This window comes from Cornus florida, unplaced genomic scaffold (genome assembly GCF_030987335.1).
Source record: "Cornus florida cultivar Cherokee Brave unplaced genomic scaffold, ASM3098733v1 CherokeeBrave_3.0.0_Hap2_Chr07, whole genome shotgun sequence".
NCBI classification, from domain to species: domain Eukaryota; kingdom Viridiplantae; phylum Streptophyta; class Magnoliopsida; order Cornales; family Cornaceae; genus Cornus; species Cornus florida.
The window spans coordinates 26,935,406-27,007,494 of NW_026775577.1; the positions used below are offsets into that span (position 1 = coordinate 26,935,406).

General features: G+C 36.6%; 3 protein-coding genes and 1 long non-coding RNA gene across 7 annotated transcripts in view; 3 read left to right on the forward strand and 1 right to left on the reverse strand.

Moving 5' to 3' along the window:
- The first annotated feature begins 9,319 nt into the window (after positions 1-9,319).
- LOC132266875 (uncharacterized) lies at positions 9,320-18,449 on the forward strand. The gene is made up of 3 exons (XR_009468739.1): positions 9,320-9,640; positions 17,489-17,608; positions 17,677-18,449. It is a non-coding gene; the product is annotated as an uncharacterized LOC132266875 (long non-coding RNA).
- A 4,960-nt stretch (positions 18,450-23,409) lies between these two features.
- LOC132266876 (uncharacterized) lies at positions 23,410-37,766 on the reverse strand. 3 transcript variants are annotated; one of them, XM_059767885.1, is made up of 9 exons: positions 37,565-37,766; positions 32,654-37,351; positions 32,028-32,578; positions 31,687-31,928; positions 31,460-31,604; positions 26,082-26,283; positions 25,625-25,960; positions 24,808-25,508; positions 23,410-24,530 (listed from the first exon to the last, which is right to left on the reverse strand). In XM_059767885.1, the coding sequence occupies exons 2-9, from the start codon at positions 37,179-37,181 to the stop codon at positions 23,874-23,876; spliced, it is 7,362 nt and encodes a 2,453-aa protein (XP_059623868.1). In that variant the 5' UTR covers positions 37,182-37,351; positions 37,565-37,766; the 3' UTR covers positions 23,410-23,873. The 3 variants fall into 3 exon arrangements, with proteins under 3 accessions (XP_059623868.1, XP_059623867.1, XP_059623866.1); XM_059767884.1 differs by having other exon boundaries at positions 32,034-37,351; XM_059767883.1 differs by having other exon boundaries at positions 32,028-37,351.
- A 3,621-nt stretch (positions 37,767-41,387) lies between these two features.
- LOC132316486 (uncharacterized) lies at positions 41,388-43,400 on the forward strand. Its single transcript, XM_059814959.1, has one exon. The coding sequence runs from the start codon at positions 41,388-41,390 to the stop codon at positions 43,398-43,400; it is 2,013 nt and encodes a 670-aa protein (XP_059670942.1).
- Positions 43,401-69,771: 26,371 nt separating this feature from the next.
- LOC132266877 (protein DETOXIFICATION 49-like) overlaps positions 69,772-72,089 on the forward strand; it is a 3,340-nt gene continuing 1,022 nt past the window's right edge. The window contains exons 1-5 of one of the 2 annotated variants that reach the window (XM_059767887.1): positions 69,772-70,177; positions 70,412-70,609; positions 70,922-71,546; positions 71,687-71,871; positions 71,954-72,089. The exon at positions 71,954-72,089 is cut by the window's right edge and continues 1,022 nt beyond it. In XM_059767887.1, coding sequence (XP_059623870.1) covers positions 70,478-70,609; positions 70,922-71,546; positions 71,687-71,871; positions 71,954-72,089 — 1,078 coding nt within the window. In that variant the 5' untranslated portion in view covers positions 69,772-70,177; positions 70,412-70,477. Of the gene's footprint in view, positions 70,610-70,921; positions 71,547-71,686; positions 71,872-71,953 lie in introns of both variants that reach the window. The other variant, XM_059767886.1, reaches the window with a different exon arrangement.

Consider the following 72,089-nt stretch of genomic DNA (forward strand, 5'->3'; position numbering starts at 1 on the left):
GTCACTCGGATGTCTCATACATGGAGGCCTTCCTCATTTGGTGCATCCTAAATGGTAAGGATTTTGATCTTGCCTTCCTTATCTTTCATCATATCATTGACTGCCAAAGGAATGAAGGCAAACATCTCTTTTATGCAATGCCCTTGAGTCATATTTTTCATGTTATGGGGGTGTCGGTTGGATGAGAAGTGAAAAAGGATCAGGGGCCCGGAACAAACTCACATCCACCACTCTTGGCTTAATGGGATTCAAAATGAATGTTAATGGGTATTGGTTCAATCCAATTAAGCGAGCTTGGAATGAGGCTTTAAAGAGGGGAGAACTTCGAGATGATAGGGAATTTCCTGTCCCTCCTAATATTCCAGCTCCTGTTATGCATGAGGATAATGATCATGATGACCCCCCTCCAGTTGATCTTCCTATTCCTATGCCACCTCCACAGAGCGATTCAGTTATTCTTGAGCTTCTCACGTAGCAAAATACTCTTCTTCACGAGCATATTAGTATCTCTCGCCGGACTGAAGCTAAGGTCAATGATATGGTTGGTCGTGTTGACACTATTGAGGGTGACGTCGACGCCATCAAGAGAGATCTCCAGGAGCTATGTATGGGTGCCGATTTTCCTCCCTATTGAGGATGTCTATGGTTTACTTCCCTTTATTTTTCAGCTTTTTTTTTCTTCTCTTCTTTTGCCTCCCTATGCTATATTTTCTTTTTATGGATGACAAAAGGGGGAGAAGATGTGTTGATGTGTTGATAGTGGTTCATAGTTTCTAGTGGTTGACACAAGTTTATTTTGAAGTTTCTAGTGGATGACACATGCTTATTTTGGATAGACTGTTTATTTTACTGGCACAATTTATTTAACATGACTATATGTACTCATTATCTAAATATCAATGTCATTAGTCTTTAAATGATTCTCTGGATATGCCTACTTGATAAATTTTATATACAATGCATAAAGATAGGGGAGACAAAAATGTAAAATTACTAATTTCATTTGAAACTTTAAATTGTCAGTTGGTTATCTTGCCATGGAGTAATAATGTGCATAATGACAGGGGGAGCATTTCCAAATGCAACTCCACTTATGTTTAGAAAACATCAATGTTTTGTCATCATCAAAAAGGGGGAGATTGTTAACCTTAAGACTAATTTTGACGATCACAAAACATTAATGTTGTTTTAAGGACTAATATTTGCATTAAGATCATATGACAGATAAATCATTTAAAGCCCAAATGGAGAAGAAATCAAAGGCAAGAATGAGCCAAGCAAGTTCCATTCCATGCACTCCAAATATAAAAGAAGACAAGTTATTCAATCCCAAGCTTCAAAGATGAAACACAGAAAAGAAAAAAAATCAAGACCGGCAATTCAAATGTGGTAGATAGGTTTGGTGAGTGCCTTAGATTCAAATGTTAAAGTAATTTATGAATGTCATGAAACTCACATACTAGGATCATTAATTCTTCATTTCATTGTTTAAATGGCATCACGTATGGTCTATAATGTCACTTTGAAAGCCCAGCACAAAGAAACAAAGGAGGAGGTTCACATTTAAAGTCTTTCGGCAGACTAAATTGAAGCACCAGCCGGCTGATATAGAAAACAATGAGTTTGTTTTGGCCAAGAGATGTTTCGGCTGACCGAACATGAGGGTTCAGCCAATCGATAAGGGTTTCACGAAGAAAATATTTCATATAAATCCATCAACCGACTGACAAGAAGCCTTTATGAAAATAGAGAGTTGGAGTTTCTCAACCATCGTTTCGGCCGACCGATAACTGGGGATCAGCCAGCTGACAAGAGACTTTCAGCTGACCGATGATGCTCCATCAGCCGACTGACATAGAGTCAACTTTGAATCAAACGGCTACCTGCGAACTTAGACTATTCACACCTCACTATAACACAAGCTGCAGCCCCCATTTATAGAGAGAGGAACACAATATAGCTGTTGGAGCACAATATAGCTGTTGGAGAGCACAACCATTGAGAGCAATTTGAAGAGTATTCAAGAGTTCTGTTCTAGAGCATTCAAGGCTATTATTGATCATTCATTTTCATATCTCTTATTCTCTTATATCATCTTAGAGATTTGAGCTTCATTTCATTTATATATTTACTCTAGTTGTGAGTTTACACTTGTACATCTATCTTGAGAGAGATTCAATCTTGTATTTCAATTACAAACTTTGCTACAATCTTGTAAGGGTTGGTGTGACCCAAAAAAAGCCTAGGAGAAGGGTCTTCTCCTAGCAAGAAAGAAAAGCAAGGGCTTGCTTCATGTGAAGGTTTGCTCTCTACCATTAAGGAGGAGCCCTAGTGGATTGGGAAGTCTCAAGAAGGATCTTGAGCCAAGGAGTAGGAGTTTCCGAATCTCGCTAAAATCTTCGAGTCATTGTTTGCAACTTCTGATCCCTATCTCTCTTACATTTATGCTTTGAATTATTTCTCTACTTTAATTGATTATTATATAATTGTTCATTAGTAGTTAAAGTTGCAAATTTAAAGAATTGGCCATTGACTCTATTCACCCTCTTTCTAGAGTCAATTATTGTTTAACAAAAATGATACATCAACATAATATTACACAATAAAATAAAACAATAAATATTTCATTATTGACTAACTTTGAATAATACATCAATAACACTTTGCAATTCTTTTAATAAAATGAATATAACAATATGAACAACGTAGATGATCAATAATTTAACAATATAAATAATTAAGTAATATTATATTAATATTAACTCAATAATATAAATTAAGAAGTAAAACGATAATAGTAAAATAGATTAAAAAGAACTGATTGTTAAGGTTTGGATAAATACATTGATTTAATGTTTCATAGTACTCTCCTTTCGTGTGAGTATTGGCGAAACTAGTCAGCCCCAAGATACAACTCAATCAGCTCGTAGCGGCATCTCCTCCATGCGCACGATCACAAGAATATCTACCTTAAATACAATATGCAAAATACTCTCGACACAATATGTAAATTACTTTCTAACACAATATTCTCAAAGAAGGATAAAAATAAAAATATAATTTTATAATAATAGACTCACAACCTTATACCCAAAAGTGTTACTCTCAAATTATCATATGCATGAGATCTTCATTTGATTCCTTATATATGCGGTATATATTTAGAGAGAGCAAAGTTGTAACAGCCAAGATAACATAATGATAAAAATAATAATTGAAATAATATACTCCATAAATATTATTTAAATTATATAATAATAATCATCGTTATAAATATAATAAATAATTATATTAAATATTATTTATATTTTTATTAAAATATCCGTAACACTTTATAGCCTAGTGATATTTTATTTTAAAAAGATATATTTTAGTGTTCAAGACTTATTGAATATTTTTATAGTGTTTTCATAAAGAGTGATAAATTCAATTTATCATTATTATTATTATTATTATTATTATTATTATTATTTATGTCTTTTCTATGATAATACATCTCTGAATTCAAAAGTTGCACGAAAGAGTTGTATGTAAGTGGTCACAACCACATAATGCATCATGTGATAAGGTTCAAATTTCAGTCACATCACTTGTATTCGGTATTCTTCGAATTCAGATGCATCCTTCCTCCGTCTCAAATTTTTCGAATTCAAAGATGTACTTCCTCCATCTCAAATTAAAAGTTCCCTTACGGAGGGAGTAGCATTTTTCATGTCTTTTTTTTTTTCGTCCTTCTAATTTTTTGGGCTCTTTTGGCATAAATTTTGCTTCTACTTTTAGGCATAAGAAAAGAAGAAACATAAGTTATATATCACTTCTATTTAGTTTATTTGTTAGTATTTGGAAACTTGTTTTTTTCATAACTCTCTCTCTAAACACATACAAATAAACCACTCAATATAATCAAATTTATCCATAACATGCCATATACAACATAATAATTAATAATACTAATAATAACAATAAGAATAACAATTAAGAGATTGCAAAAAACTATTTAACGGTTTAGAAAATTTTTTAACAGAACATTTTGATTCTACCACAATATAATAATTAAAATAATAAAATATTGAAGGTTTCTATTTTTTATTCTAAAGTGAAAATAATTAATCTCAAACTTTATGACTCTACCAAAATATAATAATTAAAATAATAAAATATTGAAGGTTTCTATTTTTTTTCTAAAATAAAAATAATTAATCTCATACTTTATGACTTTTCTAAAATAATATTGTTGTTTCCTTGTAATAACAAACTGAGTTATATTATAAGGAAACTTAATTATATTATAAGGAAATTAATGAAAAAAAAGAAAGAAAAATATTGCTGCGGTCAATTATTTGTTTTGTACATTAAAGTTGCCAAACAAGTCAAAGACTCTAAGGCATTAGAAGAGGATCCGATATAGACTTAACCTTTGTTGTTTTACCTATATAACAGATAATTTGTGTTTTTTCAGCATTGTACTAAAAACCCCGAGTAAGTTAATTTTGTGTTTATTAAGATGAAATAGATAAAAAAAAAAAATTATCATTTTATAATTTTTTTCCATTAGACAATTTTTTTGTTCGTATTTATATTTTATAATTTAAACAAATCATATCGTGTTTCATGTTACATGATTTATTTATTAGCCTGATCACATAACCTTTTTATTAAAATGATTACACGTGTTATGTCATTATAATTATTTGATAAATATGTCGTATTCATGTTAAAAAAAAATCGTCACAAATAATAAATGAATTATATTAGAGTTGATATGTATAACATAATAGTATAATACCCTTGTCTTGACAATAATCGAATTGCCACCCCCATCAACAGCATATTTTCAATGGTCGAGCACTTTCTTGCATCATTTAACAAATAATTGTAATGAAAAATTCAGAGTAGGTGCACTATATCTTATGTTTGGAAGCACCTATTGGTGCACTTAAATTGAAATAGGAGAAAATTAGTATAAAGTCATAAAGGAAATTTGGAGAGGAGGCAGCTCATTGATTCAAAGTCCAAAGCTATAAATAATAATAATAATAAAATAAAGTGGGTGTGTTAATATGTTTGTTGTGAATGAAAAAAATATATATATATCTATATATATTAAAAAAAAAAAAAGAAAAAGAAGAAGAAGAGATGAGACAACCAAAAATAGGAATTAAAGGCATGTTGGACTTTGGTTCACAGTTGTTCAAGTCAGGATCTATATTCCTAAAACAGTGTTGGTTGGCCCGGTACTGTCAGCTAACATTAAGCCCAACTCATTTAATGGACCGAGCCTTTCAATTACTTTTCAAGCCCATCGGATAGATGGTAATATTTTGTGGCATGATGATAGTCCCTTTATTTTTTATTTTTTATTATGTTAATACTGTAACAACATAGTGAAGGAAAAAAAAAAAAAAACCTATGAATTATAAACCATTCTAGGCAGCAGTGTTTGGTTAAAAATATGAAAAGTGTCGGAATAGTATGATAATAATCATTCTAATATTTGGTTGGATCAATTTAAAATTTAGAATGGAATAAATTTCAAGTTGAAAATTTCAAAATATCTCACAAATAAATTAAATTAACAAAATAACATTATTCTATAATTGTTTTAAAATAAATGGGGACAGTGGTGGATGGTGGTGACGATGGTGGTGGGTGTAGAAAGCGGTAGTAGTGTTGGAAGGCGGCAGTGGTGTTGGCGAAAGGCGATGGCAGTGATTTGTGGCAGTAGTGGTGGCGGGCATCAGTGGTGTAGGTGATGATAGTGGAAGATAGTGATATATATAGTGGTAATGGAAAGCAATAGTTGTGTAGGTGGTGGTGGTCGAAGGTGACAATGATGGAAGACGGTGGGGGTGTCGATGGTGGTGTAAGGCAGTGGAGGTGGGGGTAGTGGAATGTGGTGGTGGTGGTGGTGGAAGTCGATGGTGGTGGAGGTAGTAGTAATGGTGGAGGTGGTAGTAGTGGTGGCGACGATGGTGACAACAGTAGCAATGGTGGTGGTAATGGTGACGGTTGTGGTGGCAATGACCGTGGTGGAAAGTAATAGAGGTGGCGGTAGTTGAAGGGGGTAGTGGTGGAAGGCGGTGGAAGTCGGTGGTGATGGTGGTGACGGTGGAGGTAGAGGTGGTGAAATGCAGCGTTGTTGTGATGGAAGGTGGTGTGGAAGGGCAATGTTGGTTTTTGAACTTGGAACATGGGGAATTTTTGAGAACTTGATTTTTTTATAAAAAAAAATTACTTAAATGAAAAGGTCATTCCATATGTTTAATGCATGATATACTTTCTAACAACTGTTTTTTGGCCTTTTGGGTTTTGAAGATATTTTGATTTTTGATTTTTTTTTAAAGCAAAGAGTTTTGGTCTTTTAAATAAAACTTTTTAAATAACAAGTGTACCTTTTTATTACAAAAAAAAAAAAAAAGAAAAAAAAAAAGAAAAAAGAAAAAAGAGGAAAGAACACAGCCTAATAAAATATTCCTTAATTTCCTTCCTAAACCCTAATTTGACAAAACTCAACTCTCTTTCTCAAAAGACTATTTTTTATTATTATTAAATTTTTTTTTGGAGTGCGAGAGGATCTCTGTGAATAGCAGCTACCCTTAAAAAAACGTCAATATTTTTGGATATTGTTCATGGTAACAATGTTTAGCTAAAGTGTCAAAAATATTCACTCTCTTTTGTCTGTCACTAAAAATTGGACGTGGCAATTCGTGTTCGCTGGTTATAATCGTATCGTGTTAATTTAAGGGTATTTTACTAAATAGTTCAACTCGGACTTGACTTGTTTAATAAGGAACTCTAAATACTAATCGGAAGTGTTTATTAAATGGGTTAGACGTATAACTCGTTTAATGACCTATTTACTTTATATTATTTAAATTATTAATAATACTCAATCAAACAATAAATACTAAAAAAAATATAAGTTTGAATCCAATAAAATTACTAAATAGACTCTAGTTTACAAAATAGTAAATTTTAACAGTTTATATAGTAATTTTGAAACTTAATAGAAATTTATTTATAACATGTATAGTTAAACGTGTATAAACGGGTTGAACCTCATAACCCAAACACGACACGATTAACTAAACGGATTAATCGTATTGAATTGTTTACGATTCGAACCCGTTTAAGATCAATCCAAACCCACTTAATTCGTATCATGTTTGTGATTCATCTTTTTTTTTTCTTTTTCTTTTTTTCTTTTTTTTAAAAAAAAAAAAACAAAAGAGTTTTGAGCTTTAAATAAAACTCTTTAAATGACATGCGTACTCTTTTATTATAAAAAAAGGGGGTTAATTTCACTGACAGCCCCTAAAGTTTGGCCAAATATCAGTCTAAAATATCTTTCGAAAATAGCTATTAGTGAGGTCCAATTTCGCTTTTCCGTTACGGTCTCCGTTAAAAAGTGAGAAAAGACATATTTGCCCCTAATTTTTAATCACATTTAATACCAAATACACTAGTTACTTAAATGACCATTATACTCCCATATATATATATATGTATACATATACATGTTATATATATATATAACAATCGCATAAAAGACGGCGGCCGAGACATCCGGTTAGGCACAAAGATGATGATGGCAAAGGGAGATCGGCTGAGCACTGCAGCGATGGCTGAACCAGAGAGTGCGGGAGGGTCGCCGGACAGTGGTGGTTTGGGGGGAAGGAAAATGCCGAACCAGAGGTTGCTGTACCGTCGACTGTGGGTCGCTGTTGTGCGTCACGAGTAACAGTTTTCTCGCCAGTGGTTTGCGTGGCCGTCGTGTGTGGATTGTCGGTGTAGGAAGGCAGGTCGTGTTCTCCTATGGCCACAGTTTGTTAGGTCACTATTTTGCATCAATTCCGAATGCTGTTTTCTTCTCCGGCGTAGTGGACACCATCTTGTGCCGACGGTTGTAAGTTGCAATCACAGGTAGGTTGGGTTGCTTGGGGTTGCCGAATTTGGTTGCTTGGGTCGGTGGGACGGTGGGTTGCTTGGGTCGGTGGGAAGGCACGCGGGTTATGACCGATCAAATATGGGGCTATATTGTGTGTGGGGTATTTCTCGAGTAAATCCCCAGGAGTGTTGGTATTGTCTAACGCTCATCCTCAAATTAATTGGTAAAATCATACACAGTTTGTTCTATGTCATCTAAATCTGCCTTGATTTTTTTGGGTTTTATATGTAACCATAATCAATTGAACATGACAAAGATAAGACAATAAAATTTTCTGGACATGGTGGTCTCTCCTTTATCGTTGCCGGAATCTTCATCAGTCGTAGTCGTCATTGTCAACTCTGGCTGCCGATCATCATTGTTCTCTCTAGTCATCATTGGAGTTCTGGCCTTCCCTGGGTGGGACGTGTCACTGTTTGGCCCCAAATAATAAGGTGAAATAAAAAAAATAAGGTCAACAACCAATAAGACGTAGACACATGGGTGAATTGAAATAATATGTGAGGGTATAAATGGGTAAATATGACATCTGAATGAGGGTAAATATGTCATTTCAATCATTAAAGAAATAATTAAATGGGTCAAACCAAAGTCAAAGGGTAAGAATATCTTTTTATATGTAAAAAGTGGTCTGACACACCTGTCAACTAACTTTTGGAATGTGAGTGAAAAACGGAACAAACGTTTGTAATGTGAGTGATAGTTATTTTCGAAAGATGTTTTAAACTGATATTTCGCCAAACTTTAGGGGGTGTTAGTGAAATTATCCCTAAAAAAAATACAACACATCCTTATAAAATATTCCTTAATTTCCTTCCTAAACCTTAATTTGACAAAACTCCTCTCTCCTTCTAAAAAGACTATTTATTATTATTATTATTATTATTATTATTATTTTTTTTTTTTGGGGAGTGCGAGAGGATCTATGTGAATATCGGCTAACTTTCAAAAAATGTCAATTTAAGAATGTTCTACGAAATATCTCAACCTAGACTTGACTTGTTTAATAATCGTGTCAGGAATTCTAAACACTAACTCAAAATGCTTATTAAGTATAATTCGTTTAATGGCTTATTTATTTTATATTATTTAAATTATTAATAATACTCAATGAAACAATAAATACTAGATAAATATAAGTTTGAATCCAACAAAATTAGTAAATAGTCACTAGTCTACAAAAGAGTAAATTATATTTATATAGTAATTTTGGAATTTAAGAAAAATTTATTTATGACATGTATAGTTAAAATGGATTGAAGTTCATAATTTAAATACGACACGATTAACTAAACGAATTAATCCCGTTTAAGGTCAATCCAAATCCACTTAATTTCGCATTCGTGATTTATCTTAAATTTTGGCATTTTGGGACCCCTGCTAAAAATACTCCATTTCTCTATGACTTAGAAAACACTGTTTTTAAAGAATTATAAAAAAAGTTCTCCAATGACACACAGTTTTATAACTGAGTTTTTTGAACCCCAAAAAAAAAAATCACCAATTGAATGTTTTTGAACCCAACATTATTCAAATCGCAAAAAAAAAAAAAACCGAAACAAAAAGGTTGGCAAACAAGCCCGAGAGGAGTATACAACATCGTTGCAATTCATAGTCACAGACAATGAGGAGTAAAAGGGACGATGAAACCAAATCTCGCAATCACAACCGCATTACAAAAACACTCAACAGGTACGTCATCTGTTCCTGCTAGGGTTTTGTATGGTTTGTGCGTTGATTGATGATAATGATTCTGATGATTATTTGATGTCTTTTGATTGCGCACTTAATCTCTCTCCTTGTTTTCTTTTTCATTCTTTATCAAGTCGGGGTTTAGGTTTTGCAATCAAATTACTTTTTAGTAATTCATAAACCTTCTTTGTTTATGTTAAACAAATTTATAGCCCTATAATTGTTTAATCTAAAATAACAAAGTAAATAAATATTCAGAGCTATTGGGTACCATGTGCTTTTTTATTCTCTTTCATGATATATATACATACATATATACATATACATACATATATACATACATATATACATATACATACATATATACATATATATATATATATATATACATATTATATGTATATATGCAATATGGAAGTTTGAGAAGTGCTCCATTGGCTCTTCCTGTTAATGGGCTTTCTTCTTCTCTATTGTGGAAAGATTGCCTTTTTTTTAGTTAGTGATCCCACATTTATTTAAAGGTGAGTTGAGGGTTGTGCTTTGCCCCATTTGGCATGCTTTTTTGCATAATCTCCAGTCTTCACTCCCCACATTGCCACTGTTGTTTCATTAATCTTATTTTTCTATTTATATATTTGGTGGACTAATTTTTACGAATGCCTTGTCGAAAATTAGGGGTCGATATTGCCAGGTTGAATTTGTATTGTGCGAGTACATTCCATAACTCGGGTTAACTCAAACACGGCCTATATCATAATCCTATGATATCCTCAACCTTAATACATAATCTTTACTACTGGGGTGACATGAATACTTAGCAACAATTTCTCCAACTAATATTGATATTAATGACATTATCCCTATATTTTGTGCAAAAGAATAAATTATGAATCTATCATTTGTATTTATTAACTCACGCATTACTTTGAATATCCTTAATATTCTTAACATATGTTGGCCTTTTTATTTTTTAAGAGTTCTACTACTAATTTCTGAATCTTGAATTTGTCCCCGTGCATGACAGATGTACCATATCTGATAAACAGATTTTGTCATGTTGATAGGCCAATTGATAATAAGTACAAAAGAAACATGATTATACAACAAGTCTATCATGATGGCACAAGCTCACTTTGTGAACACTCTCGATATAGCTTTTTTAGTAAATATATTGTCCATTTACTGAGCATAATATTTTCTTTACTTCGTGAAGAAAATATTTAGAAGGTAATGGAATACAATCATTAATATTTTGTATGCCAAAAAAAAAAAGGGGGTTTTATCTTCGTGTACATGTTAAAGCAAGTATTATTCATTTTTCTGAATTTCTCCATGACTAAATGGTTATTATATGTAAAAGATCCTCTCAATGAGATAATAACTAGGTGCTAAATATACATATATGTGTGCGTGCATGTATTATACATATATATATATATATATATATAGAGAGAGAGAGAGAGAGAGAGAGAGAGAGAGGGAGGGAGGGAGAGAGAGAAAGAGCGCAAATGAATGTTGGTGGGACCTTAACTCGGAGTATTCTTTCAATCCAAAAAAACTATAAGCTGTGATAAGGAGAGTTGGGCCCTTAATATCTTTGTTTATATATCTATATTATTGTGTGTATTTCCAAAAAAAATTATGATTTCTAGCATTATTTTAGAAGGAATTAATCAAAATCCGCAAAAATCTGGCTAGGTAGAAAGTTTGGAAGTTTGATTTTACAAAGTCGATTGGTAGTAGCGATTAATGTGCAATTTGGATTTAGTTAAAAACACACACACATACACACAGAAATTGGCCATGGATTATGAGTTAAAAACAGTGATATCTACCACCAGAGACATACACACTCACAGGCATAAATGTATGTTCTCTGTGATATATTGGTGATGGTGACTGTCTAATATTATATGCAAGAGGACTACATGGCACTAGCCTTCTTATAATCTAATTTAAGAAGTTTTTACATGGTGAAATATGGAACAACCCAAAAAGGAAAGTTTTGGATTCTTAAGTTGTCAAGTGTTCCTTGGCTTTCTGAACTGTATTTGATGGTTTCCCACGTGACATCATTTATATTGCTTAACCTCTTGTTTACTTTTACAGTTTTACTTTGAAGGTGCCATTGACCCTTGGATTATGTTTTTCGCAAAACACACACAAACAAGCACACTCGCATGCACGCACATAATGAGGAAAAGAACGAGGAACATGCAAAAACAATTTTATTACACACAATAAGCTTTCAATTACATGGGTGGGTGCTCTAATTTAATTACAACATATTATTGTAAAAAGACAGTTTAGTTCATGAAACTAATGAAACTTAAAATACTCATGCCTCGGCAACCTATGGGTAATTTACAGCACATACAAATTGCAAAGTACTTCTGTTTTCCTATACATGTCTATGCATTTGGCGCTGGCCGCGCTGTGTTTTTATTTTGAAACTGATGTCCAGCACCAGGGCTGTGACCTGGGGTTGTGGGTCGGAAATCATCTGGGTTTCCTGGAACAAAATGGCTAACACCGTGACCTTTACCTAATGCCTTTGGTTGAATATCATCTTTGTAAGAATGACCAGCACCAGGGCTGTTACCTGGTGTTGTTGGTCGAAAATCGTCTTTATATACTGCAACTGAATCACCAAATCCAAGGCTTTGATTAGGTGTCCTGGGTGGAAAGACTCCTTTCTTCCCTGCAGCAGAATGGTCTTCAATGGAATTCTCCATTGATTTTAGTTGCCTTCCCGCAGCAAATAGAATTTCATTGCATGCAACTAGTGCTAGAAGAAAAGCACCAGCATAGATGAGTTGGTTATAGGTCATGATTAAAGAAAGAAAGATTTTGGATGCTCCTGTTATTGTTGGAGAGAGAGAGAGAGAGAGAGACAGAGAGAGAAAGATTTATGAATACAATGGCCACAACCAGCTTGCATCTCCTTCGGTATTTATAATTGTAGGGAACATGCCGTGGCAGGATCTTAGCAGCTGATAATTCCTTAAGCTAATTCCCCGGTGCTAATATAAATTTGAACGGTTTGCATTTATGAGCTTTTAAGGGTCCTTTATGAAAGAAGTTTATACATATATTTCCTTTCTTGGTTATCTTTCTCAAGTTTATTTTATGTCTCTTGCTACTGTTCTTTACTTTCTTTTTCTTTTTTTAGTTCTCTTTTAAAAATACAAAAACATGTTCCTAGGACAATATAAATACAGAGTAATTTATTCATGCTGATTTGCTATCAATATATTTTCGAAAGACATACATTGGTTGGAGTTTGAAGCTTGACCCTTGATTGATAATGACCTTTGATTGTGCTGAAATGCTGCTTTACCGTTTGAATGTTGCACGGAGGTAATCTATTAAATCAATTGTTACTGGCAAATTAGATGAAAGAGCTCAGTTATGTTAGTTTAGATTAATAATAATGGGGCCAAATTGGTCTTCCCACCACCCAAATGCACAAAAAGATGGATTCTATTGTACTTCCCACTTACAGATTTTTTATGTTTTATTTGAACTGCTGTGTGCAAACTGTTAACTCTTTCAGTCGACAAATTCATGTGAAATACATCTGTCCTTAATTTTTGTTTGATTTTATTAGTGGTGTGTGCAAGCTATTAAGTGATATGCATGATTACTTAATCTTTAGCTCAGAGGATAATATTCGATGGAATGATAACAATAACAATGAAGTGCCCTTTCTTTAAGCGATAGTCCCTTAGTAATGGTGTTGCTCTCTAATTTTTCTAATATTGTGCATAAGAAACGGCTTTCTAATGAGATGCTTCATAATCATTAATTGGAGTATGTTGCTAACAATAAAAAAAATCTCTCCCAAACACACAACGGGAAAAGAAACCCACCTTATATTGGACAGACCTTGTGTCCAGTATGTGATAGAACACACATTAGGTGGTTTGAACTGCTATTATTATTATTATTTTATTTTTAGGCTAATGTATCACCATACGCTTGTAAACTTTCTCATCGGAACAACATCAGTCTTATTCTAGTCAAATTTTCTGAAATCTGCTAGTTCATGTGAAAGTGACGATCTGAATACTACTAAAGTCAGATTTAAAACACATTTTTATTTCATGCTATAGTTTCTACATTGATGATTATAAACCTTCAGAGCCATTGCTTTATTTCTTCAATCCCTTCAATGAATCAAAAGGAGTTAGAAACTTAGAACTCCTTTGTTCATTTGTTTTCTTTGGCATATATAGAATATAATAAAATTGAAATATTAATTTATATAGTTGCTGGACATTTTCTGTATTTACATGATTCCATGGTTATATAAACTACTAAATGTTAGAGGTTATAACTGAAAATTCAACATAAGACGGTATTTTAGCTCTCTATCATCTTTCAGTTATTATTATTATTTTTTTGGTTTTATTGTTTGTTTTTATCATTGTAAATCCAGGCTTGATGCACTAGAATCAAATAGTATTCTCTAAAAGTAAAGCACCTCATTATAGTGTACATGTGCATAATGATTATTAGTTACCAGAACAACCACCACTTATTGGAAAGATTTTTTTAACAATGGATGGTTTAAATATCACAGCCGTAATTTGACCGAGTATCATTAGTCATGAATAATTATCTGAATATGCTTTTCCTTTTTGGGGGCTTTGTATAAGAAACAAAGACCCCATGAATAAACAAAGCCCCCATGAATAATTATTCATGAATAATTATCTGAATATGCTTTTGCTTTTTGGGGAGAGCCTTTGCATAAGAAACATTCTGACTCGCAGAATCATTGTGGAACTCTAATTTATATATAATATAGGTTTGACTCCCTTTTGTGTAGGACTCTTCTCAGGCCCTTTTGTTTAAAGTTTAAGCCAGTCACATCCTGACATGTTATATATGACAGTCCTTGTACAAGGCAGAAAAAAAGTTAGGGAAAAAAGTTGGTCCTATGCATCAACCCTAAACAAAACAGAAGAGGAAAGCACCAGAATGGAGGGGTTTCTAGGCATGTAAAATTTATTAAGTTTGACAGAAAATCAATTATAGTCTAAGAAGGTTTAGCAGTCTAGTGTAGAGTTCAGTGACTGTACTAGTGAAGAAGAGTGACATGATCCACATTATAGTAACGCTGGGGAAGGAAAACAAAATTTATAGCATTAGATGGTGTAGAATGGTGGAACATAATTTATTTGATTGACCGTGATGGAATGGGGATTCGAACTTAGGCCTTTGGCCACAAGCATCACATGCCCTACCACTGGACTATCACACCACATCCTTGACCATGAATAATTGGGACAAGACTTCATTGAGTTAATGGTTTTTATGAACCCGTGATGATTTGTTCAAGGATTGTTCCTTTTATTGTCTTGGTCTTTTCTAGGTTGTTTGCTCAATTATATTCATAGGGAAAAAATGACTTATATTTGCCCCTATCCACCCAGTTTTGGTAGATATACTTATCGTACGAAGTTTATTTTATTTTTAAAATCTTAATGGTCAAGAAGCAAGAAGTCAAGTCAAATGCACCAAAACCACTAACCTCCAAAGTGTCCCTACCACTTAACTTTGTCATGAATTTAGTAGTCATATATTTGATTCAAGTAAGTCACACGAAGAAAATCATGAGCTTGAAAGTGGTGCTTTTTAACTTCTCTCCCCCTTTCCTTTAATGGGAATGGAATTATAAATAGAGATTCTTGTCGTCGTCTCCTCGACTTTAGGAAGTCCCTCCCTTGCCTCTTCCCACTAAATTTACATAAGCAAAGGAACCCGCACTATCTTAGAGAATAAAGAGCATTTAATTATTAATTATGTTTTGTGCTAAGCTATATTGCGTGAGCATGGTCAGTCATTGATGGTTATTAAATTAAGAGTGTGAAATCATTATTTGATAGTGACTTTAACAGGAAGACAAAGGATCTTCCCCGTGCTTGTCAAATCCCAATGGTCCAAGAGATATTGTATTCTTTTTTTCTGTCCAGGTATATTACTTGTACACTCACACTGTTGATATTAATAATATACTAGGATAACAATATATTCAATTGTTAAATGATGTACTTAGGTTACAGAAGGAACAGTTTTTATAAAAAAAGATGCAGATCTCTAGGTGATTGATCCTTCGAGGTAATAAGTAGAGATTTGAATACATTTCCATATATGATACTGGTATTTATATAACACAGAAATATTTAGTGAAATATGATTGTGGAGGCTGGCACTATTGTCTGCACCAAAAAAAGAACCATTTTAGTGAAATATGATTGTTGCACATCATCTATTATTTACTGATAATACTATTTTAATTGATGGAAACAAAGCAGAAACATACAAAAACCTATATTTGAAGGTCTAGAATCGTTTATTTTAAGATAAGTGGGATTGTTTAATTGTTAATTAAGTGAAATTAGTGACACGAATGCTGAACATCAAAGATCAAGAGGTATCAAAGAATGAATAATTTCATTGCTTAGGCTTGAATGTTCACCTGAAGGTAAAGATTGGAGATGAAAGAGTCCTTCTGTTGAACCATGTGAGGAATGCTTCTGGAAAACTATGTGATCTCCATACTCTTTTGTTAAAAGGAAAAATTAATAGTACAGCTATCAAGAAAGTCATGCTATATGGGACAATATTGTATGGTTAAGGCATGTTTGTTAAATAAGTGTAGTCAAACTATAAATATTGTTGTGGACATTGGTAAGACAAGGGTAGATTAGTTTTGAGCACATCCATGAGATCATAGAGATAACACCCATTGGAGATGAAATGAGAGATATCGGCAAACAGTATGTCCACATGCAATGAAGACTAGTAACCGTACCAATGAGAAAATGTGACATAGTACATATCGAGGTTTTTGTTAGGGGAATGTGCAGATGAAAATTATTATGAGTTGATGTTGCAAGAAGAGGCATAATACAATGTAAATTTAAGTTTTTCCGTACAACCAGTACAAGGATTTTTTCAGTTAAATTGAATTGAAGTTATGATTGTTAGGCATAAAAAAAGGTTAGAGAAATAAAAGTTGTATGGTATTTGCCATTTAGTTGCAGTAGGGTGATTTGATGAAGCTAAGGGAGTATACTTAGAAACGCAATAACAAAAGGATTCCCCCCCCTCTTCCTTATTTCCTGGAAAACAATCTCATGCTAGAAAATTTTCTTTAAAGTGGAGTGGTACAAAGTAGTTATGTCCACCACTCCTGAACCCTCCTTGCCCATATTACAGGAATGATTATTCTAATTTCTAAACTTATGATGGATGATAGATTGGAGTAATTATTCATGTTCATATTACTTTTTATATAGCATTTTCTACTTGAAACTGGAGGTGCCTTTGATTTACAGGGTCTGATGTTACGTTTGTCATGTCTATATATATTTATACACACACACACACACACATTTATATTTGAGAGTGGGTTTGAATCATTACGTGTGTTAGATTCTGTTGATGAATTCTTTGGAAAGAAAAATTTGGTTAAAAAAATAGTGAAATGAAAACTTCAATTGATAGAGAGGAAGCATTTATTTCCTTTTCAGTGAGGCGCTGTCACCTTGTAAGTTTATATTCTGCTGTGCATTTTTCTTTTTTTCTTTTTCGTAGATCTTGGTGTGAGTTTGGAGTTTTGGCAATCCATTTTCCTTCTCTAAATTTAAATTCATTCCCTCACTAAACTGGATTTTATGGAAGAAAACCAGGACAAGGAAAAAACTAGTAAGCACTACCTTAATTTGAGCCATAGATAGATGGATGTGTGTGTGTGTGTATGTATATATACATATAATATATATATATATATATATAGAGAGAGAGAGGCTTGATGCTAGAGTTCTCCATCTCCAGGTTATTAAGAGCTTAAAGAGCCATGTAAGAATCTGCTATTGGTGAGGACCCAAGGACCAGAGAATTTGGAAGTTAACTGATAAGTGCTCAAATGTTGCGCATTTTAGCACATAAGTTAAGGTATTTTAGTCCATTCATCTATCTTACTTTTCTGTTTTAGTTCTAATTCGTGTTTTTGTCTATTTTAGGTCAATAAGGTTCAAACAGGCTAAAAACAACCTATTAAGCCCTTTTTGGAGTAAAGAAGAAAATCCAAAAAAAGTCAGAAAAACTGCACTGGAGAGTCTTCGATCGATCGCAAAAGTTGGCGATCGTTCGCCGAGATCCTCGATCGATCGAAGCCAAGGCGGTGCTAGCTCAATGGATAAGGTTGCCAGCTCAATGGATAAGGTTGCCAGATGTCAAGATAATTGTGCCACATCATCTTCGATCGATCGCCAAAGTCCCCGGTCCATCGAAGACCCCCTCGATCGATCGAAATCCTGCTGGCAGAGAGCTGTTTAATTTCCGAGCACGCCCGAATTCCACCTAACTTTGGGCTGCGAGATTGCACCAATTAGAAGGCCATATTCTAACTTGGAGACCACACAAAGGAGCTAGTATTTAAATCAAATGGAACCATTTGTAAAGGGTTACTAATTTTTGTTAGAAATTGTTACTCATTTTTGTTAGATTAGACATAGTTTCTCTCTCTAGAGATTAGGGTTTTTGAGTAAAGAAGACGAGGAAGAAGATGGAGCTATATTTTGGGATAGCCTTTGAGGGTTCCAAGATCACATCCACCTCTCCCATGATTGACTAGACTTCTCCTTGGGGCTTAGATGAGCCCCAAGCTTGTATTTCTAAACTCTTATCTTTCTACTTTTTGGGAAATTATGTCTTGTAATTAGTGTTACGGCCTTATGTATATAATGAATCTTGGGTTCTTCTTTGATTCTATAGATTTAATTCTTCCTAGTAATTCTCTATGTGATTACATGTTGTCTTATGTGTGATTATTTGAGGATTATGTCTCTACATTAGATTTTCTATGTTGGTTACATGTCTATGTATGATTAATTGAGGATTTAGTGATGGCCATGCATGGTTTTCATTAGATGGGTTTGTCAATTAATTTGATGGAATATGCTTAGACTTGATGGGTTGTGCTACACCCTAGTTTATTTGTTGTTAGGTAGACAATCTATGCTTAAATTTGAGATTCCATGGCTTAATTTTGCAAATTGAATGATTCTCTAGATTGATGTGTGCTACAATTGTGACTACTTTGATAGGTCATACTTAGTCTTGATGGGTTGTGCTACACCTTAGTATAATTGTTGATTATGTAGACAATTTATGCTTGTATTTGATGGTCCATGTTTATTATCGCAATTGGTAGTCGCATTTTGATTACAATAATGTTTTCCCCAATTAGTTGAAAGTATGTGGTTTGGTGAATGAGCTTGGTGGTGATTCCAATGCCCTAAGGCCTCTCTTCCTATCATTAAAATCCTAGCCCACTTAATTTAATTTAATTGCATTTTCATTTAATTGAACTCTAGAGTAATCAACCAACCAAACCGTCTCTTTTTTGCAATCTTGTGATCCACTAAGAGTCAAAGTTAGATTCCAACTACGTGTTTAATCCCTACGGACAATCCCTACTCGTTATACTTCATTAGTAGTAGTAGTGGTTTTATAAATGTAAATTTGACCAAAAAGGCTTCCTTAACCACACTCACACAATTTGATGTAGGCATGTGACAAGCCGCCGTCATTGACCAAAGTTACCTGTACAAAATGTTCAGAATTTGATCACTGGGGCCACTACTTAATGAAAGCTATAACATTCATAGTGTGGTTGGTGTGCAATGTCATATGCTAGTATGCTACAATATGATTTGCTAGAAGTTACTGTGATGTTTGAGACACAGACCACGGTTCCAAGAGCCCACCATATATGACATTAAAATATCAAAACATTTTTGTGTTTTTTCCATCTCCATTGACCGGCCTCACACATGTATACAACATTATTTGCAGGCAAGATCAGCTTTCCAACCAGACAGAAATCTGATATCTTTCTTGTATTTTTGTAGTCTTTTTGGATGTTGATCGGCTAGATTTTTTTACATTTTTAGCAGTTAAAACTAAACTCAAAAAGTTCCGCCGATCTGGGTATATGGCTGTACTGTCAAGCATGTGCAGTTTCAGATATAACAAACTGATCACTTGCACAAGTACTGATATCCTGGAAGTAATTGTCATGCTTTTTCAATCTGCATTTTCATGCTAACACTTGCCAAACAAACTGATATTTCAGAAGTTCTTTTCCTTCTTTCCTTTTTCTTCTCTCCCCTCTACTATTTTAATTTTTTTAAGGCAAGTCTAAGGTTTATCTTTTCTAAAATTTCTGTTTTACTTCAACAGGCTTGAAAGTTCCATCCAGCAGGATCATTACTCAGGTCCAACTGATTTCCCTTGGTACCAGTTAAGCGAAAGCTTGACCATTTTCTCGTTGGACAGTACTAAAGAGAAAATCAGAGCTGTCCTGATTGTTACCTATGAAGATAATCAAAGATCAAGTCATTAGGAAAAGTCTCCTAATGTAAGCAAGTTCGGTTTCAAACCTGCATATTCCACCATTGAGAGGACAAACAAGGTAGATCCCTCCGAATGGAGGAAACTTTGGATGTTAAATGTTCCCCAATGCTTGAAGATGTTACTTGCGTAGCTTGGTCGGATATCTGGTTGAGCTCCATCTCTCCGAGTTATATCAGTGTTTCTTCGAAAGTCTCCTACATGGAAGGCACAGAGAAGAAAATAGGAATGTGCAAGGATGGAGAAGCTGTCACAAGTGGAGAGTTTGAGGGATGGAATTTGGAACAATAGAAGACAGTAGAATGAAGGAATGACACTGAATTTTAGGCTGAATTTGCCATTTCGGGAGGGAATCCAAATGGCTGAGTCAAGAGAGGATGGTTTCAGAGGAGGAATGGGCTTTAGAGGCTCATATATGAGGAAATAAGGAAGAAAGTCTAGAGCCTATATGGAATGTTCCGCTGACAATTGGTTATAGCACAGCTAACTAAAGCCTGAAGGAATCCTATTCAACAAGAAAATTCTTCCTTGCATGGGCGTCATTAACATTATTAACCAATTATATCTTATCACATAAGTGAGAATATAACTATTATTTCAGCGAGTAACACATACTAAGTAATACCATTTCATCAGTACTCGTAGATTATTAAAGTTTTTGTCCTATCCAACAGGCACGATTAGGCAACCAATAATCAAGCCACAAGAAACTTTTATTATATATTTTTTTTTTCAGGAAATTTTGGTACTTGAAGTTCAACTTAGATGCCTTACAAGATGTCCCAGGACTATTGGTATATGTCAAGAGCCATAACCAGCATCATTGGTTGCACATTTACCAAGTATGGGAAATATAACAATGATGGAATCTCTTCTTTCATGATGAGGCAAATTGACAAATAGGAATGTGCGAGAGGTAGAGGCAAGTGTTCTTGTAGTTGAAAAATAGGAATGTGAGAGCGGGTAGAGGCATTTTACATTATGTATATATATAAATTGAAAAAAAAAAATCTTAATATAAAAGATCCGATAGAGATTGATGATGGTTTGGTATGTAAGATGGTTTGGTTTGTAAGAATGGAATGGAATGGTCATTCTTATTTTATTATTTGGTTGTAAATATGGAACGTGTAAAAATAAAATGATAATAACCATTCTAGTATTTGGTTGAACCAATTTAAAATTTAGAATGTAATGAATTTTAAATTAAAATTTTTAAAAAATCTCTTAGTGACAATTAAATTAAATTAAAAATATATATATTTTTCTATATATATATATATATATATATATATATATATATATATTTTAAAAATGACGGTAGTGATAGATAGAGTGACGATGATGGAGGTGGAAAGTGATAGTTGTGTAGGTGGTGGTGTTGGAAGGTAGCGTTGGCGGTGGCAAAAGGTGATAGTGGTGTGGTAGAAGGTAGTGGCAGTAGAGGTGGTAGAACTAGTGGTGGTAATGGTGGAAGGAGTCAGTGGTTTAATGATAATGGTGGAAGGCAGTGGTGGTGATGAAATGCGGCAATAGTGTAGGTGGTGGTGGTGGAAAAAGGCGGTGATAGAAGGTAATGGAGGTGACGATGGTCGTGAAAGGTAGTGGGGGTGGCAGTGGCAGTGCAAGAAGTCGGTGGTAGTAGTGGTGAAAGTGGCGATGGAGGTGGTGGAAGGCGGTGACAATGGTGGCGGTGGCAGTGACGATGGTGGAAAGCGGTAGTGGTGTAGGTGGCTGTGGTAATGGTTACAGTGGTGATGGCAATAACGATGGTGGAAGGCAATGGAGGTGGCGGTGGTCAAAGGCAGTAGTGGTGGAAGTCACTGGTGGTGGTGGTGACAGTGGAGGTGGTGGTGGTGGTGGAAGGCAGTGGAGGTGGCAACAGTGTGGTGGAAGGCAATAACAATGTTGGCAACGAAGGCGGTAGCGGCGGTGGAAGGTAGTGGTGGTGGCAGCCGAGGCGGTGATATTGGTTTTTGAACTTGAACATAAGGATAATTTGGGAACTTAATTTTTTTACAAAAATTTACTTGGGAATGGAATAACCATAAGATAGGTTTAGTTGTGAAATGGATTTTCATTCCCATGAATGGATTTTCATTTTAATAGAATAATCATTCCCACTTTAAATTACAAATCAAACAAAAGGAATGGTTGGAATGAGCATTTCATTTCATTCCATTCCTGTACATTAAAAGTAGCATGAGAGTAATTTATAATTTTCTTGTTTAGATTTTTGTCCAAATCGAGATTTATTTGTAGAATTTGAGGGAATAACAATTAAAATCCTCTCCATATTTTCAAGGGTATTTTCAATGGTGTATTGCATAAAATCATCCTTTACTAAACTTCCTCTTTGTTTTTTTTCTTTTTCTTGTTTTATAATCTTTTCGACACAAAACTCTCCTCAACTAACCAAGAGATTATAGAACCAAATTGCTGTTTATTTAAAAAGGAAAGAAATACTTAAATAGCCTCACTCGTTTACAAAGCTTTCCTTTTTTCTTTTCTTTTTTATACAAATAATTACCTTGTATATAAAAATATTCAGAAATGATTTCTTGCTTACTGATGAACAAGAAATTTATTCACATCAAGTATGGTGACAGTATATATATATATAGACACACACACACACATATATAACTGATGCACACATATATATAAATGATGACCTCTTATTCATCGGTAAATAAGAAATTTATTCACATATAAAAATAATATATCAACAGTCACCATACTTGATGTTGGAGAAAGTTTTTTTTTTTTTAAGAGCAAGAGATCATTACTAATATAACATGTATATACATATACTCTAGTACTATATATCCACATTTATTAAATCATGAATATAATGCAACTAGCAACCATCTCTCTTACCACCAAAACCAAACCCTCTCTCAAAACCTCTCTCTAAACCCCTTGTCAACGTTAATCCCTTGGAGATGCGTGCATGTTGAGATTTCAACTCTTTAGTTTCCCAAGTGTTTCCTATCTCTTTAATAAATTGCGTTTAATACAAAATTAGAGTTTAAAGAAACCATCGAATAGATTTAGAACAACAGCAATGGATACATTATAAAAAAAAAAAGGAAGAAGAAGAAGACGACGACAATGTCGCTTTAGCCAATTAACAACGGGAAAAGAAAAAAAAAGGGTTCGTCACATGTTATAAATAAATATTCAAGATTTTTCAAAGAAGGTCCATACTTGAAGAGACGAAAATTTGTGAAGGAAAGAAGATTAATCTTTCCTCCAACCCTCTTCCTTCCTAACAAGGTTCGTGACAATGCTCGGATAGAATATAAAAAATATACAGGTCGGCTAACACATAGAGATAGATGAGATAAATTATTGGCCCCACATTTGTTATTACCAAGAAGAAAAATTATCCGTTCATCTCTAATTTTTCCAATACAACAAAACCGGGTGAAATATAATTTGGTTTAAAACCAAGCAAAAAGAGAAAAAAAAAAAAAAAAAAAGAAAAACAGATGAATCACACCTTTGCTACACCACCTCAAATTCACCAAGTATACAGCAGACAATCTCCAGCAAGTTCACCCCCATCCTTGCTAAACCTCGCTAAAGCAACTCAAAATTGCTAGAAACTGATCGATACATTAATTTCGATCGAGAAGCCAGTAAAACAAACTGTAAATATTGATCAACCGAGTACAAAAACTCAATGGTCCCTGCAGATGCTTACCTACTGCAAAAATCAACCACAATATTCTGAATAAAGGCTTCAGATCATATAATTCATTTCACTTCTGATATCCAAAAGACACATTCTGTTAATTCATCCAACTGTCGAAGCTCCACTCGTGGGCTGTTTAGCCACATATACTTGCTTCACCTTAGAAACGGGAAAATTCTTATCCGAACCATTAGACTGGTTTCGGCCATGGAACCCTAATCTGCGCTGGGACCATTCACCTGATAAATTATTCTTTTGAGACCCCCCACCTCTATGATAATTATAGCCTGCATAGTGACCGTACTGCTGGCTAGCTGGATTCTTCTGCTGGGAAGACTCAGTCCTGAAATCATTTGTGCTGTGGCTTTTACCGTTGTTGCTACTGCAATTCAGACCAACACCAGTCTTGCCAACATCTGCTTTGTTGCTTCCAGAGGAGGAGCCCTTATTGATAGCACTCTGTGTTGACATCCCAGCAGCGGCGGAGCCCAATGAATCTAACCCTAGTCCATCAGGAAATTGGGTGACAGTTGCATCTGTTGCCACAGGGAAACTCTGGTTGCTGTCAGATGGGGTTGAAGTTCGAGAATCCGAGAACCTGTTAGCAGTCAACAATTGGTCCATAGGATGTCCATGGCTGAATTGAGAAGGCAATACACCTTCTGCTTGTTGCCGTGATGGCAGTGACACAGGAATAGAGTGAAGAGGTGAGGCAGGAACATGGGACCAGCGGCCTTGGGCTGACATATCAGGTGCAGACTGGGCAACAGTTCAATTTAATTGTTAGTTATGTCAGATGATAAACTTAATGTTCCGAACTAATTTAAAAGATTGGCATTATAAGTAAGCATGAAACTCTATGAAGTCATTGGTCAACATGACATTGCAGTATTTCATTTGGATGAAATATGGTAGCTAAGAATCTGGTCTACTTTACACAGACACACCAAAAAAAAAAAAACGAAAAAAAAACGTACAATCGTCATTTCTGGCAGATTTAGCTTCTAGTGTCAAGCACATGTATCAAGTCTTTTACCTGGAACGGAGACACATCAAACATGGCCAAAGGAGATGGCATAGGCAGAAGCGACGACCCAGGGGCAAGATGTGAGACAGGAGCAGGCATGTTGGAAGTATCATGCTGTGCAGAGACCACATTCATATTTTGCACATCCCCTTCACCAATACCCATGGCAGATGATGTGACATTGTGCTTCCAGTCAGGTTGTTTCCCAGATGGGATATAAGTGGTGCCCACAAAACTCAAACCAACTTGGCCAAACTGTCCTACTGGTGCAAAATGATTATAGACCACCATGTGCGGGGGGCCTTGAACCCCTGGAATACCTCCAGGTGGACTGATGAAAGGACCTGTAAATCCTGCTGGAGGACCATAGAATGAGTCCACGCCAGAATGGCCTTGTTGCCAGTTCCCAAGATGGCCTGAAACCGATGCAGTACTCTTTTGGGACTGTGATTGGGTGCCTGCAGATTCATCACATGGACTGAAAGCAAAAATAGGACCCCCCAACATGGGATTCATATCGAAAATGGGATAGTGGGAAGTTGGACCTCCGGGAAAATGAGAAAGCATCCGGCTTAAAGAATTCTGTGGACTTGGTAAAGGTGGCCACAAGGAGATTGGTGAAGTCTCAACAGAAAGATCTGCTGGAAGAGCTACACTGAGAGACTCTTCAGCCCTCGATTGGCTTGGTAATAGCTGATCACAAGCCACACCTGAAAAAAATTGGAAAAAAGAAAAGGCTCTAATATAAAACAACGAGATAAAGTAATACACAATAAAAAGAAGCAGCAGCAAAGTTCACTGCCTATGGTTGCAGAAATTTGTTTACCTCCGCCTGTGATACCAACAATAACTGCACCTCCACAGCTTTTGGCATCTGAAACAGAAACAGAGCTTTCATTCCCAATATTCTCATCACAACTGATGGCAGCAACAGCAACAGCTGAAGCCGCTGCTTCAGCTTCAGCTTCAGCCTCACGATCTTCTATGTGAACACAAGATTCATTGGAATGCTTGTCTTTTTCAAAAAACAGAGTACAATCATTCTCAGCTGCAGACAAATCGTGAGTGATTTGGATGTCTGACAGACCAGAACGTGGAGGTCCAATACCATGTGAAACAACACGGCTACTAGGAGGGAGTACTGTTGGGGAAGTAACAGCACCTGAATGGAAAGGGAGAATTCCATCAGAAGTAAGGTAACTGCAACTTGAAAAAATAGAATTCCAATTATAACAACTACAACTTGGGAAAGAAATTTAGTATGCATGGATGCATATCCTCACCGAATTGAATTTTCTCCCCAGCAAGAAGTGAATCGATTGGGCTTGCTGTGGAAGAAAATGATTTATCTTTCATCAAAATGGATGACGATGGCATGATGGGTTCACTAACTGAGCTAGTACGATCTCCGATGGAAGCAACATGTGCATCGAATCGTATAGGCTTCATAGCCTCGTCAAGTTGGGTCTGTGTTAAGGCCATAACCTACCAAAAATAAGTAAATTAGTTCATGACTCTTGCTAGATTCACTAAGCCAATAGTGACAGGAATATTAGAGTACATTCCATCCCCAATAACAAATAGCAAGATCTGTCACACCCCAAACCCCAGAATCCAAAAATAAAATGTTTAACCAAGCATTTGAGGTGTGACTATATAAAATTAACAACCTCAAAAAAAATCCTTTCACTATAACGATCTTCCGAAAAAAATATTAAAATGAATAATTTATGCATAGATGTCCTCGTTCAGAGTATCAGACATTTAAAAATGTTACAATAGGAATCTCTGAAACAAATTACATAATTTTGAAGTTTTAAGGCTTAAATTATAGAATTAACTAATACATGCCAACTGAACAAATTGCACTTGTTTTCGTCATACCAACTAATGTCTATCTCTGATTTCTGAATCTTTCACAGCCACAACTTGAAGGTATGATAATAGTGAACTCGATGGACCGATAGGAAAATTTACTCCAAATATATTTATAGATAGACCCATTTCATATGGAAACTGAATAATCAATATACAAAAACTCACATGAATGCTTGAATTATTTATTTATATATTATTCTTTTATAGGTTTATTCAAGTATGGACAAAAGGATAAATGCATTTCAGTAAATATAAAGTCAATATTATTTAGGAAAAATAAATAGTCAAAATTATACTCATCAGACTCATCTTCTCAATGAAGGTTCTGATTGATGTTTACTATTTCATTCGATACTTTTACGACGAACTGAGGGTCAGAAGAGAACCTAGGAGAATTTAAATTATTTTGTATACGACTTGAATTCAGTCCAAATTATTGTTTAAGGCTTCTGATGTTGTAGATTACTATCCCATATTATTATTATTATTATTATTATTATCAAACAATTAATAATATATATAAAACATCCTATATGCTTCCATTGTTGCACTCTGTTTATTTTATTTTAAACTTTCAAATTCACAAGAACTGAACCTGTTTTCAACCAATTACAACTCCTTCGACAGAATTTAGCCTCACAAACCAACAGACCAGTGGCCTAGCAGTATCAGGCCCCTACTTCCCAAAGGGAGGGCAGGGGTTCAAGCCTCAGTGGAGGCATGTGTTTGTGAGTAACAACTAAGAAAAAAAAGTTAACCTCACAACATTTGGTACCCAAAACACACACACAACCAAGCTGTGCCACATGCCTTCAATTGGTCAATAGTGTGACAAACCACCCCATTGCTCTTGGCCACCATTTGCAATCCCATGATAGCAGCATAGGAGAAAGTAGTAAACCTAGTTTAGTCCCCTAACCCCCACGACTATTACAACAGTTGGACCATTTAAGAGCCTTACAAGAGTTTCGAGAGAGAACAGGAGAGAGCGTAAGTAAATAGATGCAAAACATATAAAATGCGGTTAATCCTGCTGTAGAGCAAGCAATTATTGCAATTGGACACTACCGAGACGATTCAACCTCTAAACTGTAGCCTAAGAGACTAAGACTAATCTTTAACACCATTTACTTTCTAAAGAGAATCTTTATAAAGAAACATTAATAATAGTTACAGAATTTCAAGGCAACGAGGGAAAATATTGTATATTTCAGTTGAAATACAATATAAGTGAATCAATGATTTTTAAAGCAGTAAAAAATGTTACATTGCAGCTCATGCAAGTGAGGACCAAGAAAAAATAATACAAACAAATAATTATACAAGAAACTAACACGAATAAGTGTAGTTACATGACCACGATCGTGGAACCCTCTGGAATCAAAGACAACAAAGTGAATAAGACAGTCATGCCTCTTTGTACAATACTATGATTTATTCTTAAAGTAACATTAAAGTCACAACAATTACAAAAGTTGTAAAAGTTACAAGTCCAAGTAGAGAGTAAATTGTACAAAGAATAACATAGATTAATGAGAAAAAAACTTCGAACATTGTAGATGAGTCGTTCATTGAATTAGTAAAATCTAGCAGAAAGAAAAATCCAAATTTATAAATTATTTAATTATATTACAAGTTACTCTATGTAATTCATAGCTATCAGATACAGCACATATTCAAACAATCAAGAATACCAAAATATGAAATTAACAACCTCAAAAAAAAAACCCACCACTCTAACAATCATCAAAAAAAAAAAAAAAAAAAAAGAAAAAAAGAAAAAAAGGAAGTTGCTGCACATTTTCCCATGCTATAGATGTTTTAGAATAATGTTGAATAAAATGTTATGATAAGTTACATAATTTTTCAAGTTTTACAACTTAAAATATAGAATTCAATTGTGAGGCTCGATGGGTTGGGGGGTTGGATTCACAATTCCCACATCGCCTGGGTGTGGAAGAGTGAAAGTGCTACATGTAGGTTCATCACCCTTCTATGACACAATGCGTTTTAAAGCCGATGGCCTGAACCTATCAGAACTCTAGAGTTAAGCGTGCTTAACATGGAGTAGTACCAAGATGGATGACCTCCTCGGAAGTCTCTGATCCAGAGGAGCCAAAAGCGAACAATATTGTATTGGGTAGGGTGAGGGTTGTCATAAATGGTATCAGAGCTTTACCCAACTTGAAGTGTGCCGACGGGAACATCGAGCTCCTAAGGGGGGTGGGAATTGTGAGGCTTGGAAGGCGGGAGCAAGCATGTGAGAGGCAAGGCTCTGGTGCGAGCTATGTGTGCTCACAATTCCCACATCGCCCGAGTGTGGAAGAGTGAAAGTGCTATACGTAGGTTCATCAACCTTCTATGACATAACGCGTTTTAAAATCGTAATGGTCGTGAACCTATCAGAACTTCGGAGTTAAGAGTGCTTAACCTGGAGTAATACCAGGATGGGTGACCTCCTAGGAAGTTTTTGGTCCGGGGGAGCCAAAAGTGGAAAATATTGTGTTGTGAGGCCCTTTACATCAATAATAAATGACCGGTATTAAAGTTTTGAACAATTTGCACTTGTTAGCTATATTTACTAAGTACTAATGTTCGCTACTCTCAATTTCTTCACCTCCATAACTTGAAGTTATGATAAAGGTGAGCTCGACAACCTAATAGGATAAACCCGTTTCCTATGGGAACATACATAACAAAGGGATTATAAATAATCAATGTGAAAATTGTCATGTGAATGCTTGACTTCATTATTTACTTATTTATAGTTGTTATGTTATTACATTTTTTTTATACCTTTATATGAGTATTGGTGGAAGAATGAATTTTTATCAACTATATATATAGTTAAAATTATACTCACCGGACTATTTTCTCATAAAGGTTCCAATCTGGATATTATAATTTCATCAAATACTTTTATGATAAGTTGAGAGTCAAATAAGTAACTAGAGATACTTAAATCATTTTACATAATGTACTCGAATTCAATCCAGATATAGTTGCTAAAGGCTCACCTAGGTTCTAAAAACCCTAGGCTCAGCCAAAACACCTCACTACTACAAGCTAGGCTCCTTTAGTCAGCCCCACATAAGGCTCTCAAGCTAGCGCTTTTAGTAGGCTCCAGGCTCCAAAAAAACACCTTTTTTTTTTTATCATTCAATAACATATTCACATGCTCTGCATCATACAAATCGTACTCGATGAATCATATTGTTTAATCCTACCAATGATAAGGTGTAATTCATGAGATTATGGGTGACTACATGCATAATTGCATCTAGTGTTTGATTCTAAATATTTATAGTAATATATATTTACAACCTACGTGATTATAGTTATTTATGCACATTTATAATGCTATTTGATTTACTTAATGCATATGCATATGGAAAGGATCTATGCACGTGGATTTACCTGACCCTCTTCATTGATATGTCAAAATCTTTCTTTAATTTTTTATTAGCTTTGTATTGTATATTCTAAATTGTTTCAATTGTACATTAAATGAACCAAGTTCTTATGCAAATTGAAATGGGATATTTACATTGATTTAAATAACGAACTGAATTGGTATTCTCAAAAAATTTTCAATTTTTTTTATTTTTTTGTTTTTATATATTATTATATTTAATATGCATTTTTATCACATACAGACCTTAGTTAAGCAAACTCGCGCATTACATTGCACCTTACGCTTAGGCTCCGAGAGACCTTGGCCTTGTGCCTTGAGCCTTTAACAACTATAAGTCCAACCAATGTTTAGGGTTCCTAACTTCCTAATGTTATAAATCACTATTCAAAATGTATATTCCAACCTAACAATTGACATAACATATTATTTGTAACTACGGGTAATCGCAAGATCAATGTCAAAAAATCTTTTAATCAAAATCAACATTAAACTAGGTCACAGTGTGTTCAAAGCAGAATCAAGTTAGAACAACCTGCATATTTATTGCCTGTCACTTTTTCCAAACTAATTATTACACATATGTTAAAAAAATATCAACTAAAAAACTTAAATCTACTCTGGGCATCCTACCGTGTGTGTGCTAGTGTGGTTTTCTTTGCTGTTCGCAATAAAAGTTGTTTGAGCAATTGTTCACCATTCAGAAAGAGACCATGTCATTTGCAGAAGTTAAAATTGTTATCAGATTTAAGGAAATGTGTTAGGCTGCAAAGCAATAATATTCTTGAAATGGGACTATGCACTTTAATAGCAGGGCTTGCTACAACAAACACTAAAATTGCATAGAAGGATATACTGAATGAACTCTCTCCCAAACCAATCAACTGAAACATAAGCCATTATTCTCCATACTATTCACAAAATCAAAGGAAATGGAATAACAAACAGAAGCAGGAATACACAAAGAGGAAGCCTATAATCAACAAAACCTAATGGCCCCAATAATTTTTCTAATTAAACACACAATAAGTTAACGTCAGATAACAACAGAAACAAGTATCTGAAGTTAGACCACTCACATTCCTAATTTTTTCCCCTACTTAAGCACATCCTATTCCTAGTTTGAGAATTTTCTTTTTCATTTTCTTCTCTCTTTAGCAAAACCTTATGAATATGAAGTAATCAACATAAATAATATCACATTTTCACAAAACTAGAAAAAATTAACTAAGATGAAGAAAATGTGGAGCCAACTCGAGACATCCATAAAGACCAGCATTGAACTGCACCGTAATGGTAGCACCACTAAAAGTACCAAAAAATTATAGATTCATCTTTCACCATTGAGAAAAGAACAAGAGTTCTGCACACCTGCTGATTAATCCGTTCATTACCCCAAGAGCCCAAAGATGTTTGAAAGTTACCCAGAACCTTATTCTCGGTGTCAAATATTAGGTCTGGTCCAAGGCTTTTTCCACCATTAGAGATGGAGGAAATAGAATTTGATGGAAGGGACCTGTCAAAGAAAAACATACAAGAATTGATACTTCTAAATGTATACATTTCAGGAAATATTCTTTAAAATAAAGAGTATATACTTGACGGTATTTGATTTTCTATCAGCCTGTGTATCAGTGTTCCCTGAAGAAGTGCCGATTGCAGACAATGGTTGGGAAACCATAGAGGTGAATCCCGTAGACACTTCCAGGTTTGCTAATCCTTGCTCAGAGACAACAAAATCAGGGTGAACAGGTGCTTCTCCAGCAAATGATGCAGAAGTTTTATTTGAGTGGGTTGAGACTGCAGTACTCTGTTTAGTAGATCGAGGTCTCCGCTGTGTCTGGCACAAAACAAAGACAATATATAATACAGATACAAGCACTTCACTGCAACAAAACACATTTAGAGAGAGAGAGAGAGAAGGAAATTGGATGCGTACTGAAACCTTTGTGACCCGAGATTTCTCCTTGATCTCTTTTTCCCTCTGTTCACGTCGATCATTTAGCACTTGCCTCTTGGACCTCACCTGAACAAAGTCATCTTCATCACTATGGACTTCTATGCCAGGTTGTTTAAAAATGCGCACAACACCACTTTCTAATGGAGCATCAACATCTTCTTCAGGACAAATGTCCTGTTTAAGGTTTCCCTCCCCAGCATGTAAGATGCTCTGATTCTCTGCCAATGCTTCTTTTCCGACTCCCTTATTAGCCCTGCTTCCAGATCTGATCTCCTGCGAGATCATTGCACCAGAACTTGAACACTCTGATTCAACTGTCAGCTTCAGTGGTTTACTGGATACCACATTTTTCTTAGATCCACTTCTTACAAAAGATCCCACACCCCTGCCATTAAAATTTGACTGATCATTCAGCCCCAAGTTGTCAGAAGAAACTAAGCCTGACGATTGCCTCCTATCAACATTTTCCCGAACTCGAAACTCGGTTCGCTGGATAGTCCGTCGAGGTCTCTTCTGAAATACACTAGAATCTGTGCGGGAAGCCTCAGAAACTTGAAAAGATGATCTCGGGCCAGAATTTCTAAATGAATAGGAGGATGTTTTACCTTTGACATCAGATAATGGGCCGTGAGCCTTCGACCTAGAATCCTTTCCACTTGAAAAAGACTGGGATGATACTTGTCCTGTCTGTGACTGACCTTCTGATCCTCTCCCATTGGATGACTGTTTGTAATTATTCACAACTGTTTGGTGGTCTCCTTTATCTTCAGTTATGAAACCTGGTTCAGACCTAAACTTGTTATCACCAGCTTGGGGAATCCCAGCTCGAGTCTTGTGTATCATAGCAGTGGTTACTGCACTATCCCTCACAGAAATTGACCCTCTTGATGCATTTTCATGAGATAGATTCTTTTTTCCTGTTTCATGAGAATAATTCAATGTCCTTGAAACAACCGCATGCTGGTCACCCACGGTATGAGATTGCACATCATCTTTCGTCATATTATGAATAGAATTGTCTTGATTGGGTTGAATAGGCAAAGGAACACCTGATTTCTGATTCAAATTATAATGGGCATGGGTATTAGGCTGAACAAAAGACATTGATTGAGGAGCCATTGGCGGAATTCCCTGGGAGATAGGAGATGTATACCTGAGCTGACCAAACTGGAAAAGTGAAGGCTGTGATGGGTGAATATGGGAAAGGGATGAACCAACAGGGGGATGTAGGTGGAGAGGCATTTGTATAGAACCAATCTGTATGGCAGGAACAGGAGAAGATATAAGAGAGGGGCCAGAAAACATCCCAAACTGAAGTGTAAAGGGTAAATCAGCTTCACTAGGAGCAGCAGGTACAGTTGACATGACAGTCTGAATAGAAGAAGACTGTGATGGCATGTGAACTGGAGATGGGAGTGCATGCTGAGCAGATAGACCAGAACTACTAGAACCACTAACTCTATCCAAGAGATCAGAAGCTAATGAGGTATGAGGAGCATTATCAATAGCTTGAACAGAAGAATCCTGGATTCTCGTGGAAGAACCATCAATACTCACTTGAGGAGAATCATTCACAGCTTGGAGGTTTTGCCCATCACCAGCCATCCCATCCACAGGCACATGTTCTTCAATACCAACAGAATGCACCCCAAATGTATTTTCTTCGTTCCTAGAGTTGCTTTCAAACTCATCACTTGGTATTCCAACTTCATAACCCTCATCAAAGCCCAAGACCAAGTTGTCCATCATATTGGATGTACCTTTCTTCACTAGATGCATATCTTTGAATTCCTGGATCAGGTCAGGATTCTCATAATCTCCTTCATGCACTTCATCTTCTTCTTGATAGCCATCTCCATCCTCATCATATTCTTCTTGCTCCTGCAACTCTCCATTGTTCTCAATAGCCCATTCTTCATCATCACCAGTAGAGACAGAACTTGATGCTATCATCAGAGTGTCTTCTCCAGATTTGGCATTCAAGACAACAGATTCATCCCGAGACAGAGGAATCTCCTTTCTCTCTGCAGCAGCTGATCCAATTTCATCCAAGTCATCATGGGAGAGAGGATTTGGAGAGTCAGAGAGGCTCGAAACAGAGAGTGAAGATTGTGAGTCACACCTTGTTGTGGTGTCCTTGTCCGGTTTCTGCTGCTCTGTTATTGTAGTCTCTTGCTGGACGTCAACATTTTCAAATGGTTTGTGCATTTCTGGATGACCACCATAGAACCCTGTCTGCATAGTAGATTCAGTTCTTGCTTTATGATTGTAATGCATGTTATTACCAAAAAAAGTCGACGGACCGGGACGGTCATTGTCTCCTCTGAAGGAAGTTTTATGCATAGAAGCAATTGATGGAGGGGGGAGGACACGAGGCTGTCTCGTAGAATACCGCGACCTCCCATAAGAATAAAGCTCATCTGCCTCAGAACTAGGATACAACCGTTCAGGATAAGGAGAACGAGCATTGCTGCGTGAACGACCCTGGCCCAATCCAATATCATTATATTTTTCAGAAAGATTCTCATGAAATTCCGAGTCAATCTCCGTGTTTCTGCTGTAAGGATCTGCACCCCCAGAAGCATTCCACCTGGGTCCTTTTAGATGAGGGAAATCATCAATGTGAGGTTCTTGCATCCCTCCTTCAAAATATGTCCTTGAAGACATATAACCAGCTCCTCCATAGAACTCTTTTGTATGGAATACTCTCCCACTAATAGATGCATCTTGCCTGGGGCTGATGTGAGAATTATCCTGGTCTTGGATAAGGAAGGGCAAGCAGTTCCCAGTCTCAAATACATCTCTTCTACATGAATTAACATGATTTCCCCTGTCCAGAGAGCCAGAAGAACCATCTCTAGTATAATGAGGCCTAGAACTCATCTCAAAGGGTCTGTCGGGACCCGATGAATTATAAGATGCAGAAATTGTTATCCTCTCCACAGTTCTCTCATTATCTTCCCAGCTATCCACATCCACAGCCCCGGAGATATCGTTTTCCTTCAACATGTCTGACATTTTCTCATCTGCAACAGCAGCAGAACTATCACCCTTTGCCCCTTCAGCCTGCCTCTTGGCAATCCTAGCCTCCAATTCTAAGAGCTTTTGCTTAGCTGCCTGTTTCCTTCTCTCTTCCTCCCTGGAAAGTCTCTGTTTCTCCTCTTCTCTAGCTATCCTCTGCTCTTCAGCTTTTTGAATGGCTTCCAGTCGCCCTTGTTCTGCCCTCCAAACAGCTTCTCGGGCTTCTTCTTCCATTCTTCTTCGCTGTTCTTCATCTTCCCTGATCAGTTGTTGTCTCTCCTCTTCCTCTCTCCGAGCTTGTTCCAAAGCTTTTTCTTGCTCTTCAATGATCCGCCGCCGCTCCTGCTCTTGCATCTTCTGAACTCTCTCAAGTTCAGCTTCAAAAGATTCCCTAACAGGGTCATGTAGATCAGCCTGTTTGACCACATCCTTTTTCCTCTTAATAACCCCAAAAAGACCACCAGAAAAGGGAACCCCTTCATCAAACCCAGTCCCTCCCAAGTCTTTCAGAAAAGGGTCCTCTGAATAAGGCCTTTCATTTCTTGCAAATGCACGTTTCTCCTTGCCAAAATTTAACATTGGATTCATTGGAAGCCCTTTTCCACCTGAAGAAAATGATGATCTGGATGCTGAGTTATTCTGGAAAGAACCACGCCTGAATCTGTTGGGTTGTTCGCTTCCATATCTGTTTCGTGTATTCCACTCAGCCCCTCGGCTGCTCAAGGATTCCAACATATGAGATGTTTGTTGTTTCCCTTCTTGTCCATAGCCCATATCCCTCCTGCCACGTGCAGAGTCTTGGTTAACCGTGAGAGCAGCATCCAAAACATTGCTGCCAAAAGGTGGTGGGACATATTTATTCTCCCCGCTAAGACCATTTGGCCTTGCTCCAAGACCATTTTTGTCATTCACAACTTCTTGAGGACTAAAACCATCTCCTACAGAAGGTGATTTCCATGAGTTAACTTCTCTGATAGGCGTTCTTACATCTCTGCGATAAGGGTCCAGCTTGGGGACTTCACTGGAAGAAACCTTCCCAGTTCCATCGTCGCGTTGGGACCACCTATCAAATGGATGAGGGGGTTTGTGCGGTAAAAAACTGCTCTTGGGCAAGTCAAATTCTCTATCCCAATAAGCTTCACTTTTTGAAAACCCATGTTCTCTGTTGCGGTCTGTAAATCCATGACTTGTATCACGCTCATCATCAGCCCAATCAGATCTTGGATTCACCCGAACCAATGGCAGTGGACCAGGGAAGTAGTCTTCCTGCTTTCGAGCTTGATCTGTCTTGTGTGAACTTCCGAACCCATGACCTTCACCAGCATTCTGGCTAAAGCCATTTCTGACAGGATGATTTGAAGCCTGCCCTTGGGGGCGCATGTGAAAATTCGAACTCGAATGGGAACTATCCCTCTGCTCATTGAGGGATTCTTCGCCCACTACAAGCTTCTGGTTCTGGTGCAAACTATCCTTTTGCTTCTGCACAGGCCCAGATGTAGTAGGCAAGGCAGCCTTCAAAGAAGGAAAATCCTCACCCCTTAAAACTGCGGCTCTCTCTACTGGCGACGGATAAGCTCGAGCTGATGCAGAAACCGGCACTCCAATCCCACCCAACTGAGCAGAAGGCGGCACATAAACACTGCTTCCTCTAGTCACACTATCAACTGCTTGCAGACTCTGGTCAATGCCATCTTTAGCATCAATACCAGACCTTCCAAATGCATCACCACTCCCATCCTCTTGCAAAGTAATAGTACCCGGCTTTGTCCACCCCATACCGGATGAAGTTGGACGTGACCCACTTCCTGAAGCAGCACCACCCACGGACCCACCTCCTGATCCTGACAAATCGTATTTCTCATGCTCTTTCCTCAAAGATGGCAAATTCAAGGGGGGTGGAACAGATAGCTTCGTCCCAACCTTCTGTGAACTGCGAGGTCGCGAAAGAACCACCATTCCACTACCATGACTACTACTGGGCCGACCTCGGCTCGCAGCAGCCTGTCCATAAGAGCTACTATAAGAAGGACGCTGATGATGAGACGGTTGCCCATAGAACTTATTCAGATTCACAGACACAAACTTCGTCCCCACACCGCCAGGATTGGCCATTGCAGAACCCGAACCACCCTTATTGGTCTGGCGGATGTGAAACCCCACCAACGCATCCAAAACCTAACCCTAATTTCCTCTCTCAACGAGAAATCGATGCGTAGGGATTGTTCCTAACGAATGAAATGGCAAACTCACAAAAACGAAAACCCTAGAAACTCGCTTCAACCCTAAATCAAACGAAACAACAATAAAACATATAAATATAGTATGATCGATCATAAAGTTCGACTGAGACTGTAACGAATTAAAAATCTAACAAAGATAGAGATTAAAGAGTGATTAAAGCTTTGATTTTTGGTGATTTAGTTTGAAATAGAAAGGAAGATAGAGATTATAACATCAAGTAAAATGGATAGGAGTTGTAGAAATGAGGAACTTACCTCCGGTGGCGTAAGATACAAAACGGCCGTGTGCAACGACCGGCGTGTAGAGAGAGAGAAGGGGGGTCTTACTACTGGGAGCCGGAGGTGAAGATGGAAAGAGAGTTTCGCAGTGCAGGGAAGAGTGGTGGGGGAAGAGAAGAAGGAAAGGAAAATGAATAGAAGGAAAATTAGACGAGTGTGTTTCAAAGGAAAGGAAAGGAAAATGAAAAAATATAAATTAATGCACAAAAACTATACCCATCTCGTAACCCGTCTCATACTCGCGATGGTCCAATAAAAATTCTTTACAAGCATATAGGAATTAATTCTACAAATATTAAAACCTCACGTCAAGAACTTCTTTACCCACTAAATATATTAAAAGTTACTGTACTTTCTTAAAATATTGAACTATATTAAATTACAAGTTTACTCACATTTTAAAAAGAAATTCTCTTCCTCGTCTCTTCCTTCTCTCTTATAACACACACACACGTGGCTAGAACATACCTGGTTTGCTTCTTTTCTTGATCCGCCATTGACAACTCTCTCTCCCAAACCTCCTCTTTCTTTCTTTATTTCTATGTCGTTCCATAGAGTTATGTGACTCATCGAATTGGGCTCACAAGAATCCGTTGAAAAGTGACGAACAAATGCTTCAAACCTTCAATCAACAAAACCATTCAAGCTTGAAACTTTCGAATCAATTAATAATTCCAAAGTTTGGTGATGGCAATCAACAAAACTGTTCAAACTCTTAAATATGTATTATTGGAGAACTATAATTAAATTTCCTAAATCGGATATAAATACAAGTCGAAGGATCATAATCAATTTTAATTGGAATTAACAAAAATAAAAAATAAAAAATCTATTCAATAGTAAAGAAGAGAGTTGAATAGTATATAATTTGTAGATATATATATCTAGCCATATGTATATATATATATATAGGAAAGAGAAGGAAGAGAGGAAAAAGTGAAAAAAGTTTTTTAATGTAGGTAAATTTGTAATTTGACATAGTTAAATATTTTTAAAAAGTGCCGTAACTTTTAGTATATCGAGTGAGTCAAATGAGTTATTGACGTGGTGCCTTAGTAATTGTAGGATTAATGCTTGTAGATGTTAGGAGAGAATTTTTCTTAGAGAGGATCCGTTCCCTAAATTCATATCCATTTCATATTCGCGATGGATTTAAAGTTCACAAACCAAACCTATTCCATTAGAAAATAAGCGTACGGCGTAGCCTCGCCTTGTCCCGTTTACTTTTTATTCTTTTTAATTATCTATCTATATAAATAAATTAATAAAATATATATTTTATACAATATAAATGCATAGTAAATAATGATATATATATATATATATATATATATATATGTGATAATAATTATATATATATATAATAAAATTATTAAAGGGCGGGGTGAGGTGGTCGGATATTTTCAAAACCCATTTCCGTACCGTAACCCACGATGAGTTTAAAATTTAAATCCATATCCGTCCCTATAGTACATAAATATTTTTTTATACCCATGCCATTAGGGACGGGACGGGTTAGGGTTCCATGCAGGACGGTACAAATTATCATCCCTAGGTGAAATTAATAAACCAGTCCGTACAGACTTGGATCGTATGGGCCCTTCGATCTATTCTTAATTCCAATAATGACAATTGTCAACTTATAGTTCATCATTAACTAAACATATTTATAATGGTGTAGTTTTTTTTACTTAATTTATATTTCTTAAAATCACTATAAAGTTGTTGGTTTTTTTTTTTTTAATTACATGTAGGCTTGTAGCTTTTGCCATTATGTTAGTTTGAGTCTCTGTCTAGGGCCGCCTTGGCCCAAGGCGGTCAACATTTAGAAGGCCTCAAAATTTTCAGGCCCATTAGTGATAGGTTCAAAAAAAACTTATGACAAGTGTCCTAAATATTTTAAAATATAAATATAACAAAAATAGAATCAGAATTGGTTTGACCCATTTAATTGGATTAAAATATCTTTTATCTTATCTCTGATATGATATAACACAATTTTCTACTTGTGCCATTGTTCGATAATACAACATTTGATCTTACACAAATCAAAGACTTCATACACCGTATACACTTTATATCTAATCTTATATACCGTATACATCATTGACCATTATCCTTATAAATATCAAAATATGTGTTTGAGCATTACAAAAAAAATAAATTAATAAATAAAATAAAATAAAATAAAAAATTGAGATCTAGCAATAGTGTTTTGAGAGGTTAGTTTTGCTCTCTACCTTCTCAAAGTGGAGAATATGTGATTGATATGAAGAACCATTGCTATAATCAAAAAATCCTTTCGGTTTGTGCTTAAAAATAAATAAAATTATTGTCATTCTCTTGTACAACTTAAGGTTGTTCTAGTGAGAATGAGAATTACTTTGGAAGTGGAGGTGAATGGGAATTTTAATAACATGATTTTTGTTTGTTTATATATATATGTGTGTGTGTGTGTGTGTTTATATTTGTACAGCTATGGTGGAACCCAAATTTTGATCTTTTGATTCCGAAGAACAAAAACTTGTTTTTGGAAGGTATTGGTTTAGGAAGCTTAAATTCCAATTTCACTCTACTTTAAAAGATAATTTTGTACATATGTATGTGCAAATGTGTGTATAGAAAGATGCGGTCAACCCGATTAAAATGGATCAAAAGTGTTCTTTTTCTATTTTTGTTATATTTTATATTTTATAAAATTTGAAACACTTGTTATAATTTTTTTATGCCACATATTGAGTGTACAAATGTTTATTCAAGGTATCACTGCCACACAGGCTTGTAGAAAATACACATATGAAAAGGAAACAAAAATAGTTGATGAAATTATATAATCCAGTCGGTATGCAATCACAATTTATTGTTTGGTGCTATAATTCCAACAATTCAATTTTGGTTTTAATTTTTTTTAGAAATTATTAGGATTTATTTAGCTCTGATTTAGTGCAGAATTGGACCTAACGGAATCGTGTAATCCTCTTCCAAACCCTGTATGTATATATATATACATATATATATATATATGTATATATATATATATGAATTAATATATATATGTATATATATATATATATATATATATATATATATATATATGATTTACGAAGAATTAATACTGTTACAAGATATGGCCCTGTGGAGGGAAAAATCCCCTCCAATGAAATTACTCCACTTCATCACAGAGGCAAATCTGTTTTCCAAAGGCCCGTCATACTCAAGCAAATCTGTCTTCCAAAGGCCCATCACACTCAAGCCCAAATTGAGTGTATTCTCAGCCCAGGGTCTCAATTATCAGCCCTCTAGACCTATCCAGGCCTGATCAAAAGGGTATTAACCTATTCGTTAATATCAAGCATACGGCCCATTATTCAAAGCCCAGCCAGTTATGAAGAAATCCTGCCAATATGAGGCTTTACCATGGAAGGAAATTTTACACAAGGCAAGTTCTGTGCATAGAAAATTCTTCAATGGAAAGAACTCTAATTGTACAGAAAGTCATACATGGAAAGGATTGGAGGACAAGCAATGCAAGTCCTACCATAATTCTACTGTCTTTTGTGTATAAATAGAGGCCAAGACCTCCAATAAAAGAATCCCAAAATCATCCAAGCAATTCTATACTTCTCTATACCTTGTTCTTATTTATTTTTACTATTCTTGAGTGTGTTGTATTATTTTCTCTCGATCGTAATTGGTTGAGCGAAATTTTGCACTTACACTTTGGCGCCTTCTGTGGGAACTGTGTGCAAATATATTCCCACTTTTATTTCACAGGTGAATCTTGCAACTACCATCCAGAATGTCGAACGGAGGATCTTCAATGGATCAACAGACGGAGTTGATGCAGAAGATGCGTGAAGAGTTTCTACGTCAGTTTGACGTACTTCGTCAGGCAAACGAAGCAAGCGTGGCTCAGATCGCCTTGCTTCAACAACAGAATAACACTCTGCAAACGACGATGGCTCAATTGGCACCACCGCCACCAGTGGGTGACATAGCAGCACCCTCTAATCAGAATATTCCTCCGATGACCGAGCTTCCACCTAATGGGGCACGACCCAATGAGGCTCAGCCGAATGAGGTTCAGCAACAACGGAGGGCAAGATTCGAGGCTGCGGCTTCAGACAACATCCCTCGTCGCATGCAGGATGAGCAAGTCGAATCTAGCCATAAGCTCACGGTGTGGTCCAATGGAATCCCAGATGGTGCAGGTGTTCAGGATGCCTTTGATGAGAAAAGACTCCTGAAAATTCAGACACCTGCTGAGATGGCTAGAGAACACAAAAATTCCTTGGTCAAAACTCCTTTCACTGACGATGTGTATCTGGTTGAGAGGCCCAAGAAATTTACCATGCCTTCTTTCACCCAGTTTGATGGAACGGGGGATCCTTCTCGGCAACTAGATCATTACGCTCAAAAGATGGCTTTGGATGATCGTAATGACCCTTGGATGTGCAGAGTTTTTCCTACCAGCTTGATAGGAGCAGCACTAGAGTGGTTCAAGAATAGACCGCATAAGTCCATCCCGGATTACGTAACTCCGTGCACCATGTTCCTGGCACAGTATTGCGGAAATAAGAAGCAAAAGAAGAGTATTGCCAGCCTCTTCACCATAAGGCAAAAGAAGGGGGAAACATTGCAGGATTTCTTATCAAGATTCAACATGGAAGCCTTAGAAATAGCAGATTGTCACCCCGCAACTGCTATAGAGACATTTAAACTTGCGATGATTCAGGGGACGAAGTTTTACACTTCCTTGGTCAAATATTCTCCTCCCGACATGCAGAATCTCAATACCAGGGCCAAGATCTACATTCGGCTCGAGGAAAATATAGCCCACCGAGCGCAGCACGCCACCCTCATGACGGTGGAGAACAAGCCTCGAGAAAGAATTCCAGCTTCAAAGATTCAGAAAAGCCAACGTTCTTTAACGCCGATCACCCAGGCACCTGAGAAGAGGCAAAGGGTAGAGGAAGGATTTACACCTCTCCGAACTACCTTGGCTCGGTTCTTCCAAGAGAAGAAGATGAAGTTCACAACTCCGCAACCAATAAAACAACCCCTGGAGCAAAGGGACAAAAGCAAGCATTGCGCTTATCATCGAGATTATGGGCATTCAACCAATGATTGCAGATCCTTTAGGCGACAGGTGGAGAATATGATTGCCAGAGGTGAGTTGGCGGATTACCTCATGACAAAGGAGTATGCAAAGCCCCGCGAGGTCTATCCCCGCAAGGTGGAAGGTACGCAACTAAAAGTCATTCATGCAATACATGGCAGGTCTGAAGATGATCAAGAGTCCGATGGGGTATACGGATTCAGATTGAGGGCAGCCCACAAGCTCAGGAAGATATCCTCAGTCAATGTTATCGCTTCGGGTAGCATCAGTATTAGATTCGAAGATGGTGACCTATCCAAAGTTCAACTCCCCTACGAGGATCCATTGGTCATCAGTCTTTTAGTGGCTAATTGTATGATCAAGAGGGTTTTGATAGATCCAGGAAGTAGTGCCAACATTATCATAAAGACGGTATTTGAGCAGCTAAAGATCCCGTCATCATCTATTCGACCTACCTCCAGCCCGTTAATGGGATTCGATGGCACAAGAGTAGATCCCCTGGGAGTAATAGACTTGTCCGTAACTGCGGCGAAGAGGACTTTGAAGGAGAACTTTGTTTTAATAGAGATTCATCTTTCTTATAATCTCATCATGGGAAGAGGCTGGATACACCGGATGAGAGGAGTTTCGTCCACTCTTCACCAGGTGATGCGGTACTTATCTCCGGACGGAAAAGAAGTGATTAATCTATGAGGTGATCAAGTCGCTGCGAAGGAATGCTATATGTTGACACAGGCTAAAGCAAAGAAGGTGTTTACTCAGTAAAAACCAGGTGTGGCTTCCAAAAATATACCCAAATAGCAATTACAAAGCCCTCTGGCCAAGTATCTCAAGGTAGAGGAGGAAGAGGAAATTGCGAAGCCCACCGAGGAGACCCTTGAAGCCGTGGAAGATATCCTCGGCAACCCTTAGAAGGTCACTTATTTAGGCTCTTCCTCCACGTCCGAAGACAAGGAGGCATTAATTGATGTTATTCGGAGCAATGCAGATGCTTTTGCATGGGATCACTCAGACATGGTAGGGATCGATCCTTTAGTTTTCTGCCATAGTCTGAAGGTGGATCCGGAGTTCAAACCGGTTAAGCAGAAGCACCGAAGGTTTGCCCCCGAACGCAATCACATTATAGTTGAAGAAGTGAACAATTTGTTGCAAGCAGGTTTCATTCGAGAAGTGCAATATCCACAGTGGCTGTTAAATGTGGTGGTTGTACAGAAGAAGAATGGAAAGTGGAGGGTTTGTGTAGACTATACTAACCTTAACAAAGCCTGCTCTAAAGATAGCTTCCTTCTGTCCAAGATAGATCAAATGGTTGATGCTACCACCGGCTACGAGAGGCTGACATTCCTTGATGCAAACTCGGGATACAATCAAATTCCTATGAACCCTGAAGATGAAGAAAAAATGGCTTTCATTACAGAAAAGGGGACTTATTGTTACAGGGTCATGCCCTTCGGACTGAAGAACGCTGAAGCTACTTATCAACGTCTTGTCAATAAGATCTTTGATAATCTATTGGGAAAGACAGTTAAAGCATATATAGATGACATGGTGGTTAAAAGTGTGAAGAAGGAAAACCATCCGAAGCATCTCCAGGAAGTTTTCAATACCTTGAAGAAGTACAACATGAAGCTGAATCCATCCAAGTGCTCCTTTGCGGTATCATTAGGTCAATTCCTCGGCCACATAGTGAATAAAAGAGGGATAGAGGTAAGTCCAGCTCAGGCTAAGGCCCTTATCCAGAATCAGGAACCAAAAAATCGCAGAGAGGTACAAGTTCTTACCGGTCGAATCCCAGCCCTCAGCCAGTTTATATCCCGATTGTCAGATAAGTGCAAACCATTCTTCGATGCTATAAGATCTAAGAATGAAGATATATGGGGACCTCAGCGGCAGGAGGCCCTCAATCAGTTGAAAGGTTACACGGCCGAACCACCAATTCTATCCGCTCCAAAACCCAGGGAGGTTCTTATTATGTATTTGACGATTTTTAGTATAGCGACAAGTGCAGCATTGATTAGAAAGGAAGGAAAGAGGCAATATCCAGTCTTCTACACAAGTAAGACAATGACAGATGTGGAAACACGATATAGCAAAGCAGAGAAAATCATTTTAGCCTTGGTCTATGCCAAAAGGAAGCTTCGGCATTATTTTGAATGTCACAACATTGTGGTACTCACCAATTATCCTATACGGGGTATACTCTCTAAGCCCAATATATCTGGGAGAATTATCAAATGGGCTATTGAGCTTAGTTTCTTCGACATAACTTATGAGTTGAAGGTGTCGCATAAGGGACAAGCCGTAGCAGACTTTCTTCTCGAATATGAAGACACTCCCGAAGAGCCGGGACCCCCCTGAACCACAGTAGGAGCTTCGGGTCGATGGTTCCTCGAATCAAACAAGTGCAGGGGTAGGGATTGTTATATCAACACCCGAAGGCACCAAGTTGCAGCAGTCTATTTGCTTGAAATTCCTTGCTACGAATAATGAGGCTGAATATGAGGCATTACTCGCTGGTCTTCGATTGGCCAGCAGCCTTCAGGTACGTTGTTGAAAAGTTTTTAGTGACTCACAGCTTGTTATAAATCAAGTGACAGGTCAGTACCATCCCAAAGAGGAAAGAATGAAGGCATATAAAGAAGCTGTGGAGAATGTTACACGGGGATTCGATCAAATCAAATTCTGTCAGGTACCTCAGGTTGAGAATGTTGAAGCAGATCAATTGGCCACAATAGCGTCATCCTCAAATGAAGATCTGACTTAGATTGTGCCAATTGATGTTTTGGATGAACCCAGCATTAACCCTCGGCAAAAAGTAATGGTGATTCCAGTTATTCCTAGAGAACCATGCTGGATTGATCTATTGGAAGCCTACCTCAAGCATGGAATTCTTCCAAACCAGAAGCCTGAAGCACGGAAGTTCCGACTCACCGCAGCTAAATATTCCATCATTAACAACCAATTGTACTGGAAGTCATTTTCAGGTCCTTACCTGAAATGTTTAAGCCATACTGAGGCTCTTGTGGTGTTGAAACAAATCCATGATGGAAATTGCGGCAACCATTCTGGGGGTAGATCCCTTGCACATAAAGTTCTAACTCAAGGCTACTTCTGGCCGTACTTGGCCCGGAATGTAGAAGAGTATACTCAGAGATGTGACAAATGTCAACGCCACGGTCCAATGAAGCATCAACCTGCCGAAGATTTGCATGCAATGGCAAATCCATGGCCATTCGCACAGTGGGTGATTGATATGGTGGGCCCTTTACCCAAGACCGTGGAGCAAAAGGAGTACATGCTACTGGCTATAGATTACTTTACTAAATGGGTAGAAGCCAAGACTTACTCAAGTGTGACCCATGAGTAGGTAAAAAATTTCCTTTAGAACAACATCATTTACCGGTTTGGGGTTCCAAAAGTCATCATGATGGACAATGGTAAGAACCTCGACAATAAAAGTATAAGAAAATTCTTTGTTGAGCATGGAATTGTACAAAAGCTAGCTGCAGTCAGTCATCTACAAGGGAATGGACAGGCTGAAATAACTAACCGAACCATTTTCAGTTGTTTAAAGAAGAAGCTGGAGAAACTCAAAACAAAATGGTACGAGAATCTCTCTCAGGTGCTTTGGGCGTACCAAACCACTCCACGTTGGCCTACGAGGGAAAGTCCCTTTGCCATGGCTTATGGATCCGAAGCTGTGATCCCAACCGAAGCGGCAGTTCTAACCCTTCGGACATTCTTATTGCTTGAGGGAAACAATAGTCAGCAGCTCGAACATAGTTTAGATCTCCTGGACGAAAAAAGGGATGCTGCAGCAATTAGGCTTGCTTCATATCAGTAACAGTTGCGCAACAGTTATAACAAACACGTCAGATTCAGGAGCTTTGTGGTAGTCGATTGGGTTCTAAAGCAAGAAACAGCTCATGTAAAGAAACTGGAACCTAATTGGACCGGACCCTACAGGGTTACTGAAGTAGTGGGGAAGGGAGCATATCATTTGGTCGAAGCTGACGGACGTCCCATTGCGCGTCCTTGGAATGCAATACACCTTAAAAGGTATTTCCATTAGATAAGTTTGTTAATTTTGTTAAGAATTCTTCACAAATAAGGCTGCGTAGGCTCACAGTCAACCAAGCTTCTCTTTATTTTGCTTCTATCATATTCAGTATAATTTTACTCCATCTGTTTCTTTCCATAAAAATGGGGGCCATACCATTCTATGATTATGCAACTTTGCGTCGCATTATGCAATTTTTATACAAAGAAATTTTTATGCAATTTTTAGGCATGCCAAGTCGCATGCTATGGCATGCCAAGTCGCACACTATGCAATTTTTATGCAAAGAAATTTTTACAAAAAAAAAAAAAAAAAGACGAGTTATGGCCTATGGTTAAAATTCTATGTCCCACATCGACAAAAAAGAATGAGTTACATTTTGTTATATATGGAAATATTCAAATAGTTGATTGCGGTGTAAAGAAGGCCTACTGGTATTAAAGGCTGTCAAGCTTAATACCAGATGCATTCCTTACACCGACCTTTTTGACAAAATTTAGTTTACGTTCCACATCGGATAAAAATAGAAAAGAAATATGGCTAATATATGCATGGTCCATTACATTTGGTTGCCAAGAAGGGAGTATCAATGGAGGAAAGTCTTCAAAGTAAACAAATAGGAAACTTCCCAGCCACTGTTACTCGCTTTCTTGGCCTACTATCACTTTTGAGTCCTCGGCCTCATGATAAGTTGTTTGGAAAAAAAAACGAATATGTAGGTATATGCAAACTTCTCCTCAGGCTCAACGCTGAGGAGAAACCTACTCACCTCGGACCTTAAGTGTCCGGCTCAGCAAAACCTCCCCTCAGGCTTAGCGTCGAGGAGTAATTTATTCGCCTCGGACTCTAAGTGTCCGGCTCAGCAAACCTCCCTAAGGCTCAGCGCCGGGGAGTAATTTATTTGCCTCGGACCTTAAGTGTCCGGCTCAGCAAAACCTCCCATCAGGCTCAGCGCTGAGGAGTAATTTATTCACCTCGGACTCTAAGTGTCCGGCTCAGCAAACCTCCCCTCAAGCTCAGCACCGGGGAGTAATTTATTCGCCTCGGACCTTAAGTGTCCGGCTCAACAAAACCTCCCTAAGGCTCAGCACCGGGGAGTAATTTATTCGCCTCGGACCTTAAGTGTCCGGCTTAGCAAAACCTTCCTAAGGCTCAGCGCTGGGGAGTAATTTATTTGCCTCAGACCCTAAGTGTCCGGCTCAGCAAACCTCCCCTCAGGCTCAGCGCCTAGAAGTAATTTATTCGCCTCGGACTCTAAGGATCCGGCTCAGAAAACCTCCCCTCAGGCTCAGCGCCGGGGAGTAATTCATTCGCCTCGGACCCAATGTGTCCGGCTCAACAAACTTTACTCTCACGCTCATATTTACTGATTCTAAGTTCGGTAGTATAAGCCACGAGATTGTCCCACATCGAAAAACTACAAGGAGAAACAAGTAAAAATATACTTGCTTCACACAAATTCATTTCAAGAAGGGTTCCCTTGACGATTAAATCACCAAAGGAAAAAACAATCCTCTGTTATCATATAAACCGTTAGAGGAGATCTCCTCTTCACGTCTTATTTATTTTGCTTCAGCAAAAACAGATAAGGAACCCTCAGGCAGGGCACTTTTCTTCAAAAAAAAAAAAATCTCATCCAACAGAGTTTGTGCAATATCAAAAGCATACAAGCATACTCAGTCGAAGCAGAATAAAAGTGACACAGCTTAAGAAACAAGGTTATATCATTCATGTTTATCATTCGCCTCAGTTGTTTCATTACAAAAAAAAAAAAAAAAAAAAAAAAAGTTACTTGATCCTACTTCTTCTTCGGATCAAATGGGGCGGATTCGAAGGCATTTACCATAGCTGAACTTGCAAGTGGAGGATTTGATGGGCTAGTTGCAGGAGTGGAGACACTTGGAGCTGAAGGGACCTCAGGGTGAGCTTTCACCATCTCAGCGAAAAGAACTTCAGCTTCCTGAGCCTTCGGACCCTCATCATAAAGGAAAGACACTCCTATATGAGCATCAAAAGCCTCGGGATCTGTTGTTTTTTTCCCCTGAACCTTGATTGAAGCCGGACCTGAAGGCCTTGGCGCTAGATAAGAGTACCAAACTGGAGTAACGACCTTGCATCTGCCTCCCGGCAATGATGCAGGTGCTAAGGGCATCATTCAAACGCTGGACTTCAGCCTCCAGCGATTCCACTTTTGCATCAGAAACAGCCAGACGCTTCTTATAAACATCCCGAGCCTCATATGCAATTTGTGCATTGGTAATGGCATGGGATGCCTTCTTCTCAGAATTACTGAGATCTTTCTCCAGCTTCTTAATAGAAAGAGACTGAGCCTCAGCAGTGGCACAAAGGGCATAGTGTGATACAAGCCCTGCATCATCAGACAATAAAAATAGTAAGGTAAACAAAATGGAGAAGAAAGTTAAAAGAGCAGAAGGGAGAGCAAACCTCTATGGCTCGAACGGGGCAGATGGAAGCAACTGTTCCAATCCCATTCTGCCAATAATTTCTTCATCTTTGGGAAGCCACATCCCCCGAGCAACTGCCAGTGCAGCGGATGGGTCGGTAATCATGGAATCACTAGAGTGAAGTACCGATTTATCAGCTTTTGAGAAAGAGAGCGTCCAAGGTGCCCCGGTCTCAGCCAAAACATATGCTCTAACCTCTTCCTTAGGATCAATTTCTTCAACTTTTTTTCCTTTGCTCTTAGAAGGAGTCTTATTCTTGCCAGAGGAATGTGGGTTGGACTTAGTCTTCTTTAAAGGAGGCTCGTCAACCTCAGTCTGGTGCTCATTTGATCTAATAATTATCATAGGCCGATTCTCAGCAGCTTTCTTCTTTAGGGCTTCAGCCCTCTGTTTTTCTTCCTCAACCATTGGGAAGGTATCAAAAGAAGGAAGTGAAAGGTTCATGAGGTCTGCAGCTACAGTTCTGGAAGCAATTTCCTTAAGGTTTGCCGAGGTAAGCAAATCCTCAACAGAGGGGGGATCGCACCAAACTTGCTTTTCAAGGAAGAAGAGTCTTTTCTTGGCAGCAGAAGAAGGAAATGTCACTGAAATAAAACCAAGAAATTCATAAATACCCCGAAAGAGTAAGACTCGACATGGGAAACAACCAGAACAATTTTTATGAAGAGAGGGGGCATATTCTATACCTAATTTCCCAAACTTGCGTGGGATTGGGAGCTTGCTCGATTGAGATACTGCACATTTCCCTTTAACGATTATCATCCTCTCTTTCCACTTCTTTTCAGAGGAAGGGAGGTTTGTACATATCTTCTGGTGTAAAGGAGAAGTAAAATAAAAACCGTCAGGTTCGGTTCCGTGCTTGGAAATAGCATAATTAATCAGCAAATCAGCAAGAGTCAAATCAAAACTCTCCAGCCTTCGGCGAACTAGGAGTGCTGAGATTATTCGGAAGAAGTTAGGGTTTACTTGTAGTGGTGCAATCCCTAATTTATTAAAAACTAGATGATAAAAAGGGTGAAGGGGGAACCAAAGGGCTTTGAGATGGCCAACAGAAAGGAGCAACTCGTCATCGCCGACGCCCTCGCTGGCACAAAAATCGGAGCCCTTGGGGTATCTACAATTTCTACATCCTCGGGAATCTCAAAATCCTCCATTGTGGATTCAATGGAAAACTTAATACGACGAACAGATAAAATTGCATTTTTCTCTTCCTTAATAAAAATGTTATCCGACCCAGAGGCGGACGTCTTAACCGAAAGTGAGGAAACATCCGGCTGATTGGCCGAGTCATCTGCAGATCTAGGGAAGCCAGAAACCCTAGGAGGAGGAACCCTAATGAGGTTGGGGGAAGACGAAGGTGTGGATTCTGAATCCACGATTTTTATATGTTCAGGAGAAGTCGAAGTATTCATAATGCAAGATTGAAGGAAGAAGTTCAAGGATTAACCTGGAGATACGAGAATGTGAAGAACGTAATGAACGAAACAAGCGCGGAAGTAAGTCTTGAAGAAGTCCTTGAGTCGGAATAACGATAGACACAAATGGAAACGCCTCGTGCGAAAGTGACAACTATACAACTTCAATTCCCTTTTAATTAGGAGCTGTAGTCCAATTAAAGAGGAATTGGGGGCAAAGTATGGAGGGAAAAAATCCCCTCCAATGAAATTACTCCACGTCATCTCAGAGGCAAATCTGTCTTCCAAAGGCCCATTACACTCAAGCAAATTTGTCTTCTAAAGGCCCATCACACTCAAGCCCAAATTGAGTGTATTCTCAGCCCAAGGTCTCAGTTATCAGCCCTCTAGACCTTTATCCAGGTCGGATCAAAAGGGTATTAACCTATTCGCTAATATCAAGCATACGACCCATTATTCAAAGCCCAGCCAGTTATGAAGAAATCCTGCTAATATGAGGCTTTACCATGGAAGGAAATTTTACACAAGGCAAGTTCTGTGCATAGAAAATTCTTCAATGGAAAGAACTCTAATTGTAAAGAAAGTCATACATGGAAAGGATTGGAGGACAAGCAATACGAGTCTTACCATAATTCTACTGTCTTTTGTGTATAAATAGAGGCCAAGACCTCCAATAAAAGAATCCCAAAATCATCCAAGCAATTCTATACTTCTCTATACCTTGTTCTTGTTTATTTTTACTATTCTTGAGTGTGTTGTATTATTTTCTCTCGATCGTAATTGGTTGAGCGAAATTTTGCACTAACAGGCCCTATACAATACAGATCAATGCGACTAATCTTTGGAAAAGTATATATATATATATATATATATATATTATTAGATATATGAAAATTAAGGGAACTGTTATTGGGTTCCAAAATTTAAAATTAAACTAACATAATAGGTCCCTCATTTTTCTTTCTCTACTTCTTTTTTTACTTCAACTAAATCACGAATACTTACCATTTACAAATACCTATTTATCAAATATTATTTGTTTTTGTCTATAATGGTGAATGAGAATATGCATAATTCCGGCAATCACGAATATTTACCATTTACAAATACCTATTTATCAAATATTATTTGTTTTTGTCTACAATGGTGAATGAGAATATGCATAATTCTGGCAAATCACTGTCACTTAACTTTTTATGGTCAAATTTTGGGATTAGAAGGGAAAAAAAAAAAAAAAAATTAAGAACATTGAGTATCTCTGCGAAGAGAAGTTATAAAAAAAAAAAAAAGATTCTTAAAAAGGGCATAAACACTACACAATTTATGAGCAAATTAAAGTGATTTTTAAAGAGATTATTTTTATCATCAACATTGTCTAAATAATTTTGTTTTCATCTCTATTCTTTCACTATAGCTTGCGAGTGCTTTTTTATCTTTTCTTTGTATTGTTTTGAATGACTTCTGATTAATCTCTTTTTTATTGATAGTATTGACATCGATTTGTATTGTAATATACTGAAGGCAATCTAAATGTTAGTAGAAGAGGAAATATGCTAAGAATAGTGGAGAGAAATGAGTGAAAAAAAAAAAAAAAAAAAAAAAACAGAGATTATAGATGAAAATTGAGTTGAGAGAGTCGTATCATATAAGAGAGAAAAAAGTTAAATAACTATCTTGAAACAATTCAAGGTTATTTTTGTCATTTAGTTTATAAAGATATATAAAAGTGGAGCGCTTTAATATAATTTTGGAGTGCGAATATTAGTTCCCAAAATTAAAACAAGTATGTGTGTGTGTGTGTGTGTAGGCTCCTAAACATTTAACACCCCTATAATATGCATATAACTCATATAATTTTGAAAAACCCCTAACGTTTATTGTAGAGGCAAATAAGGACCTCCTGTCAATTGGTCGTTAATGGGGTGATAAAAATACTAAAATGCTCATCTTATAATAAAAAATAAATAAAAATTCAGTTAATGTACAATTACTATTATATCCTTTATTTTTGAGATTTATACACAAAAGGGAATGACGTTTTAGGAATCAATAAAGGGTAATGTTGGTATTTATTAAATTTAATCAGTCATGTATTATGCACATGTTTTAACGATGCATTTTTAATGGTAACAGCCTAAAAATCATTCTTTACAATATTTTTAAATTCTTAAGAGATGTTATTTGTTCAAAAAATTAAACTTTAATGATATTTTAGTCTTTTAAATACTTAGCCCATATACATACATATATATACATATGTATATATATATATGGAGATGATATTTGCTTCTTTTGTCATTTCATTTAAAAGAAAGAGGTATGTAAATTGTAAAGGTAGAAAGGAAGTGTGAATATCACCTTTTAACTCTGTATAAATTAAAATAATAAATTGTTAAGCACAAAATATATTAAACAAATCATATTGCATTACAGATACATAATTTATTTTTTTATAATAAATCACCTAACTATTTTATTAGATAGATTACATAGCAGTGTTTATATTTGTTTAATAAATGTGTGAAGTCTTAACACATACTCTTGTAATATAATACTATTGTTTTTTGGTTTCAACATTTTGATATCATCACCGTTAGACATAATCACTCTCAAATTCTACTAACCGTAGACATCCCTACGTTAATATAAGCCCTGTTTGGTATGTATTTTGTTTCTGTTATCTTATTTTTGAGCTGTTACAATGCCAATTTTGACAATATAAGCATGTTTGGTGCGATTTTGTTTTATTTTATACAGTACTAAAACACTTCATGAACAGTGATCCAAAACCAAAATGCGAAAAAATTATTTTTTCTTATTTTGACAACTGTTCATAACCAAAATCATATTTTGCATATTTCTATTTGTTAAAAATGGGGGTATTAAAACCATAAACTTTGGATGAGATTTTGAATAGATTCCGTTAAGAATTATTTGCGGATCTATAGACGAGCGCGTTCCTCTCCGCAAGGAGATGAACGTGATATATTTACTTTCTCAAATCCATTTCCGAGTGAATAAGAAATTAGCTCCAAAGTAAGGTGTTTGATAAACCTAAATGTCTTTGTAAAATGTGGGAAGTGTTTGTCCCACATTGAAAAAATATTAAAACCTAAAAGCACCATGAGGCCAATATAAACCCCCCTTGCGTTCATTCCAAAGTACTCAAATTCAGAATAATATTCTCTAATTCTGAATTCTCTCATTCTTCTCTCTTCTTCTATAAGTGTTTATGGATACGAGCCCTTGTCTTTGGGTTTGAGCTTTAGTCAGTCACTCCTAGTCCAAGTTTAGTCAGTTACTCCGAGTCCGAGTTCGAGTCAGAAAATACTATACGAGCCGGTTCGCCTATTCCTTTGGTTTGCAGTGCTACTATGGAAAGAAGTAAAAGTTGTTGTATCTTGGGAGATAGACGCCACTGAGCCCGTTAGCACCATAGCGAGGCGAATCTGTCTTAAGGACATAGAATCAAATTTTAGCCTCGACTTATTTCCAGGTTCTTTTATTTTGTTTTATTTTATTTTATAAGATATTATATATAATATTTTTGCATAATATTTAAATAGTAATACTATAGTGTATGGTATACTTAGACAATATTTTTGGACTACAATCTTAAGACAGATTCGATTTATACTATATTTTAAGTATTTAAATATTATTGTTATTTTATTTCTATAAATTTGACTGTGGTCTGTATATTTAATATATATCAGACGAATGGCAAGTACAAGTACTACTATGCCTAATGTTCCCGTCAGTCATAGGGAGAAGCCCGGAAAATTTAATGGGGTGGAGTTTAAAAGGTGGCAACTGAAAATGATGATCTACCTTACAACTCTAAATCTGAGCAAGTACCTAGTTGAAACTGCTCCAGTGCTAGAAGAGGGAGAAACTGACATTACAAAACTAGGAGCTATTGATGTTAATGTATGGAAGCATGGAGACTTCCTATGCAGGAACTACATCCTTAATGGATTGGACAATACTCTATACAATGTGTACAGTCCAATGAACACTTCTAAAGAGCAATGGGAGTCACTAGACAAGAAATATAAAACTGAGGATGCTGGCTTGAAGAAGTTCGTGGTCGGACGATTTCTGGACTTCAAAATGATAGACTCCAAGACAGTCATGAGCCAAATACAGGAGTTTTAGCTGATCCTACATGAGATACATGCTGAGAAGATGACTTTAAGTGAATATTTTCAAGTAGCTTTAATCATTGAAAAGCTACCACTTACTTGGAAAGATTTCAAAAACTACTTGAAGTATAAGCGCAAGGAAATGGGGCTCGAAGACCTGATTGTCAGGCTGAGAATTGAAGAAGATAACCGCACATCTGAAAAGAAAGCCAGAAATTCTTCAATAGTGTCAAAGGCGAATGTAGTGGAAGCTGGACAAAAGAATAAGAAGATGAAGTACTCTGGAGAAGGTCCCAGCCAAGGAAACTACAAGAGGTTCACTGGAAAGTGCTTCATATGCGGCAAACTAGGACACCTAGCTAAAGACTGTCGTAGCCATACCCCAAGAAAAATACCACTGAGGTGCACATTGCTGAGGAAAAGTTGATAGCTGATGTATCAGAGCTAAATCTTTTAGCTGTTGTTTCTGAAATTAACCTTGTGAGCAACAATAGAGAATGGTGGGTGGACACATGAGCTACTCGTCATGTTTGCTCAGAAAAGAAGATGTTCACTAGCTATGAAGTTATAGATTATCGAGAACAACTCTACATGGGGAACTCTTCTATTGTAAAGGTTGAAGGACAAGGAAAAATCAAGTTACTAATGACCTCAGGAAAAGAGTTCACTCTTAATAATGTGCTGTATGTACCAGACATCAGGAAGAACTTGGTCTCTGGGTCACTCCTAAGCAAGAATGGGTTCAAGCTGGTCTTTATATCTGACAAGTTTGTGTTAACTAAGAATGGGGTGTATGTAGGCAAAGGGTATCCAAGTAATGGACTATTTAAGTTCAATGTAATGATTGTAGTACCCAAAGCTATTGTTTCTTCTGCTTATATGATTGAGTCATATGATGTGTGACATGGTAGGTTAGGACATGTTAATTATGATATGATTCGTAGATTAATTAACATGGATTCTATACCTAAATTTAGTATTGATTTAAATAAAAAATGTCAAACATGTATAGAAGCAAAATTGACTAGGACCTCATTTCACTCTACAGAGCGAAGTACTAAACCTCTAGCATTAATTCATAGTGATATCTGTGACTTTAAATCTGTGCCAACCAGATGTGGGAAAAAGTATTTCATTACTTTTATTGATGATTGCACAAGATACTATTATGTGTACTTGTTAAGAAGTAAAGATGAAGCCTTGGAAATGTTTAAACATTACAAGAATGAGGTTGAGAATCAACTTGGCAAAAAGGTAAATGTGTTTAGAAGTGATGGAGGTGGTGAATACGAAGTACCATTCATTGACATTTGCTTAGAACATGGTATTATTTAGGGCTGCAAATGAACCGACTTGTTCATGAATAGCTCGAGCTAGGCCCGAATTCGTTCATTAAGCAAACGAGCCGAGCCCAAGCCCAATTTCTATGCTTGGTTACTAAACGAGCCGAGCCCGAGCAATGTTGGGCTCGGCTCGCATATGCTCGTGAACATGGGTTCGTTAAGGCTCGTGAATAAGGCTCGTATCAGGCTCGTTATATATATCAGGCCCATTATATATATCAGGCCCATTTGTTTTTATTGTACATTTAAAATGTTTAGTTCATATTATTTTTAAGGTTGGCCCAGCTCATATTTTTCATTAATATGACCCAAGAATTATAACTCACTAGCCCAAAGAAAATCCACCAAAAACCCTAAGACTACACTCTACCATTCAGATATGCCTCTTCTCCACAAAAAATCCCATCGTCAGTCTCTCTCTCTCTTACTCACTCACGAGTCACGTATCAACTCTACCGGCTTAGTCTACTGATGACAACCCTTCCATATACACAACTAACTCTCTGTCTCTCTCTAATCAACTCAATCACCACAACTCTCTCTCTCAGATCTAAACGCATTGTCTGTCCTCGTCATCGTCGGCTGCTGTTCTTTGTCCACGCTATGGACGTCGTCCGTTGTCCCTCTGTCGTCTGTGCCGCTGTCCCTCCACCCTCGTCATCGTCGGTCGCTGTCCTCTGTCCTCGCTATCGATATCGTCCACATCAATTAGGTACTGCATCAATTAATTTTTTGGCAAAACTTTACTTTTACTTTAATTCCATGAATCTGGACAATCGCGATTTTGTATTAGTAGGCATCACCTTACTTTAATTCTTGTAAGGTTTTTTTTTTTTTTTCGCTAAGTGTTGTAAGTACAAACTTGCTCAGTTATTCTTATAAAATAGGTAGCGTTTACCTTTCGGAAATTTATTTATTTATTTATTTATTTGTCGAATTCTAATTAATTTTGAGAAGTAATTTTTTTTTTTTAAAAAAAAATATTTAACAAGCCCGAGCTGAGCCGAGCCAGAGCTTTTAAAATTTAGACGAGTCCGAGCTCAATTTTTTGAGCTCATCATGAGCCGAGCCTAAGCCTGAGCAGACCCCGTAAACAAACGAGCCGAGCCTGTAATACCCTTAATTTTAAAAGGATAGTCTCGGTATTAATTTGTTTGTTTTAATTGCATTTTTAATTAATTATTGATTTCTTGGCTATCTGCTTAATCGTTTAAATTCATTGTGTGCTTAAATGATTTGTTTTAATTAATTTAGTAATTAACTTGCTTGCTTTGATAAGGTGTAATTTGTTTGGATGTTTTTACTTGCTTAAATGATGTGTGGTTTAATTAAAGTTATTTGTTAGGATTAAATGATTTAATTGCTTTATATTTTATTTTATTTTATATTTCTAAAAGGATGGATTTGGATAATAGTAATGGACTACTCACTTGGGTCACATGGATTACTTGGATAGAATGAGTAATGGGTGCGGATATTTTACCCATGGATTTTGGTACATATATATATGGGTATATATGTTTACTTATATATATATATATATATATATATATATATATATATATATTTATTTACGAGCAAACTTAATATTTATGTATTATTACTTTTATTTTATTTTTATTTTTGTTTTTCCTTAAGCAGACTTGTGTTTCATATAGGATTAGGGTTAAATCTTTTGCTTATATATATATATTTAAGTCTGTAAAGGAGGAGGCTAGGTTTATTACGTGAGTTTTATTAGTCCTAGAGAAAGAGAAATAACTGAGAGGAGAGAAGAGAAACCGAGAGAGGAAGCTAGGGTTTGGCCAAGAGGGCTGAACCAAGGAGGAGGAGGAAGAGGGGCTGGCTCGTGGGTGAAACCAGGAGCGGCAGAGGAGGTTCAACGGCAACTAAGGTCGCTGGAAAACTTAGGAAGAAGACGGTTAAAGGTTTCAAACCAAAACCTTGAGAGACAAGTTTTACTTCTATCTCCTTCCCTTTGATTCGTGTTCTATACATGCCTAGGGTAGTTCCAGGATTTATTAGATAATAAACTGAACTTGGTTGCATGCTTAAATTTATTTAAAACCGATTTTATATGTCAGTACATATTCTTACTTGATCTTAGGGGTTATTGTATGCGACTTTATTTTGGTTCATGTTTAAGATGTATATTATCTATATAAAATAATTTGGGATCAGTTGGAACTTAGAACAGAAGTTTAGCACCTGTAACGGAGGTGATCGGAACGATCAAAGGACGTCGGAGACGAAGAAGAAGGAGCATAGTGCGGCTCTCAGGGAGAGATCCGGCTCCATAATAGAGGGAGCCGGCTCCCTTATTAATAGAGCCGACTCCCACTTGTGGGGAGCCGGCTCCCACAAGGACAGAGCCTGCTCCCTTAGTTGGGAGCTTGCTCTCGCACTGGAATTTTGTAGAAATTGATTATTTTTAAGTTTCTGTTTGGCAATTTAGGTTGTTCTAGTGATATGGTGACAATTTGGATGAATTAGATGGTTAAAATAGTGGGAGCTTGCTCCATTAGTGTGAGAGCTTGCTCCATTAGTGTGAGAGCTTGCTCTATTAAGGACAGAGCTTGCTCTCTAAAAAATGAGAGCATGTTCCATTATTGAGAACTAGTAGATTTTGGTTTTTAAAGGTTTTGTTTGACTGTTAGGATGGTTCCAATAATGTTTAATTCAGTTTGGATGATTTATATGATTTAAATAAATTGGATTAATAACCGGAATGCATAATATATGACTATATGCTATGGACTTGAAAAATATAAAGTTTTAAATCAATTTGCATATTGTTAACTAAGGATTTCATTGCTTAATATTATTTAGCATTTAAATGGATGAATATTGGAATTAAACTAATTTAATCAATTAATTGGATTTAAATAGTTTAATTACGTTCTGGAGGTTAAAACAATCTATTTGAGATGCATGTTAATTTATTATTGTAAAAATTAAATGCATGCTACTTAGAGTTGTTATTTTTGCTTAATTATATGCAAGGAAACATATATGATTTTATCATGTATTTTGGATTATTTGATGTACTTCTTTATTTGTTGCATTATGTATATAATTGTGTGGTTTAATGCACCGGTATGGGACAGTGGCATTTTAGGGACCGATTAACCAAAGAAGTTGAGTCCTACCTATTTTGTATAAATGAATGGATTAACTAAAAATGTTAAGTCCTACTTATATTTAAGTTAGAATCAACTGAACAAGTTGAATAACTATCTGGATTACTTATGGATGGATATGATGGATTATATATATATGATTATGGAGCTATGATATGAGCTTGAGTCTCAGGATCATGATTAGGGTGTGTATATCGCCTAGGATGGATAACTAGACATAGTAGACATTGTGTACCTTGGTAGGTCTAGGTATACATACCCACTTTATGTGTAATTTGCATGTTACCTTCTATTCAGGTTAAGAGAGACGTATGGACTAGTGAGCGTCCTATAGTATGTATCTATATATATATGTAGACTATTAGTTATTGTTGGATTAACTAGGATGTATATGTTGTATCGAGTCTCTACTTGGATTGTAGTAGAGTAGAACTTGTTTGTGGGCCTGACCCATCTTTATTTTTTCAGGTATTCGTCAGGAGTAGGAATTGTTTATGCTGAGCAGGGATCATCTATTTCATTCTTCTGGATTGTCTTTATAAGAGTTTCCTTTATGATTTAGTATATTATTATAGACCGTTGATTTTTTTCAGTTTTGGATTTCCAGGGGTCCACTTAGTATGGATTCCTGAGTTGTATATTTGGAGGATTACTTGTATCAGAAGAATTTATTAATGAAAATTTATTCTGAGGTTTTATTAATGGATTAGCATTTTAGTTTCTTTCAGTGATTTTATTTATTCTCATTTATCATGTTTGTATTCTGCATTCGATTATTGCCTAATTGTTTTGATATCCTCGGGTAATCGAGCGTGGGCCTGGCCAACCCGCATCTAGAAATCAGGGGGTATCACAGAGCCTGAGCAGACCCAAGCTCGGCTCGGCTCATTTGCAACCCTAGTATTATTCACCAAACTACCGCTCCTTATTTACCTCAACAGAACGGTACGTGTTGCTGAAAGCAAAAATCGTACTTTAAAATAAATAATGAATACTATGTTGATAAGTTCTGGTTTAACCCATAATTTGTGGGGGGAAGCTTTGCTTTCTGCTAATTATGTTCTCAACAAAATACTTCAAAAGAAAACAAATGTGACACCTTATGAATTATGAAAAGGTCAAAAACCTTCTTATAAATTCTTAAAAGTGTGGGGGTGTCTAGCTAAGGTTGCGGTTCTTACTCCTAAGAAAGTTAAGATAGGACCAAAAACTTTTGATGGTATTTTCATAGGCTATGCACGGAATAGTAGTGCATATTGTTTCCTTGTGCATAAATCAGACATTCCTGACATCCACGTCAATACAATTATTGAGTCAAAGAATGCTTATTTCTTTGAGGATATATTTCCTTGTAAAAATTCTCTTAAAATAAATTATGATATTACTGATAGCAATATACAAGAGAATATAGACCAAGAGTCTATAGATGATGAAAATAAGGAATAACCTAGACGTAGCAAAAGAACTAGAACGTCTAAGTTATTTGGTCTTGATTTTCTGACATATATATTGGAGAATGAGCCACAAAGCTATAAGGAAGTTATGTCTTCTCTTGAAGTTCCTTTATGGAAAGAAGCCATAAATACTGAAATTGAATCCATCATGTAAAATCATACTCGGGAGTAAGTGGATCTTCCTCTTAGTACTAAACTTTTAGGGTATAAGTGGATTTTCAAGAGGGAGATGAAGCTTGATGGTTCAATAGATAAATATAAAGCTAGGCTTGTTGCTAAGGGATACAGGCAAGAAGAAGGCTTGGATTATTTTGATACATATTCATCATTCACAAGAATAACATCCATTTGATTATTACTGGTTATTGCGGCATTGCAAAATTTAGAAATACATCAAATAGATGTTAAGACTGCATTCTTGAATGGTGAATTAGAGGAGGAAATCTATATGGAACAACCTAAAAGTTTTATTGTTACAGGAAAAGAAAAAAAGGTGTGCAAACTTGTAAAATCCTTATATGGATTAAAACAAGAACCTAAACAATGGCATGAAAAATTTGACAAAGTAATGTTGTCAAATGGTTTTAGAATTAATGAGTATGATAAATGTGTTTATGTAAAAAACACTCAAAATGGATATGTCATTGTGTGCCTATATGTGGATGATATGCTAATAATGGGTAGTAATGATGTTATAATTAAAACTACTAAAAAGATGTTGACAAAAAATTTTGATATGAAAGATTTAGGCATAGCTGATGTCATACCAGGAATCAAAATTTTTAGAACATCAGATAGTCTAGTATTATCTCAATTTCACTATATTGAGAAAATATTAGAAAAGTTTAATAAAGAAGATAGTAGTCTTGTAAAGACTCTTGTTGATGTAAATCTTCATTTATCGAAAAATACTAGTCTTAACATATCACAACTTGAGTATTCTCGCATTATAGGAAACTTAATGTATTTGATGAATTGCACACGACTAACATACTCAGTTAATAAATTGAGTAGATATACAAGTAATCCAAGAAATAACTATTGGACTGCAATCATTAGGGTTCTAAGATATTTAAGATATACCATAAGTTATGGATTACATTATTCTAGATATCTAGCTGTACTTGAAGGATATAATGATGCTAATTGGATATCATATACAAAGGATTCTAAATCCACCAGTGGCTATGTCTTTACTATTGGAGGAGGTGCAATATCTTTGAAATCTTCAAAACAGACTTGTATTGCCAGATCCACTATGAAATTTGAATTTGTTGCTTTGGACAAAGCTGGTGAAGAAACTGAGTGACTTCGTAATTTTTTGTTGAAGATATTCCAAATTGACCTAAACATGTGCCCTCTATATGTATACATTACGATAGTCAATCAACAATTGGAAGGGCACAAAGTAATATGTATAACGGTAAGTCTCAACATATACGTCGACGACATAATACCGTTAGACAATTGCTCTCAAGTGGGATAATCTCAATAGATTATATCAGGTCAAAAGATAATTTAGCGGATTCGTTTACAAAATGTTTGACAAGAGAGCAAGTGTATAGTTCATCGAGGGGAATGAGATTAAAGCCGAAAGCTAACGAGTCATCTTAATGGAAACCTAACCTAGTTGACTGGAGATCCCAAGATCTAGGTTCAATGGGACAACAGAAATTCTGAATGGCTCACCAGAAGCACTGGGAAGATTTAATCTTCAACCCATTACTATGATGAGACAATGTTACCTACAACGATGAGTAGGATAAGCTATGCTTTTAATGACTCTTATTTCAAGTGGGGTATAGTAGGATACTCTTAAGAAGTCACCTATATGAGTGTGAAGTGGGGCCGCTTCTATGAGAACTTCTAAGGCTAATTTTTCTAAGGCACTCATGAAATACCAGGAGTTGTTTAGGGCTATATGAACACAACCATGAGAACCAACTTTGTGCGGGAAGGAACTGTGTGTTTGCTACTGTTTTGGTTTACATCAACGGCTGAAAGTTCAAGACATCATGTTCACTGGTTAGCCAGTTAATTTGATAGTAATACACTAGGGAAGGTTCAAAGCCAAAAGCTACCTATCCCAATGCAGTTACTTTCCAATAGTACTCTCTCTAGCGTCTGTATCTTCTTCATTTACAATTTACGCAAATTTTCATTCATGTGGGGGATTGTTGGAAATGGGGGCATTAAAACCATAAACTTTGGATGAGATTTTGAATAGATTCTACTAAGAATTGGTTACGGATCTATAGACGAGCGTGTTCCTCTCATCAAGGAGATGAATGTGATATATTTACTTTCTCAAATCCATTTCCGGTTGAATGAGAAATTAGCTCTAACGTAAAGTGTTTGATAAGCGTAAATAGGTTTGCAAAATGTGGGAAGTGTTTGTCCCACATTGGAAAAATATTAAAACCTAAAGGCACCATGAGGCCTATATAAACCCCCCCTTAGGTTCATTCCAAAGCACTCCAATTCAAAATCATTTTCTCTAATTCTGAATTCTCTCATCTCGATTCTTCAATAAGTGTCTGTGGGTACGAGCCTTTGTCTTTGGGTTTGAGCCTTAGTCAGTCACTCCTAGTCCAAGTTTAGTCAGTCACTCCGAGTCCGAGTTCGAGTCAGAGAGTACTACACCGAGCCAGTTCGTCTATTCCTTTGGTTTGCAGTGCTACTACCGAAGGAAGTAAAAGTTATTGTATCTTGGGAGATAGACGCCACTGAATCCGTTGGTACCATAGCGGCACGAATCTGTCTTAAGGACATAAAATCAAATTCTAGCCTTGACTTATTTCCAGGTTCTGTTATTTTGTTTTATTCTATTTTATAAGATATTATATATAATATTTTTGCATAATATTTAAATAGTAATGCTATAGTGTATGATATACTTAGACCATATTTTTGGACTACACTATTTTCGACATTTTCACAGCAAAAATATTATTTCTGTTTTATGCAAAAACAAAACGCCTAAAATATAGCGCATGCTAAATGAACCCAAGTGAAATTCTAGGTGCTACACAGGCCGAAGCTCTTTCTCTTCGTAAATCTATCTTATGGGCTATTTCACAGTGTTTTGATAAGGTTTGGTTTGAATGTGATGCGTTATTAGTGGTCCAGGCGGTGAATGGGGCGGATGGTGGTCCTATGGAAATTCATGCTATTTCTTTTGATGTGCAAGTGTTGTTTGAGAGTTTCTCCTTTTCCCGTCTTAGTCATGTCCGTCGGCATAGCAATGGAGTAGCTTATGCTCTTGACCAGCTATCTCGAAAGCATATTACGACTGATGTTGTTCTTGTTCATCTTCCAGTTGGTATTCTAGATTTGGCAGCCAAAGATTGTTTGTATTGATGTTGGTAGTGTCTTTGTTTACCAGGGCAATAAAAAAAAAATTTATTAAACCATCTTCATAAAAAAATTAGTCTGTAATAATTGACCTAGGGCTACATTAGAGTCATAAGTTTCTAACACCTACTATACATATATGTGTGTGTGTGAATATAAAAATACATACATTAATATATCAATATTGGATGGATGGTCCCTGCAACCTGAGTAGGAAGCTGAAACTAGTGAATGGGTAGAGCCTTAGACGATGAAAATTTCTTTGGGAGCATATGCTCACGTGAATCTTCATCACCAATGCTTGGCCATTTGCAGCATAAAGTTCTTCAACACACTTGCAGAGAGACCATATTTTTAGTCGCCCATGGTAGTCCAACACCAAGTATTTTGAAGCATTTAGAAATGCTATGCCATCTAGTATTGACGACCACCTATTAATTATAATAATTCAACATATATGTGTTTGTTTCTATGTTTTTGTTTTGTGTGTGTGTGTGTGTGTGTGTGTGTGTGTGTGTGAGAGAGAGAGAGAGAGAGAGAGAGAGTTTATTCATTTGTCTTGCACTCAGCAAATTGAGTTTATTCATTTGTCTTGCACTCAATAAATTGATCATCATTTGCAGCAAAATCACTAAATCAGTAGGGGTTTGGATTATATTAGTAAAACAATATACTCTTATTATACATGCTGGAAAGTTAAATATATAGGGAGACAATTATGAGGTTACAAGCTAATATTAACTTATAACAGTTCTCTCAAATTACAATCTAATCCCCCAAATCATAGTTGTTAAAGTCTCAAGTTGAACTAAGATGTCAATTTTTTTTTAGGGCGAGCCTGGTCAAAGTAAGACGCTTTTGTCATCCTAATGCATATTAATGTCAAGTTATAAAGAATAATTAAGATATGCAACACAAACTAATCATTATTAAATTAAAGCATATCAATTCAATAAATTAGCTAAATAAAAAACATATCTTTTCTATTTACGTATGAATTCAATAAAATTAATCTACGATCACAATTAGCCACGGACATAGATTTGAAGGGACTTTAAAAAAATTATTTTTTAAGCTATCATAATGAATTTTTTAACATTCATTGATTATAATTTTATTGAGTAATATATTCAATGTCAATATCACAAGCAAATAAGTAATGAATGCAACTTGTATTTTTTGTTTTTGTTTTAAATATCTTTCCTTGTAAGATCACAAATTATTTTTAATCTTTTAAATTTGCCATTAGAGTATGCATGCACAATATTAGTTTCATATTCATCACCAAGTGATTATGACAGCAACGAAAGAAAATTCTTTTGAATAAAATGAGCAAGACAAATTAGTTTTTGTTTGTTTATTTATTTTCTTATAATGGCTTAAAAAAATTCAATATAGAGTGGTTAGGTGTGATAAGGTTCATTTGTCCCACATCAGATCTAGATGGAAAAATGATTGGATATAAATGGGTGGTTATGCAGCACTATCCAACAACTTGAGTTTTTGGGTAAATGGGCAAGCGCCCACCCGTTATAATTAGTATCAAAGTCTGACCCAATCCTCGATCAGGTGTCACGCCAAGTGCCCGACTTGGAAGACATCCGAGTGAGCACCTCGGGTAGGCAGGGTGGTCCGAGCAGCAACGAGGGCATTGCGAGTTTGAGTGGGGGAGAATATAACAAGGGTTATTTGTTCCACATTGGATTCGGATGGGAAAGTGATTAGGTATAAATAGATGAGTATGCAACACTATCCAATAGTTTGAGCTTTTGGATAAATGGGCAGCGCCCACCCGTTATATTAGGTTAGAACAAAAACGTTTAGTGGGGAGAATATTTTTATAGTGGAATTCTTCTTAATTTTAGTGATGGCATATTTGAAGTTTTACAAAATATGAGGTTTTTGATATATCAACTAAGCATGTTCATAAATCATTTTATATGCATATGTATGAGTTAACCAAATCAAATTTGATTATAAATCAGACTATGCAAAACTTACTTTACACATAAATTATTATCAATATTCATAATCGAACACTACTAAATACCAACAAATGTAAGTAATAAACTATAAGTTTATGAATTTTTTCAAATATTTAGTAAGGATGACCACGATATGATATAAAACATTCTAATTTAGAAATCATTTAATAGAAAAATAAAAACGATATGAACAAATCATTAAAAATAAAAGGTGCATTCTTATTTTAGTCTAAAACCTCTAAAAGGTGCGAGCCTTAGGGGTTTATGTGAGCCTTACTGAAAGGGCCGGACACTTGCCATCTGATCCAAAAACTTAAATTGTTTAGTAATGTTACATTTTCACCTAAATATGCTCAAGTCCATCCCGATTCGGATTCAATGTAAGACAAGCCCCCTCTAACATTCTCTCCCACCCAAACTCGTACGCCCTCATTGCGGTCGGATCACCTTGCCTACTTGTTCCTCATAACAATGGGAGGACCCTATAACAACTCGAACTCAGACTCCACCAAGGTGGGCGCTTGGCATGACATTGAATCAATGATTGGGTTTGACTCTGATACTGCTTATAATGGGCTAGAAACTTGCTATATAACCCAAAATCTTAAGCTATTAGGTAGTGTTGCATACTTAGGGATAACAATTTACCCCGCCTCGCTAACCCCATTTAAACTAATTTTTGGGAGCCCATTTATGGGATTTAGGTGCGAATGGGTTTGAGGGGGAGGAAACCCACGCAATTCGGGGTGGAAGTGGGGAAGGTCGCTTCACCCTATCCTATTTAGGCTGCTAATATACTAATTTACTCTCATATATATATATATATATATATATATATATATATATATATGTTAAACTGTAATGGAACCTTAAATACATCATTTTCACTCTTCAACCCATCTAGAAAGATCCAAGAGTCCAAGAGTCCCTCATGACTTGCCACCAACCACCATCATCGACTTCCGTTAACCTTACCGACCATCGATGAGTCTATTTTCTTCTTCTTCTTCTTCTTAACAACAAAGTTGGAGGCTTAACCACCTTCTATGCTAACAAGACCAGAGATCTAGGATGATGGCACCCATGACCATGCCCTCGCTCATCTGTCTGGGTTTTTGCAACATTATACCTTTCTCTTTTGTTTTTCTCTTGGTTTTGTTTGGTGATCTTCGTCTCGTTTCGAATTAGGGTCTTAATTGTTAAGATTGTATTCATGTATTTATGTATGAGGGAATCAATCTATAGAAACAATTAGGGTTCTTGCTTTTTCTCTCTATTGAATTAACATTGAATATATATATATATACACTCAACTCAAAACAGTTTGGGGTGGGGTCAGGGGAAGGCCACTTCACCCTGTCCCATTTAAGCTGCTAATATACTAGTTTACCCTCATATATATATGTATGTGTGTGTGTGTGTGTGTGTGTGTATATATATATGTTATACTGTAATGGAACCCTACATACATCATTTTTACTCTTTAGACCTTCTAGAAAGATCTAAGACTCCAAGACCCTTCAGTCCTTCACGGCTTGCCACCAACCATTGTCACCGACTTCCGTCAACCTCATCAACCACCGGTGAGCCTCTTTTCTTCCTTTTCTTTATAATAAAGTTGGAAGCTAACCCCCCGGCGGGTTAACAGTGATGGTGGGGCTTGGGCCTGGCACACACGAGGCCAGTGTTCGAGTCCTCTACCAAGCCTTCTAATTTCGTCGACTAACCTGGTGCTGTAGCTATGGGGCCGGCTGCAATATCCCCAGTTTGGTGCTTTGGGGGTGGGTCCGAAGGGCCCTACCCCAGGGAGTTCTGGGTTATCAAAAAAAAAAAAAAAAAAGAAGAAGAAGAAGAAGAAGAAGAAGAAGAAGAAGTTGGAAGCTAACTCACCCTCTATGCCAACAAGGTCTTGGATCTAGGACGATGGCACCTATAGCTATGCCCTCGCACCTCTGTCTAGGTCTCTACAACATCATACCTTTCTTTTTTGTTTCTCTTTTGGTTTTGTTCGGTGATCTTCGTCTCCATTCGAATTAGGGTTCTTAATTATTAAGACTATATGCATGCATTTATGTACGAGGGAATCTATGGAAACAATTAGGGTTCTTGCTCCCTCTCTCTTTCTCCCGCTTAATTGTTGAAATGCATGTTTGGTTTGATTAGATACAGAATCTTCGATTTTCATGCACTACATTCGTAGATATATTTAATGCTTTTGTACTTATAATTAGAGTTATTTGGTGAATTTTGAAATGAGGAACAACTTATATATATATTCGGCGAATCTTCAAATAAGCTATTTGGCGAATCTCCGGATTGTTTGTATGTACGTACTTATCTATTAATTATCTCCTTGTGTGGATTTTCTCAATAGTTGTTTTTTAAAAAAGAAAAAAATAATAGGGAAAAAAATTAAGTTAGAGTTTAAACAGGGCGGGAAAACTTAAACGGTGGTGGGGGTGAGGACAAGGTGGGATGGTACATCGTTTAAATGGTTTTGGGTGGGGGACAGGGCAAATAAACTTGGGGGGGAAAGGGGGAGCAAACCCTCATTGTCATCCCTATGTATATTGCTAGCCTATATGTGGTTAAGTCCTTTCGATCTCATCTGAATCCAACGTGAGACAAGCCCTTCTAACACTAGATATGTACTGGGTTAAGGCTCTTGCTGAGTCTGAGGACTTTTTAAAACATAGGCCTACCTTTAACAACTGACCCACAATAATCTTATAAAAAAAAAATCACACCAATTAACGGCAATGAATTTTCATTGGAAAGCATGATCCTTTGATGATCCTCACAAAAATAACTCAATTTAATACATAGTTTTGAATTAATTAAATGCTTAAAATGAATATTACTTGCCATAAAAATAGAATAAAATTCCTAGTGCACAATATTTAAAATTTAGAAAAAAATTAAATTTTAGTGACCAAATTCAAACAAAATTGTTGATCATAAAGTTCAGAAAAGATGATTAGTCACCAAATTTTAAAATTGTAATCAATGGCTAGTTATTCGCAATCAATTTTTAAATTTGGTGTCCGGCATTCACTTACTTGAGTCGGTTTACTTGGCATGATTCAAATTTAAAAAGGTAACGGATAATTTTTTAATTTTTAATTATTAATTAAAATTTGACTTTTATGTTGCATTATGGAGTATTGAAATCAACGTTCTGAAATTAGAATAAATATTTCTTCCAATTTCAATTTCAATTTCAAAGCTCATTTGATTTTCTCTTAATATTTTTAATTTGTAAGTTAAATTTGATCAAATATTACCTTAATATTTTTCTGGTATTCATTTCATGATCTGTTTTCTGGCTAAATGAACAAGATATTTGCATATTGATCTGAACTAATTCAATTATTTGTCCTTGTACTTTTGCACAGATATGGTCCAAAATTTTCACACTCCAGTCCAAGGTCACGCGGGGGGCCATCAACCCCTGGATTTTTCCTTCCCCAACCCCCTTTTACAAGATGTGTGGCACGTGCAAATGCCCACCAGCTCAGGTGTGTCTGTTGTGACTTGACAGGTGTGTTGACCCGACCCGAAATGTCAAAGTATCACCACCCCCAGATTCTTTACAAGCCGAAGCTGATGGAGGTTTTGGGACATCATATATAGTGAGTTTTAACTTTTAATACTCTCCTTCGATTAATTAAATTGAATCTTATTATTATTATTATTTTTTTTGTCGCCTTCCTTAACCAACAACTAAGGTGAAAAATGAGAAGTCAAAAAAAATGTTTCATAACTTGTGACCTGAATGATCTCTTTTTTTAATAAAAAAAGGTGAAAAAGAGCATATGCATTTGCTTGCACTTAATTTCCAATAAAAAAAGAAAAAGAAAAAAGAAAGAGGTTTCCTTGGCATAGTCTAAGCAGATTCCTTAGCAAAATGACAAACCATTTTTCACTGCCAGCTTCCACCTTATCCTGCTCACACTCGTCCAATCCCCACCACCAAACTCTAACTAACCTACACACAGAGATGTACATGCATATGTTATAACATATATGCATATACATGTAGAGAGAGAGAGAGAGAGAGAGAGAGTTGCAGGTGCAGGGAAGATCTGTGACAGTGTTTAAGAATTGAGGTAGGTGCTTTCATGCGTTACGAAGATGCAAGTAAAGAAAGGAATGTTCTGATAACTGACCATTTTCATCGATCAGCCTCGATCTCATCACATGCATCACTTGTCATTTGTTCTTTTAAAAGTTATATATACATCTCTCTCTCTCTCTCTCTATATATATATATTATAGTTAGCATATATTTAAGGCTCAATTAATTTTCCTACTTTCTTTTCTTCTTCTTTCCTTTCTCTTAGCGAGGCCCAAAGTCCAAACAATCAACTACAAGACAGGTGAGAGTGAACTTTTTATGATATAACAAGATGGAAAATAACTCTCTAGAGCTTCCTATTTCAACTCCTTTGTTGATTCCCACATTGAAAGAAGCTTCTCAGGATGAATATTTACATGAACAAAACTCAAAATGTCAAAGATGGCCACCGACCCTTTCCGAGGTCAGTCTATTTGCCTGTTAATTCACACACACACACATATATATGTATGTTAATTTGTGTGTTTTGCAATCAATGTAACTCAAGGGCATTGCAAGCCCGTTTGAATTTGGAGTCTATTTGTACCTTAATTCCTTTGGACAGGGTTGGAGATCTAGTTTTGTATGTGTTGGAGAATCACTCTAACTCAACGGTTCTTGTTAGTCTGTTTGGGTTTAGAGTCTATTTGTACTTAACCCTTTTACAGAGTTCGAGATCTAAGTATCTTACTTGGCGAAGAATCAATGTGACTCTCTCTTTATGTCTCTTTCTCAGGTGGTTGAAGAGTTCAAACAGCTCTACACCATAGCCTTTCCAATGATCATCACCGGTCTACTCATCTACTGTAAATCCGCGATATCGATGCTTTTCATGGGGAGATTAGGGAAAGAGGCCTTAGCAGGTGGCTCACTCTCCCTTGGCATCGCCAACATCACCGGCTACTCGGTCATCTCAGGCCTAGCCATGGGCATGGAACCCATCTCTTCTCAAGCTTGTGGAGCCAAGCAATGGCCACTCATGTGTCAAACCCTCCAACGCACCATTGCAATTCTTCTCTCTGCTTGCATACCCATCTCTCTCTTGTGGCTAAAGATGGAACCCATCCTTCTCTTTTTCGGCCAAGACCCAATTATCTCTTCCATTGCCTCTACCTATCTAGCTTTCTCTCTCCCAGACCTCCTCTTCCAATCCTTCATCAATCCTCTCAAAATCCACTTGAGGACACAGAACATAACTCTCCCTCTCATGCTCAGTGCCGGCTTTTCACTCGCTCTTCATGGTCCGGTCAGCTACGTCTTTGTCCACCGGCTAGGCCTTGGCATCAGAGGGATCGCGGCGGCGGTGGCTATCACAGATTTCAATCTACTTGCAACCCTATTAGTGTATCTATGTTTTTCAGGCATGTCATTAATTACCGTCGTCATTTATCTTATTCCCATATAAATAATGGTTCGACACGTCACACTGTTTGTCTGTTACCTATGTTGAACTTTTTAAAGTCATTTTTAATAACTTCGCTATCAATATATGTTTTTTCAGGAAAAACATGGCAATGTTGGTCACTTACTCAATGCTTTGCTGAGTGGAAACCAATTATAAGCCTTGCAATTCCTAGCTGTGTATCTGTATGCTTAGAGTGGTGGTGGTATGAGTTGATGATAGTGTTGTCAGGAATACTTCCAAACGCGGCTGAGGCGATGGCAGCCATGGGAATTCTCTTGCAGGCAACTTTTTCTATTTTTTATTTTATTTTATGTAACGAATAATCAATCCACTCGCTAACCACTTTGAACTCTCTTGCTCCAGGCAACTTCATTTGCTTACATCTTCCCTTCGTCGATGAGTTTAGCCGCGTCAACACGGGTTGGGAACGAGTTAGGAGCAAACCAACCGAGGAAAGCCAGGATTTCATCTCTAGTTGCACTTTCATGCTCCATTTTCA

Bases quoted from the DNA above. Each gene is read 5' to 3' on its own strand.
- LOC132266876 (XM_059767883.1), bottom strand. From the start codon at position 37,181: ATGGCCAATCCTGGCGGTGTGGGGACGAAGTTTGTGTCTGTGAATCTG. The intron at 31,605-31,686 runs GTATATACTCTT...TTTCTTTGACAG, and splicing joins AGAAAATCAAATACCGTCAA to GTCCCTTCCATCAAATTCTA. The intron at 24,531-24,807 runs GTAAAAGACTTG...ACTGTTGCCCAG, and splicing joins TTGATGTGTCTCCGTTCCAG to TCTGCACCTGATATGTCAGC.
- LOC132316486 (XM_059814959.1), top strand. From the start codon at position 41,388: ATGTCGAACGGAGGATCTTCAATGGATCAACAGACGGAGTTGATGCAG.